General features: G+C 36.8%; 1 protein-coding gene and 1 long non-coding RNA gene across 2 annotated transcripts; both read left to right on the plus strand.

Annotated features, from left to right (window-relative positions):
* Positions 1–45,654: 45,654 nt before the first annotated feature.
* Positions 45,655–47,581, plus strand: LOC143862595 (uncharacterized). Its single transcript, XR_013240376.1, has 2 exons — positions 45,655–46,783; positions 47,238–47,581. It is a non-coding gene; the product is annotated as an uncharacterized LOC143862595 (long non-coding RNA).
* Positions 47,582–49,453: 1,872 nt separating this feature from the next.
* LOC143862167 (triacylglycerol lipase OBL1-like) lies at positions 49,454–54,686 on the plus strand. The gene is made up of 5 exons (XM_077373164.1): positions 49,454–49,827; positions 51,168–51,397; positions 51,598–51,631; positions 52,453–53,072; positions 54,294–54,686. The coding sequence occupies exons 1-5, from the start codon at positions 49,533–49,535 to the stop codon at positions 54,549–54,551; spliced, it is 1,437 nt and encodes a 478-aa protein (XP_077229279.1). The 5' UTR covers positions 49,454–49,532; the 3' UTR covers positions 54,552–54,686.
* The last annotated feature ends 17,403 nt before the right edge of the window (positions 54,687–72,089 follow it).

Genomic DNA, 72,089 nt, shown 5'->3' on the forward strand with positions numbered 1-72,089 from the left:
TGTACACTCGGTTGTAACATGGGAGCAGATCCTGCTCAAAATTCCAATTTTTGGGCTCCTTCCCCTAGGGTCCCTGTCGATTATTTTGAGTCTTGTAGTTGAATCTCTAATTGGTCGGGATGGATTTCCCCCATTACTCAAGGGATGGGGTGGTTCCGGATCCTAGTTAGTATGCTTTGGATTATGGACAGTAGAGAGTATGTCTCCTTTAGATTTTTGGACACGCATCAGTGTGGCAAATGCTTTTACGCTTACTTTCCTTGGCTGTTGCTGCGTTGGGAGCTTGTTCCCTTCTGGTTGGATTTTGAGCCTCCTTAGTTTGTAATCTTTCTCTATCAATAAATCTGGTGGGGGTCTTGCCTAACCCCAGCTTACCAACCAAAATAAAAATAAAAATAGGAGACCCTAGAGACGGTGTTAAGGAGCTTTTAGCCATGATTTGGGATGAGGGTGAGATGATATTGAATCTTAGATTTAGGTCATAAAGGATGGAGATTGAAAAAATAGAAAGTTTTTTATTTTATAGACTTTATAAAACATTAATTTTTTAGACTTAGGAAACTCTAGAGATGGTGTAAAGGAGCTTTTAGCCAAGTTTTGTGATTAGGATGAGATGGTATTAAATCTTAGATTTAGGTTATAAAGGATGGAGATTGAAAGAATAGAAAGTCTCTTACATTAGAAACTTTATAAAATATCCATCTTTTAAACATAGGAAATCCTAGAAATTGTGTAAATTAGGTTTTAGCCAAGTTTTGAGATGAGGATCAGATGGTATTAAATCTTAGATTTAGTAGATAAAGAATGGAGATTGAAAAAATAGAAAGTTTCGTATTTTATAAACTTCATAAAACAACCATATTTTAGACATAAGAGACCTTAGAGAAGGTGTGGAGGCACTTTTTGCCTGGTTTTGAGATGATGATAAGATGATTTTGAATCCTAGATTTAGTTGATCATGGATGGAGATTGAAAAAATAGAAAGTTTCTTATTTTAAAAACTTTATAAAACTTCTATCTTTTAGACATAGGAAACCCTCAAGATGATGTCGACGAGGTTTTAACCAAGTTTTGGGATGAGAATGACAGGGTATTGAATCTTAGATTTAGTTGATGAAGGACGGAGATTGAAAAAATAGAAAGTTTCTTATTCTAAAAACTTTATAAAACATCAGTCTTCTAGACTTAGTAAACCCTGGAGATGCTGTCAAGGAGCTTGAAGCAAAGTTTTGAGATGAGGATGTGATGGTATTAAATCTTAGATTCGTTGATGAAGGAAGGAGATTGAAAAAATTGAAAGTTTCTTATTTTAGAAACTTTATAAAACATCCGTCTTTTAGACATAGGAAATTCTTGAGACGGTGTGAAGGATTAGCAAAGTTTTGAGATGAGGATGAGATGATATTGAATCTTAGATTTAGTTGATTAAGGATGGAGACTAAAAAAATAAAAAGTTTCTTATTTTAGTAACTTTATAAGACATCAATCTTTTAGACATATGAACCCCTAGAGATGGTGTCAAGGAGCTTTTAACCAAGTTTTGAGATGAGGATAAGAGGGAATTGAATCTTAGATTTAGTTGATAGATGAGGATGCGATGATATTGAATCTTAGATTTAGTTTATGAAGGATAGAGATTGAAAAATTAGAAAGTTTCTCATTTTAGAAACTTAAGAAACTTTCTAAAATACCAATCTTTTAGAAATAGGAAACCTTATAGATGGTGTCAAGGTACTTTTAGCCAAGTTTTAGAATGAGGATGAGATTGTATTGAATCGTAGATTTAGTTGGTGAAAGATGGAGATTGAAAAATAGAAAGTTTCCTTTTTTAGAAACTTATAAAACATCCGTCTTTTAGACATAGGAAACCCAAGATATGGTGTCAATGAGCTTTTAGCTAAGTTTTTAGATTTGGATGAGATGATATTGGATCTTTGATTTAGTTGATGAAGGATGGAGATTGAAAAAATAGAAAGTTTCTCATTTTAGAAACTTTATAAGACATCTATCTTTTAGACATAGGAAACTCTCGAGATGGGGTGAAGAAGCTTTTAGCTCAGTTTTGAGATGAGGATGAGATGCTATTGAATCGTAGATTTTGTTGATAAATGATGAAGATTGAAAAAATAGAAAGTTTCTTAATTTAATTAAGAAACTTTATAAAACATCTATCTTTTAGACATAGGAAACCCTAGAGATTATGTCAACGAGATTTTAACCGAGTTTTAGGATGATAATGAAAGAGTATTCAATCTTATATTTAGTTGATGAATGATGGAGATTGAAAAAATAGAAAGTTTCTTATTCCAGAAACTTTGTAAAATATCAATATTTTAGACTTAGTAAACCTTAGAGATGGTGTCAAGCTGCTTTTAGCCAATTTTTTGGATGAGGATGAGATGATATTGACTCGTAGATTTTGTTGGTGAAGGATTGAGATTGAAAAATAGAAAGTTTCTTATTTTATAAACTTTATAAAATATCCACCTTTTAGACATATGAAACCCAATAGATGGTGTCAACGTGCTTTTAGCCAAGTTTTGAGATAAGGATTAGATGGTATTGAATTTTAGATTTAGTTGATCAAGGATGGAGATTGCAAAATGGAAAGTTTCTTATTTTAGTAACTTTATAAAACATCAATCTTTTAGACATAGGAAACCTCATAAATGGTGTGAAAGAGCTTTTAGCTGAGTCTTGAGATGAGGATTAGATGATATTTAATCTTTAATTTATTTGAACAAGGATGGAGCTTGAAAAAAAAAAGGTTTCTTACTTTAGTTGATAAGGATAAGATGGTATTGAATCTTAGATTTAGTTGATAAAGGATGGAGATTGAAAAAATAGAAAGTTTCTTATTTTAAAAACTTTGTAAAACCTCTATCATTTAGAAATAAGAAACCCAAGTGATGATGTCAACGAGCTTTAAGCCATGTTTTGGGATCATCACATGAGAGTATTGTATCTTAGATTTAGTTGATGAAGGATGGAGATTGAAAATTTAAAAAGCTTCTTATTTTAGGAACTTTATAAGACATCCATCTTTTAGACATAAGAAACCCTAGAGATTGAGTCAAAGTGCTTTTCTCCAAGTTTTGGGATGGGGATGAGATGGTATTGAACCGTAGAGATGGTGTCAATGAGCTTTTAGCAAAGTTTTGAGATTATGGTGAGATGATATTAAATCTTACATTTGGTTTATAAAGGATGGAGGTTGAAAAAATAGAAAGTTTCTTATTTTAGAAACTTTATAAAACTCTTAGATTTAGTTGATAAAGGATGGAGATTGAAAAAATAGAAAGTTTCTTATTTTACAAACTATATAAAATAACCATCTTTTAGACATAAGAGATCTTAGAGATGGGTGAAGGAGCTTTTAGCCTAGTTTTAGGATGATGATAAGATGGTTTTGTATCTTAGATTTAGTTGATCATGGATGGAGATTGAAAAAAAAGAATGTTTCTTATTTTAAAAACGTTATAAAGCATCTATCTTTTAGACACAAGAAACCCTAGCGATAATGTCAACGAGGATTTAACCAAGTTTTGGGATGAGAATGTGAGGGTATTGAATCTTCGCTTTAGTTGATGAATGATGGAGATTGAAAAAATAGAAAGTTTCTTATTTTTGAAACTTTATTAATTATTAATCTTTTAGACTTAGTAAACCCTAGAGATTGTGTAAATGAGCTTTTAGCCAAGTTTGGAGATAAGGATGAGATGGTATTGAATCTTAGATTTAGTTGATTAGGGATGGAGATTGAAAAAATTGAAAGATTTTTATTTTAGAAAGTTTATAAAACATCTATCTTTTAGACATAGAAACCCTAGAGATAATGTTAACGAGCTTTAAGCCAACTTTTGAGATGAGAATGAGAGGGGACTGAATCTTAGATTTAGTTGATTAAGGATGGAGATTCAAAAAATAGAAAGTTTCTTATTTTAGAAACTTTGAAAGACATCCATCTTTTAGACATACGAAACCCTAGAGATGTTGTCAAGTAGAATTTAGCCAAGTTTTGAGATGAGGATGAGATGGTATTGAAACTTAGATCTAGTTGATAAATGATGGAGATTGAAAAAATAGAAAGTTTCTTACTTTAGAAATTTTATAAAACATTGTCTTTTAGACATAGGAAGCCCTAGAGATAATACCAACGAGCTTTTAGCCAAGTTTTGAGATGAGAATGAGAGGGTATTGAATCTTAGATTTAGTTGATTAAGGATAGAAATTGAAAAAGTAGAAGGTTTCTAAGTTTAGAAACTTTACAAAATATCAATCTTTTAGACTTAATAAACCTTAGAGATGGTGTCAATGAGCTTTTAGCCAAGTTTTGAGATCAGGATGATATGGTTTTGAATGTTAGATTTAGTTTACGACTGATGGAGATTGAAAAATTGAAAGTTTCCTAATTTAGAAACTATATAAAACATCAATCTTTTAGACAAATGAAACCCTATAGAGAGTTTCTTGTTTTAGAAACAATATAAAATATCAATCTTTTAGCGAAGTTTTGTGATGAGAATGAGATGGTATTGAATCTTATATTTAGTTGGTGAAGGATGGATATTTAAAAAATAGAAAGTTTTTTATTTTAGAAACTTTATAAAACATCCATCAATTAGACATATGAAACCCTAGAGATGATGTCAACGAGCTATTAGTCAACCTTTGAGACGAGAATGAGAGGGTACTGAATCTTATATTTAGTTGATTAAGGATGGAGATTGAAAAAATAGAAAGTTTTTTATTTTAGAAACTTTCTAAGACATCCATCTTTTAGACATAAGAACCCTAGAGATGGTGTCATGGGGCTTTTAGCTAAGTTTTGAGATGAGGATGAGATGGTATTGAATCTTAGATTTAGTTGATAAAGGATGAAGATTGAAAAAATAGAAAGTTTCTTATTTTAGAAACTTTATAAAACATCAATCTTTTAGACATAGGAAACCCTATATATGGTGTCAAGGAACTCTTAGCCGAGTTTTGAGATGAGGATGAGATGATATTGAATCTTAGATTCAGTTGATGAAGAATAGAGATTTAAAAAATAGATGGTTTCTTATTTTAGAAACTTTGTAAGACATATATCTTTTAGCAAAGGAAACCTTAGGGATGGTGTGAAGGAGCTTTTAGCCAAGTTTTGAGATGAGGATGAGATGGTATTGAATCTTAGATTTAGTTGATAAAGGATAGAGATTGAAAAAAATAGAAAGTTTGTTATTATAGAAACTTTAAAAAAGATCCATCTTTTAGATATATGAGACCCCAGAGACGGTGTCAATGAGCTTTTAGCCATGTTTTGGGATGAGGATGAGAGGGTATTGAATCTTAGATTTAGTTGATTAATGATAGAGATTGTAAAAGTAGAAAGTTTCTTATTTTAGAAATTTATCAAACATCCATCTTTTAGACATAAGAACCCCTAGAGATGATATCAACGAGCATTTAGCCAAGTTTTGGGATAAGAATGAGAGGGTATTGAATCTTAGATTTAGTTGATGAATGATGGATATTGAAAAAATAGAAAGTTTCTTAGTTTAGAAACTTTATAAAACAAATATCTTTTAGACATAAGAAAACCAAGATATGCTATCATGGTGCTTTCAGCTAAGTTTTGGGATGAGGTTGAGATGGTATTGAATCGTAGATTTAGTTGGAGAAGCATAGAGATTGAAAAACAGAAAGTTTCATATTTTAGAAACTTTATAAAAACATCCACCTTTTAGACATAGGGAACCCTATAGATGGTGTCCATGAGCTTTTAGCCAAGTTTTGGAGATTGAAAAAGTAGAAAGTTTCTTATTTTAGAAATTTTATAACATCAATCATTTACACTTAGTAAACCCTATAAATGGTGTCAAGGAGAACTGAGCCAAGTTTTGGGATGAGTTAGCGATGGTATTGAATCTTAGATTTAATTGATGACGGATGGGGAGAAAATCAAATGTTTCTTACTTTAGGAACTTTAAAAACAACTATCTTTTAAACATAAGAAACCCTAGAGATTGAGTCAAGGAGCTTTTAGCCAAGTTTTGAGTTGAGGATGTGATGGTAATGAATCTTAAATTTAGTTGATGAAGGATAGAGAATGAAAAAAGAGAAAGTTTCTGATTTTAAAAACTTTATAAAACATTAATCTTTTAGACATAGGAAACCCTTTAGATGCTGTCAATGAGCTTTTAGACATGTTTTAGGTTGAGGATGAGAATTGAAAAAACAGAAAGTTTTTTATTTTGGAAACTTTAAAAAACATACATCTATTAGACATAGAAAACCCTACAGATGCTATCAAGAAGCTTTTATCCAAGTTTTGTGATGAGGATAAGATGATGTTGACTCTTAGATTTAGTTGACGCCTGATGGAGATTGAAAAAATAGAAAGTTGCTTAATTTAGAAACTTCATAAGACATCCATCTTTTAAACATAGGAAACCCTAGAGATAGTGTGAATGAGCTTTTAAGCAAGTTTTGGATGAGGATGAGATGAAATTTAATCTTAGATTTAGTTGATGAAGGTTGGAGATTGAAGAAATAGAAAGTTTCTTTTTTTCAGAAACTTTACAAAACATTCATCTTTTAGACATAGAAAATCCTAGAGATGCTGTCAACGAGCTTTTAGCCAAGTTTTGAGATGAGCATGAGATGATATTGAATCTTAGATTTAGTTGACACATGGTGGAGATTGAAAAAATAGAAAGTTTCTTAATTTAGAAACTTTATAAGACAATCATCTTTTAGACATAGGAAACCCTAGAGATTGTGTCAAATAGCTTTTAGCCAAGTTTTGGGATGGGGATGAGATGAAATTGAATCTTAGATTTAGTTGATGAAGGATGGAGATTGAAGAAATAAAAAGTTTCTTATGTTAGAAACATTACAAAACATTCATCTTTTAGACATAGGAAACCCTAGAGATGGTGTGAAGGAGCTTTGATCTAAGTTTTGGGATGACTTAGCGATGGTGTTGAACCTAAAATTTAGTTGATGAAGGATGGCGAAAAAATAAAAGTTTCTTATTTTAGAATTTTTAAAAATCATCTATCTTTTTTACATATGAAACCTTAGGAGATGGTGTCATGGAGCTTTTAGCTAAGTTTTGATATGAGGATGATATGGTATTCAATCTTAGATTTAGTTTATGAAAGATGGATATTGAAAAACAGAAAGTTTCTAATCTTAGAGCTTCTATAAAACATCCATCTTTTAGACATAGGAAACCCTCTAGATGGTGTCAAGGAGCTTTTAGACAAGTTTTGAGATGAGGATTACATGGTACTGAATCTTAGATTGAGTTGATGAAGGATGGAGATTGGAAATATATAAAGTTTCTTATTTTAGAAACTTTATAAAACATCCATCGTTTAGACATAAGAAACTCAAGAGATGGTGTCAAAGTGCTTTTAGCCAAGTTTTGGGATGAGAATGAGATGGTGACAAGGAGCTTTTATCCAAATTTTAGGATAAGAATGAGATGGTATTGAATCTTAGATTTATTTGTTGAATGATGGAGATTGAAAAAATAGACAGTTTCAGATTTTAGAAACTTTGTAAAACATCAATCTTTTACACTTAGTAAACCCTAGAAATGGTGTGAAGGAGCGCTGGGCCAAGTTTTGGGATGAGTTAGCGTTGGTATTGAGTCTTAAATTTAGTTGATGAAGGATGGGAAAAAAATAAAAAGTTTCTTATTTTAGAAACTTTATAAAACATCTATCTTTTAGACATAAGAAACCCTAGAGATTGTGTCAAGGAGCTTTTAGCCAAGTTTTGAGATGAGGATGCGACAGTAATGAATCTTAATTTTAGTTGATGAAGGATAGAGAATGAAAAAATAAAAAGTTTCTGATTTTAGAAACTTTAAAAAACATCAATTTTTTAGACATAGGAAGCCCTATAGATGGTGTTAAGGAGCTTTTAGCCAAGTTTTAGGATGAGGATGAGAATTGAAAAAATAGAAAGTTTTTTATTTTAAAAACATTATAAAACATACATCTTTTAGAAATAGAAAACCCTACAGATGCTGTCAATGAACTTTTAGCCAAGTTTTGAGTTGATATTGAATCTTAGATTTAGTTGACGCATGATAGAGATTGAAAAAATAGAAAGTTTCTTAATTTTTGAAAGTTTATAACATATCCATTGTTTAGACATAGGAAACCCTGGAGATAGTGTCAAGGTGCTTTTAGGCAAGTTTTGGGATGAGGATAAGATGAAATTTAGTCTTAGATTTAGTTGATGAAAGATTGAGATTGAAGAAATAGAAAGTTTCTTATTTTAGAAACTTTACGAAACATTCATCTTTCAGACATAGAAACCCTAGAGATGGTGTCAATGAGCTTTTAACCAAGTTTTGAGATGAGAATGAGATGATATTAAATCTTAGAATTAGTTAACGGAGGATGGAGATTGAAAAAATAGAAAGTTTCTTAATTTAGAAACTTTAGAAGACATCCATCTTTTAGACGGACGAAACCCTATAGATGGTGTGAAGGACCTTTTAGCCAAGTTTTGGGATGAGGATGAGATGAAATTGAATCTTACATTTTGTTGATTAATGAGGGAGATTGAAAATATAGAAAGTTTCTTTTTTTTGAAACTTTACAAAACATCCATCTTTTAGACATAGGAAACCCTAAAGATGAAGTCAAGGAGCTTTTAGCTAAGTTTTGAGTTGTGAATGAGAGGGTATTGAATCTTAGATTTAGTTGATAAAGAATGAAGATTGAAAAAATAGAAAGTTTCGTATTATAGAAACTTCATAAAACATCAATCTTTTAGACTTACTGAACCCTAGAGATGTTGTCAAGGAGCTTTTAGATTGATCTTTTATAGTATTGAAACTCTACAGATGATGTCAACGAGCGTTTAGCCACGTTCTGAGATGAGAATGAGAGGGCAATGAATCTTAGATTTAGTTGATAAAAGATGGAGATTAAACAAATAGAAAATTTCTTATTTTAGAAACTTTATAAAACATCCATCTTTTAAACATATGAAACCCTATAGATAGTGTCAATGAGCTTTTCGCCATGTTTTGGGATTAGGATGAGATGGTATTGAATCTTAGAATTAGTTGATGAATGATTGAGATTGGAAAAATAGAAAGTTTCTAATTTTAGAAACTTTATAAAACATCCATCTTAGACATAGGAGACCCTAGAGATGGTGTCAGGGTGCTTTTAGCTAAGTTTTTGGATGAGGATGAGATGAAATTGATTCTAAGATTTAGTTGATGAAGGATGAAGATTGACAAAATAGAAAGTTTCTTATTTTAGAAACTTTATAAAACATCAATCTTTTAGAAATAGGAAATCCTAGAGATGATCGGAACAAGATTTTAGCCAAATTTTGGGATAAGAATGAGAGGATATTGAATCTTAGATTTATTTGATTAAGGATGGAGATTGAAAAAAATAGAAAGTCTCTTATTTTTGAAACTTTATAAGACATCCTTCTTGTACACTTTGTAAACCCTAGAGAAGGTGTCAAAGAGCTTTTAGCCAAATTTTGAGATGAGGATTAGATGGCATTGAAACTTAGATTTAGTTGATGAAGGATGGAGAATGAAAAAATAGAAAGTTTCTTATTTTCGAAACTTTACAAAACATTAATCTTTTCGACTTTGTAAACCTTAGGGATTGTGTCAAGGAGCTTTTAGCCATGTGTTGGGATAAGAATGAGACGGTATTGACTCTTAGATTTACTTGTTGAATGATAGAGATTGAAAAAATAAAAAGTTTCTTATTTTAGAAACTTTGTAAAACGTCTATCTTTTACACTTAGTAATTCCTAGAAATTGTGTGAAGGAGCTCTGAGCTAAGTTTTGGGATGACTTAGCGATAGTATTGAATCTTAGATAGTTGATGACGGATGGGTAGAAAATAAAAAGTTTCTTATTTTAGGAACTTTATAAAATATCTATCTTTTAGACATATGAAACACTAGAGATTGTGTCAAGGAGCTTTTAGCCAAGTTTTGAGATGAGGATGCGATGGTAATGAATCTTAAATTTAGTTGATGAAGGATGTAGAATGAAAAAGAAGAAAGTTTCTGATTTTAGAAACTTTACAAAACATTGATCTTTTGCACATAGGAAACCCTATAGATGGTGTCAAGGAGCTTTTAGCCAAGTTTTAGGTTAAGGATGAGAATTGAAAAAACAGAAAGTTTCTTATTCTAGAAACTTTATGAAACATACATTTATTAAACATAGAAAATCCTACAGATGATGTTAAGGAGCTTTTAGCCAAGTTTTGAGATGAGGATAAGATAATGTTGAATCTTAGATTTAGTTGACGCATGATGGGGATTGAAAAAATAGAAAGTTTCTTAATTTAAAAACTTTATAAGACATCCATTTTTTAGACATAGGAAACCCTAGAGATAGTGTGAAGGAGCTTTTAGCCATGTTTTCAGATTAGGATGAGTTGATATTGAATCTTAGAGTTAGTTGACACATGAGGGAGATTGAAAAAATAGAAAGTTTCTAAATTTAGAACTTTATACGACATCTAAGAAACCCTAGAGATAGTGCCAAGGAGCTTTTAGCCAAGTTTTGAGATAGGGATGAGATGAAATTGAATCTTAGATTTAGTTGATGAAGGATGTAGATTGAAGAAATAGAACGTTTCTTATTTTAGAAACTTTACAAAACATTCATCTTTTAGACATATGAAACTGTAGAGATGGTGTCAAGGAGCTTTGAGCCAAGATTTGAGATGAGTTAGCGATGGTATTGAATCTTAAATTTAGTTGAAGAAGGATAGCGAAAAAATAAAAAGTTTCTTATTTTAGAATTTTAATAAAAGATCCATCTTCTAGATATAAGAAACCCTCTAGATGGTCTCAAGGAGCTTTCAGACAAGTTTTGAGAAGAGGGTTAGATGGTACTGAATCTTAGATTGAATTGATGAAGGATGAAGATTGAAAAAATAAAAAGTTTCTTATTTTAGAAACTTTATAAAACATCCGTGTTTTAGCCATAGGAAACCCAAGAGATGATGACAAAGAGCTTTAGCCAAGTTTTGAGATGAGAATGGGATAGTGTCAAGGAGCTTTTAGCCAAGTTTTAGAATTGAATCTTAGATTTATTTGTTGAATGATGGAGATTGAAAAAATAGAAAGTTTCATATTTTAGAAACTTTGTAAAACATCAATCTTTTACACTTAGTAAACCCTAGAAATTGTGTCAAGGAGCTCCGAGCCATGTTTTGGGACTTGTTAGCGATGGTATTGAATCTTAGATTTAGTTGATGAAGGATGGGGAAAAAATAAAAAAGTTTCTTATTTTAGAAACTTTATAAAACATCTATCTTTTAGACATATGAAACCCTAGAGATTGTGTGAAGGAGCTTTTAGCCAGGTTTTGAGATGAGGATGCGATGGTAATGAATCTTAAATTTAGTTGATGAAATTCCAAGGGTAGGCAACTTATGAGGAGGAAAAATTAGGTTCCTAATAAGTTTTATGCTTTTGAAAACTCTAACCCAATTTTGAAGATTTAAGAGATCAAAAAGGCAATTAAGCATACAAGTTAAATGCTAAGTGCAATGCAAATGTAAAGCAAGAGATAAGAGAGAGTGCACCCGAGATTTAAAGTGGTTCGGTACTCGAAACGCGAGGCCTACTCCACTCCAACCAAACCCGTTGATGGCTTCACTATGTTGATCTTCTTAACTTCGGCGAAGATCGGTGCCAATTACAATTCCAATTGCCTTTAACCTTGGTGGCAATCCTCACCACGGAGAGAGGGCTTCGCTTCTCCGAACACTCGCCCGAATATAATCATTTAGCAAAGAAATAAAGAACAAAAAAATCCCTCACAAGGGTTTACAAAGTTTGAAGAAGATGTACAAATTGAAGCCTATGATCCAAATCCTAATTCTAGAGGATGAGAGGCATAAACAAGCTTAATACACTCTTAGGATATTCCAATAGGTTTTTAGAGTGTTAGGATTGATAGTTGGGAAGTTTAAAACCCACATATATATAGAAACCCAAATATGACCGTTTGAGGGGCATAGTGATAATTCTGGCAAAATCCCCAACGGCTACAATTTTGTTTCCGACATAGTGGTCTCGGAGTTCCGAGAGATTTTCTTGGAGTTCCGAGAATTTCTCTCAGAGTTCCGGGAATACAAACAGAAGATGGAAAAATGTTACTTTCTCGGAGTTCCGAGAAGCCTAATTCCAGCTGGTTTTCAAATATGTTTTGCTGTTTGTTTTGGCCTTCAAGACTTCCACATTTTATACAAGGTTGGGATTGTTATGAGGGTTCCAAAGGCTTGGAACACCACAAGGGCAATCAGTTAAACATGTTAGTCCATTAGAGGTGTGCGATTACTTTATTTATGCCTCTTAAAATCTAAACTGGAATTGGATCTTATACAATCTAAACGACTTCGATCTTCAATTGCGATGCTTCAAGTCTTCATGCGTCTTGGATCTCCGATGTCTTTGGCCTTCCGAATGCGGTCCAATGAGAGCTTCTTGGCCTCAATCCAAGCAATCTTGTCTTAACACAATCATGATCTACAACTTAGACAATCAAACATTAGTGATATAAAACCACTTGTGTATTGGAATCATCAAAAGAAGATGGGAATGCCAAGGTGGGAACCATTGGGCTTACAGTTGATGCAGGATGGAGAATGAAAAAACAGAAAGTTTCTGATTTTAGAAACTTTATAAAACATACATCTTTTAGACAGAAAGTTTTTAGCGAAGAAGCTTTTAGCCAAGTTTTAGGATGAGGATGAGAATTGAAAAAACAGAAAGTTTCTGATTTTAGAAACATTATAAAACTTACATCTTTTTGACATAGAAAATCCTAGATATGATGTCAAGGAGCTTCTAGCCCAGTTTTGAGATGAGGATGAGATGATATTGAATCTTAGATTTATTTGATGCATAATAGAGATTGAAAAAATTAAAAGTTTCTTAATTTAGAAACTTTATAAAACATCTATCTTTTAGACATAACAAACCCTAGAGATGATGTCATGGAGCTTTTAGCTAAGTTTTGACTTGAGAACAAGAGGGTATTGAATCTTAGATTTAGTTGATGAAGAATGGAGATTGAAAAAAAAAGTTTTGTATTTTAGAGACTTTTAAAAACATCAATCTTTTAGACTTAGTAAACCCTAGAGATGTTGTCAAGGAGCTTTTAGAATTATCTTTTATAGTATTGAAACTCTACAGATGATGTCAACGAGCTTTTAGCAAAGTTTTGAGATGAGAATGAGAGGGTAAAGAATCTTAGATTTAGTTGACCTTATGAAGATTGAAAAAATAAAAAATTTCTTACTTTCAAAACTTTATAAAACATCCATCTTTTAGACATATGAGACCCTATAGGTAGTGTCGATGAGCTTTTAGCCATGTTTTAGGATGAAGATAAGATGATTTTGAATCTTAGTTTTAGTTATTGAAAAATGAAGATTGGAAAAATAGAAAGTTTATTATTTTAGAAACTTTATTAATCAACTACCTTTTAGACATAGGAAACCCTCGAAATGGTGTCAAGGAGATTTGAGCCAAGTTTTGGGATGAGTTAGCGATGATATTGAATCTTAAATTTAGTTAATGAAGCATGGCGAAAAAATAAAAATTTTCTTATTTTAGAAACTTTATAAAAAATCTATCTTTTAGACATATGAAACGCTAGGAAATGGTCTCAAGGAGCATTTAGCCAAGTTTTGATCGTAGGATGAGAATGAATTGAATCTTAGATTTTGTTGATGAAGGATGGAAATTGAAAAACAGAAAGTTTCTAATCATAGAAACTTTATAAAACATCCATCTTTTAGACATATGAAACCCTAGAGATGGTGTAAAGGAGCTTTTTCTGAAGTTTTGAGAAAGAGGATGAAATGGTATTGAATGTTAGATTTAGTTATTGGAGGATGGAGAATAAAAAAATAGGAAGTTTCTTATTTTAGAAACTTTATAAAACATCCACATTTTAGACATATGTGACCCTAGAGATGGTGTCAAAGAGCTTTTAGCCTGGCATTGGGATGATGATGAGATGGTTTAAAATCTTAGATTTTGTAGATGAAGGATGAAGATTGAAAAAATAGAAGGTTACTTATTTTAGAAACTTTGTAAAACATCCGTTGTTTAGACATAGGAAACCTTAGAAATGGTGTTAAGGAGCTTTTAGCCAAGTTTTGAGATTAGGATGAGATGGTATTGAATCTTAGAATTAGTTGATGAAGGAGTGAGATTGAAAAAATAGAAAGTTTCAAATTTTAGAAACTTTATAAAACATCAATCTTTGAAACATAGGAGACCCTAGATGGTGTTAATGTGCTTTTGGCCAAGTTTTGGGATGATGATGAAATGGAATTGAATCTTCGATTTAGTTGATGAAGGATAGAATTGACAAAATAGAAAATTTCTTATTTTAGAAACTTTATGAAACATCTATCTTTATGGTATTAAAACCCTAAAGACGATGTCAACGAGCTTTTAGCCATGCTTTGGGATGAGAATGAGAGGTATTGAATCTTAGATTTAGTGGATGAAGGATGGAGATTGAAAAGACAGAAAGTTTTTTATTTTTGAAACTTTATAAAACATCCATATTTTAGACATAGGAAACCCTAGAGATGATGTGAACTAGCTTTTATCCAAGTTTTGGGATGAGAATGCGAGGATATTGAATCTTAGATTTACTTGATGAATGATGGAGATTGAAAATATAGAGAGTTTCTTATTTTAGAAACTATGTAAAACATTAATCATTTACACTTAGTAAACCCTAAAAATGGTGACAAGGAGCTCTGAGCCAAGTTTTTGAATGAGTTAGCGATGGTATTGAATCTTAGATTTACTTGATGAAGGATGGGGAGAAAAAAAAGTTTCTTATTTTAGGAACTTTATAAAACATCTATCTTTTAGACATATGAAACCCTAGAGATTGTGTTAAGGAGCTTTTAGCCATGTTTTGAGATGTGGATGCGATGGTAATGAATCTTAAATTTAGTTGAAGAAGGATGGAGAAAGAAAAGCAGAAAGTTTTTTATTTTAGAAACTTTATAAAACATTAATCTTTTAGACAAAGGAAACCCTATAGATGGTGTCAAGGAGCTTTTAGCCAAGTTTTAGGTTAAGGATGAGAATTGAAAAAATATAAAATTTCTTATTTTAGAAACTTTATAAAACATACATCTATTAGACATAGAAAACCCTACAGATGCTGTTAAGGAGCTTTTACCCAAGTTTTAAGATTAGGATGAGATGATGTTGAATCTTAGATTTAGTTGACGCATGATGGAGATTGAAAAAATAAAATGTTTCTTAATTTAGAAACTTTATAAGACATCTCATCTTTGTGACATAGGAAACCCTAGAGATAGTGTCAAGGAGCTTTTAGGCAAGTTTTGGAAGGATGAGAGAAAATTGAATCTTAGATTTAGTTGATTAAGGATGTAGATTGAAGAAATAGAAAGACTCTTATTTTAAAAACTTTGCGAAACGTTCATCTTTTAGACATAAAAAATCCTAAAGATGGTGTCAAGGAGCTTTAAGCCAATTTTTGAGATGAGAATGAGATGATATTGAATCTTAGATTTAGTTAATGGAGGATGGAGATTGAAAATATAGAAAGTTTCTTAATTTTGAAACTTTATAAGACACCCATCTTTTAGACATAGGAAACCCTAGAGATGGTGTAAAGAAGCTTTTAGCCAAGTTTTGGGATGAGGATGAGATGAAATTGAATCTTAGATTTAGTTGATGAATGATGGAGATTGAAAAAATAAAACTTTATAAAACATCCATCTTTTAGACATTGGAAATCCTAGAGATGATGCGAATGTGCTTTTAGCTAAGTTTTGACTTGAGAATGAGAGGGTATTGAATCTTAGATTTAGTTGATGAAGAATGGAGATTGAAAAAATAGAAAGTTTCGTATTTTAGAAACTTTATAAAACATCAATCTTTTAGATTTAGTAAACCCTAGAGATGTTGTCAAGGAGCTTTTAGATTGATCTTTTATAATAGTGAAACTCTACAGATGATGTCAACGAGCTTTTAGCCAAGTTTGAGATGAGAATGAGAGGGTAATGAATCTTAGATTTTGTTGATAAATGATGAAGATTGAAAAAATAGAAAATTTATTATTTTAGAAACTTTATAAATCATCCATCTTTTAGACATATGAGACCTTAAAGATGGTGTCAAAGAGCTTTTAGCCATGTTTTGGGATGAAGATTCTGAATCTTAGATTTAGTTGATGAAAAATAGAGATTGAAAAAATAGAAAGTTTCTTATTTTAGACATAGGAAACCCTAGAGATGGTGTCAAGGAGCTTTGAGCCAAGTTTTGGGATGAGTTAGCGATGGTATTGAATCTTAAATTTAGTTGATGAAAGATGGCAAAAAAATAAAATGTTTCCTATTTTAGAAACTTTATAAAAAATCTATCTTTTAGACAAATGAAACCCTAGGAGATGGTGTCAAGGAGCTTTTAGCCAACTTTTGGGACGATGATGAGATGGTATTGAATCTTAGATTTTATTGATGAAGGATGGAGGTTGAAAAAAAGAAAGTTTTTTTTTTAAGAAACTTTATGAAACATCCATTATTTAAACATAGGAGACCCTAGAGATGGTGTCAATGTTCTTTTAGCTAAATTTTGGGATGATGATGAGATGGTATTGATTCTTAGATTTAGTTGATGAAAGATGGAGATTGACAAAATAGAAAGTTTCTTAGTTTAGAAACTTTATAAAACAACCATCTTGTATGGTATTGAAACCATAGAGATGATGTCAACGGGCCTTTAGCCATGTTTTGGGATGAGAATGATAGGGTATTGAATCTTATATTTCGTGGATGAAGACCTAGTGGTGTCAAGGAGCTTTTAGCCAAGTTTTAAGATGAGAATGAGATGGTATTGAATCTTAGATTTAGTTTATAAATGATGGGGATTGAAAAAATAGAAAGTTTTTTATTTTAGAAACTTTATAAAACATCAATCTTTTAGACATAAGAGACTCTAGAGATTGTGTCAATGAGCTTTTAGCGATGTTTTGGGATGAGGATGAGATGATATTGACTCTTAGATTTAGTTAATGAAGGATGGAGATTGGAAAAATTAAAAGTTTCATATTTTAGAAAGTTTATAAAACATCCATATTTAGACATGGGAAACCCTAGAGATGATGTCAAATCCGGCTCAATTATAAAAAAAAAGGAATTTGAAAAAACAGAATGTTTCTTATTTTAAAAACTTTATAAAATATATTTCTTTTGGACTTAGTTCACCCTACAGATGGTGGTGTAAAGGAGCTTTTAGCCAAGTTTTGAGATAAGGATGAGATGGTATTGAATCTTATACTTAGTTGGTGAAAGATGGATATTGAAAAAATAGAAAGTTTCTTATTTTAGAAACTTTATAAGACATCCATCTTTTAGACATGGGAAACCCTAAAGATGGTGTCAAGGAGCTTTTAGCCAAGTATTGAGATGAGGATGAAAAGGCATTGAATCTTAGATTTAGTTGATAATGGGTGAAGATTTAAAAAATAAAAGTTTCTTATGTTAGAAACTTTATAAAATATTCATCTTTTAGAGATAGGAGACCCTAGCACAGCGTCAATGAGCTTTTAGCCTTGTTTTGGGATAAGGATGAGATGATATTGAATCTTAGATTTAGTTGATGAAGGAAGGAGATTGAAAAAATAGAAATTTCTTATTTTAGAAACTTAATAAAACAACCATCTTTTAGACATAGGAAACCCTAAGGATGATGCTAACGAGCTTTTAACAAAGTTTTGGGATGAGAATGAGAGGGAATTGAATCTTAGATTTAGTTGATGAAGGATTGAGATTTAAGATTGAAAAAATAGAAATTTCTTATTTTAGAAACTTTATAAAATATAAATATTTTAGAGTGAGTAAACTGTAGAGATGGTATCAAGGAGCTTTTAGCCAAGTTTTGGGATGAGGATAAGATGGTATTGAATCTTAGATTTAGTTGATAAATGATAAAGATTGAAAGAATAGAAAGTTTCTTATTTTAGAAACTTTGTAAAACATCAACCTTTTAGACATAGAAAATCCTAGTGGTGTCAAGGAGCTTTTAGCCAAATTTTGAGATGAGAATGAGATGGTATTGAATCTTAGATTTAGTTTATAAAGGATGGGGATTGAAAAAATAGAAAGTTTCTTATTTTAGAAACTTTATAAAACATCAATCTTTTAGACATAAGAGACTTTACAGACGGTGTCAATGAGCTTTTAGCGATATTTTGGGATGAGGATGAGATGATATTGAATCTTAGATTTAGTTAATGAAGGATGGAGATTGAAAAAATTAAAAGTTTTATATTTTAGAAAGTTTATAAAAGATTCATCTTTTAGACATAGGAAACCCTAAAGATGATGTCAACAAGCTTTTTTAGCTAGGTTTTGGGATGTAAGCGTGTTGGTATTAAATCTTAGATATAGTTGATGAAGAATGGAGATTGAAAAAATATAAAGGTTCTTATTTTAGAAGGTTTATAAAACATCAATCTTTTAGACTTTGTAAACCTTAGAGATGGTGTAAAGTTGCTTTTAGCCAAGTTTTGAGATGAGGAAGAGATGGTATTTAATCTTAGATTTAGTTGATGAACGATGGAGATTGAAAAAAATAGAAAGTTTCACATTTTAAAAACTTTATAAAACATCCATATTTAGACATGGGAAACCCTAGAGATGATGTCAACGAGCTTTTAATCAAGTTTTGGGATGAGAAACAGAGGGTGTTGAATTTTATATTTAGGTGATTAAGTATGGAGATAGAAAAAAATAGAAAGCTTCTTATTTTAGAAATGTTAAAGTATAAAAGATAAATAACGCCTTTCTCCAACAGCTTAAGCTTTTAGAGAAGTTGGTAAGTTAACATGTGTAGACACCCCATTTTGACCGAACCCTTTTACATTTTGTTTTAAAATAATTGCTCTAGTAAACTAGTGTTCTAAGGTCCCAAATTGTGCCCTAGGCTAGCTTAGGGTCCCACCGGGGTCCCTGTGAAATTTCGTCACGATCTGAGCTGATTCGCCTAGTGAGCAAGCCTCGATAGTGTCGCAGTGCAAGTTCAGAAGGGCGGAGGTGAAATATGTCATTTCCCGTATACAAGAGGGCATTCTTGGAAATTCCTATTGCTTCCTCTACAAGCAATGAGTGAGGGCCATTAGATCAAATTAGAGGGGTAGGATCATGTAGAGAAAGGGGAATCTTTGCCCCTATTTTCTACTTGCCCCCCCCCCTTATTGTGCAAAAAGTTGCCAGAAGTTACACTAGAGGGCTGTCCAGAGCAAGGAAGGGGGGGTCAAATATATCATTTCCCTTAAAAGGGAAATGAATTAGGGCTAAGGGGAGGCTCTTCATTTTCTTCTCCTAACAGAGGAGCTGGATTTTGGGCAGCCGCAAGAAAAAAAAAAGACATTTGCAGAGAGAGAGAGAGAGGGAGGATTCTCGATCAAAACACAGCAGAGAAGAGGAAGAATAAGGAGAAAACCCATCTCCTCCACCCATCTTCTACCTCCGACCACCCACCGGCTGGAATCCGGCAACACCATTTCAGCCATCCCCCCATAAATCCACCTCCATTAAACCCATCTCCTTTTTCTTCTTCTTTTATTTTTTCTCAAAACCCACTTGGATTCTCCTCCATTTTCAGCCACCACCACCCTCTCCTTTGCCGCCGGTCATCTCCAACCCCATCACCCATCTCCCCACCACCGGCCAACCCCATTAATTCCGACCAAACCCACTTCATTCCTACCCCCATCTCTACCATCTCCGACCATAAACCCCTTCCATTTCTTTGCAAACCCATCTCAAATCTCATCAAACCCTCTTCTATTTCATTCCATTTTTTTTAGCAAAAATCAGAGCACCAGAGGGGAGCCCATTTTCGTTTGGGAAATCAGAAATAGGGTGAGAGAGAAGAGCCGCATTTTTCTGCCAAAAGAGAAGAAGCAGAGGAGATAGCTGAAAGGGAAAGAGAGAGGCCGGTCATCTTCCCCGGCCTCTCCTTCGCCGCCGATTGTCTCCATCCCCTCCATAGTCACCCATTTTTCTCCCCTAAGCCACCACTGTTTGTACCTTCATCCACCTTCCCTATTTTTACCCTTTTCCCATTTCAGCCTGTAACCCCATCCCTAACCTCCATTGATTCCGGCGAGAATCTCACCGGAATCCGACCAACCCACCTTCATACCCATTTTATTTCCACCACCTCCTTCTACCCCAACTCCTTTTCCCCAGCAAGATCCACTCCTTCCATCATCTTCTTCTTCTTCTTTTATTCTTTTCCTTCCCAAAACCCATTTCACTTCAACCTCAGCCACCATCTCAATTTCTCATCACCATTACCCATTACTTATCTGACCTATTCCCCTGTTTTTTTTTTAAATCCCCATCTTCCCACCGTACACCATCCTTTCCACAGACCACGTTTCCATTTTCTCTGGTTATCGGTGCCATCTTCGTTCTCCGTCGCTAACCTCTGTCAATTTTTTGCAAAAATCCGACTCCGATCTGCAATCCTCTATTCATCGACCAGCAGATTTCATTTATTTCGATGAAGCGTGGGTTGAATCTGTGATTTTAAATCAAGCTACTGCAAGAATCAAAGGTAAATTGTTCTTACCAATTTCTTTAATTTTTTTTAGTAGATTCTGGATGTGGATATCTGTGAATGTGTGTCTGGATTTCTAGAAGAGACTTGTAGTTTGGTATTTTGGGTTACTAAAGCGCTCCTTTTTTTTTGTCTTGTGTTAATTGTGATGATTATGTCCATGAATTTGGAAGTTCTAGAGTGTATGTCTCTTATTGAATTCCAATGCAGCTGGTAGTTTTTATGCTTACCGATTCAAGAATGTATCCATGGTTGAGTCAATGATGGCATTTCAGACCATCAGGAGTTCATTTAAGTAAATCATTTCAGAGACAAAATTTTCTTGTTTGAGTGACATTTGAATATCCAGTGGGAAGTGGCCTAATTGTTTGAGTAATACCAACGGCTTGCTATGCTAAACATGTTCCCCATGTTGTTCGCATATTGATTGTCTAATCTTGTTTGCGTGGTAGTTGAATTCTCAAAGTATTGAATTTTATCAAAAAAGGACTTGTATAGAAAGAATAGCCTGTGTTCCTGAACCCCGCATGTGGTAAGTGTCATTCGAAGGGCTTTAGGTCTACTTGAATGACAAGTTCTCGATTGGACTGATGGGCAGATGAGTGTTGGATATATTCTACTTGTGTTGTGAATATCAAATCCTGTATAGCACCCTTTTATATAGGAATCAAATTCTCATTTGCTTGGCTCAACCCAATTGTCGGTATTATTTTGGAGATGTTACATTACTTGTGTAGGGTTTTGTTTCTTTCCCACCTTAAGAGGATGCATGACCTGAGTCTTTTGATTTCATTCGCAAGCTACATCCCATTGCTTAGGCCGAGTTAACTTTATTTGGAACAAGTCGGCTGTCGGCAGGTCCCTTGCATTGGTTGCAATCGTGGTGTTTCTTGTTGAGTCGACTTCGTTTCATATGGAACAAGTCAGCAACAAGCCCCTGGCCAATTCTCTTTCTCCTCTCATATAGATTTTGCCTTAGCGCTCAGGATCTTTGTAAGGTTTGTGTGACCATCCCCTACTCGCGGTTTCTTAGGTTTTTCAGGATCATCTTTATCATTCGAGATCTACCTCAGTTCTTCGGGTTTACTCTTTACGCGTTCCTCGGGATTCCCTTTGCATTCAGGATCTCATCGATTTTGGGAACACCTCTCTCGGGTTCAGGCGGCGACGATGGAACGTTTCTTGAGTCAATCTCTTCCCTTCCTGCCTTAGAGTTTTTGCAGGTTAAGGGATTCTCTTCTCTAAGAGTGTTCAGCCAGTTAGGGCCGTTCCTAAGTGACTGATCGTTTAGTAGATCTTCTTGTAGAGTTTTTTATCTGTCCCCTTTTGTTTAGAAGTTTACCCTTTGGGTTAGAGGTTTTTCATCTCTCGTTTATTTAGGGTTTTCCCTCACAGGTTAGAACTCGTCTCTTTTGGATGCTGGCTAGCCTCGTCAGCTTTTGATCATCTCTTTGAGTTTGTTTACTTGTATCGGAATTTTAGTTCCCTCGTTTGTTTTCTTTTCCCCTAGGCTTTAGGGATCCCGTTTCCCTCTAAATTACTCTACCGCGATATGGTAGGTAAGGAGGCTCTTCTATCGGATCCCCTTTAGCTGAAGGGTGTTAACGCACCTTTTAATCGTCAAAAATATAAAAGCACTTCAAAAATATTTCAAAACATAAAAAACCTTTAAAAAATCTAAAGTGTTGAGTTTTATAGCGTATTAGGAGAGTTCATTTCGAACTACGTTGGCTTGATCATCTTCTAAGAGGTACGTAGTGCAGCTTGAGATTCTTATCTTAGGTCCAGCCAAACTTTGTAAATAAATGCTTTACCCCTTTTTCTTCAAAACCTTATTTTCAACAAGATCTTCCTCTAGAGTTAGGAGTTTGTCCTAGATAGAGAGTTTTAGAGTTAGGAGTTTGTCTTTGATTTGTTGTGTGCTTGTTTGTGTTTGTTTTAAAGTTGGGGGTTTGTCCAAGAGTTATAGGAGCGCCTCCGTCCGGTCAGTTGGCGATCCACATCGCCGACTGATGACTAGGTCTAAGATGCGTTAGTGATCCCATGATTTTCCTTAGGAAGCACAACCCAGCTACACATAGGTTGTAGGAACCACCTGCATTAGCTTAGGGCTAACCTGCATTTAGTTAGGGCATATAGGGTCTCCTAAAATCTACAATTCACTGGAATTTAAATAATCGTACCAGAAGCTTTAAGAATTAGTCCGGTCTTTTAGATCGAGTCTAGGATAGAGGTCTAGGTGTCTTAGGCATCATAGCTTAGAATAGGCGCGAAGAACTACGTTGTCTTGATTCTCGTGGACGCGGGGATACGTAGGCTTCTTTGGATGAATATCAGACCATCCGAGGACTCGGGCTAAATCGTTTAGAGTCTTAGGATTTGTTATTGTATGATGTGTTTTCTTACTTTCTTGTATTGATCATATACCTTTAGCTGTAGCTTGCATGTGTATGTCCACCAGAACTTAGACAACAGTTAGGTATGTCACTCATAACCTAGCAATATTTAGGTGGCACCTCTTCCATTTATTTTTTGTGTGCTTATTATTTCTATTCTTAGGAAATGCATGCTTAGATAGACGACTCCTGAGGATTGTTTCGATTTCACATGATTTTTGCCCAAAACTCTTTGAGGTTAATAATAAATGGCATAAGAGACTAAGTGTTCGCACTCGGGCGAATTGGGGGCGCTCTTCGGACCTTCTTCATTCGTCATCAGGCACAGACCTTTTGTATCTCTGGTTATCCATTGCAAACAGAGCATTTTTTTTGGTTCCATGGCGCATCCATGGATGGCCACTCTGAGTTATTTTTAGATATATCTTGTTTTCGATCCCTGGCTCCGGATCAGGATGTATCTCTTTATTTTTATATTGCCACTCATGCTATGCTGTGAAGGTGGCAACAGTTTCGAGAGTTCCTTGGTAGAGCTCTCCTTCATGTTGTGGATGATCCAGAGGGTGTCAGGGACTCGTTCCCTCACCTCTATCTCGGATCAGGGTCCACAGGCTGGCGACTCTGCTGGGGACTTCTTGAAACATTGCCTAACTCTATTAAAATGCCATTTTTACTAACTTTGGAGGAATTTGGGTTAAAATCAATTTAAATGGGAACCTTTTCGCTTAGAATCCAGGGGCACCAGATAGGTGCGTAATTAAAACAAGAGATTCACACACTGCACAGTATGCATTGTCAGATTTTTTATATTCTTTCATTGTTTTTCATTGTTTTTCATTATTGGCTCCACGGGATAGATTCAATGCGTGCCCGATTGGGATGTTATTACACCCTGATGGTACTGTTGAATCTATTTCCAAGCTATGCGCCAGCGCTGCAGCCGTAAACACTCGGTGCACTTGTGTTTACAGCAGCCGATGAGCAATGAAGCGTACTATGTATAACACTCGGTGCACTTGAGTTACACATATTAACTATGTTTCATACGCATAGTACCCGATAGATTGAGTCTGGAGCACTACTTTGTTTTATATATTATGTATATACTTACTGACTTAGTGAAACCCAACTAGGAAGTACCCGTGTTTATATAAGTATGTTGCATTCATATAGGGGTCGATCATGTGTTGCTTACACATGTAAAGCTTAGAGTTAGGAGCCTTGTCCCCTTTGTAGACCTTCTTGTATAGCTGTTATGCTGCCGAAATTTACCTGGAACATTTTGAGCATGACTGTTATTCTCCAAAGTCCGGGATAAACCATGAGTTTGTTGTATCGTGATCCTTTTGTTTATTCCAATTTATCCATTTGTGGATTATCATCAGATTCTTGACTTTAGTCATAATCTATTTTTTGATCTTTTGTACATATAATTGATTCATATTTTCTATCATGGATTTACCTTTCTTATATCATGATCATTGATGGATTAGCTAAATCTTGCCTATCTGTCATGAGTGCAGGATTGTTGCTGAGGTCCAAACCCATTTAGATTAGGGGTGTTTATCATTCCTAACTTTTTCATACCCCAAAAGAGAGCAGTCATATTCCAAAAAGACTTAAAGTCATAAATTGAAGATTCCTTGAGATCCTGTTGGTATAGGTCATGTTATCAATGCCTACCTTTCTTTGACCTTCATGGTTTGACTTACCTGTTTTGTAATTCAAGCATGTTCGGGATTGTTTTTGTCTCTATTTGTACAAGATATTTTATCTCCGTTATCATCCATTTAACCTAGTGTTTTAATCTTCATTTCAGTGTTTCTTAAGGTGAGCAACTATCGTTATCACCCTCAAAAGAGATAACTAAGCCAAACCTGCTTGGTCTAGACCATCTTCGGTATCTAGACTCAGTTGGTCCTCCCATTACATCGAGAATACCGTTACTCTTTGTTTGAGTTGTCTGAATTACCAGAGGTTCATCCAATGGCTGACTCAGTTGATCCAATGATATCCATTCAAGAGATGCTGAAAAATCTTACCCGCGACATGGCGAGCATGAAGGAAGAGATTACCCACTTGAAAGTTCAAAGTACTGACAAGGCCCCCAATTCTAGAGGGCCAATCCCCCAATTTCCTCAAGCTGCGTGTCCAGATTCGAACAGACCAGCTGTTTCACCATTTGAAATCAATTTAGAAGATGAGCAATATGCTGAAGAATATTATGTACCTGTGGTCAGTAAAGAGAAAGGGATGTATGACAAGTTAGAGAAGGAGATGTACAACAAGTTCAGAAAGTTGGCTCAAGATGTAGAGAATATGAAATTTCAGGGGCCAAAGAAGTTCGACATTTCTGAGTTTATGATTCCTCCTGAGGCTATTCTGCCACGCAAATTCAAAACCCCTGACTATGATAAATATGATGGGACCGGGTGTCCTCGGGGTCATGTGGGATGGTTCATAAAGCTTTCCCAACAACATGGACTCAACCCCGAGCAGATGGCGCAACTATTCCCAGTGTCCCTTGTGGGAATCGCAAAACAGTGGTACTTGCGCCTGAAACCCGAAGAAGTCAGAACTATGGAGGCCATAGCAAAAAAGCTTGTCGAATAATTTTTGATGGAGGACGAAATAGAGGTTACAAAGAGAGATTTGAAGCAGTTGAAACAAAGTCCGCAGGAGACCTTTACCTCTTTTATCCGGCGATGGAAAAGAAAGTTAGCGCAATTGAGTCAAGCACTCTCAGAGGCAGATCAAATCAAGCAGGTATTAAAGAGCCTATCCTCCGAATATTTTCATTTCATGGCACCTCAACACTACCCAAGTTTTGACCATCTGATAAAGACGGGAACTCAAATTGAAGATGCTTTGGTAAAAGGCCTGAGGTCCAAGACTTTATCTGATATCAAAGAAGGGAAAAGACCTATGGTCGAGCCAAAAGAGGTGCATAACGTCAATTTTGTTAGGACTCCAGTCAAAACGGTATTGGAAGGGGAAGAATCAGCAGAAAAGAAAACCAGAAAATTTACTCCGCTTCGTTGCTCGTTATCCTACCTTCTCAGGAGATTGATCAAGGACAACAAGATCGAATTGCCTGAACAAAGGGTCCTACCTAATCCTTTGCCTAAGAATTGGAGAAAGGATTTATTTTGTGCATATAATCGTGGCTCGGGTCATACGACTGATAAATGTTATACTCTGAAGCATAAAGTGCAAGATATGATCGATGAAGACGAGCTCACTATTGAAGAGCCTTTCGATGCTCATGGTGTCCCGCCACCAGCTTCGATAAATGTCATTTCAACTAAAGGAGCAATCTTGGATCCTGCATCTTTCATTCACCCTATTTCTGAGACCCAACTTGTCCCATCAAACACCCGATCTGTAGAAGAATCTATTGAGAAGACTACACTTGTCATAATGGAAAGTTGGATGGTCAAGCTCTTTGGTCAGATGGCTATGCTAACTGAGGAGGTGAAGGAGATGAAAATTCAGATGCAGCACTTGTCCATTAAATGTGACTCTGTTCCAAAGCAACTTGTTGATATGGGTACTATGACAGAAGAGGCCTCGGTTCAGAGTTTAATCCTTGGTAGATATGTTGATTTGCATAATGGGAAAAAGCCTTACATTGCTCCAAAGGAAGTTAAAAGTGTTGGACCTTCTCGCCAACCTCTTAAGAAGCCTCTCATTGCTCCGAGAGAGGTTAAGAATGTTGGACCTTCTCGCCAACCTTTAAAGAAGCCAGTGGTAGAGGAAGAAAAGATGGGTCAAAAATGGGAAAGAGAATTCACTCAAATGCGTTGTTCTCTTATAGCCATCATGAAGAAATGGGTCAGTGAAGGTTGTTTGAGACTTCCAGATATTAAACCTGTGCTTGAACCATTCCCCAACAATTGGAGGATGGATCAATACTGTGAGTATCATAGAGGCCCGGGTCACCTGACGGAGAATTGTTTAGCTTTGAAACATGCAATCCAGAACCGAGTAGAGAAAAACTTTTCTGCTCTTGCTGAAATCTATGCTTTTGCGAACCAGACATTTGAAAGAACCATCCAACCTCGCAGAGATCCTGTCACTTATGTCACTCCAGAGCCAGGGAATAAGTTGAAGGGAAAAGAAAAAATGTCAGAGTTTGAATATCTTGAGAATGTTGAGGCAGAGAAGGGGCTGTCACCAGCAGGTTTTCAAAGACAATTTCGGCCAAGTCAACAGGACTTCGGAGGACCACCCTTTCCAAGGTTTCTGAACCAGGGTCGAACTCCTTAGCCCGCATTAACCTGGAGGAAGGTGTGCTACTTGTGAACTTCAGTGCCAAGCCCTCGCCTCTGTACAACTGTAGACACCCCATTTTGACCGTACCCTAAACCCTTCCAATTTAAGCAAAACCCTATCAAACCAATGTTTTAAAACTCCAAATTTCACCTCAAGGTAGGTTAGGGTCCCAGCAAGATCCCCGTAAAATTTCATCAAAATCCGAGCGTGTTTGCCTGGCGAACGAGTCAAGCAATGTCGTGGTGCGAGTTCGCAGAAGGGGTGTGCATTTATCCCGAACGGTGCAGAGCCGAATTGGAATGGGACACGATAGCATTGAGCGCTTATCAAAATCCGTGCAACCGCGCGCCCATCAATTCCAATAGTGCCAATATCAATACTTTGCTATTCCTATAAATATCGATTTTACCCTCATTTTAAAAAAAAGAAAGAAAAGAAAAAAAAAGCTCTCGCTTTCCTTTTAGAGAGAGAAAGGGAGAGAAAAGAGAGAGAAAAAGCAGATCTGAGAAAAAGAGAGAGGTCCAGTCACCTTCTCCGGTAATCCCGCCGGAATTTCACTGGAATCCGGTGTCATAGTCTTTAGAATCCTCATTATCCTCTTATTTTCTTTGATTCAAACCTAAAATCTTAGATTTTCTTCCTTTTAAACTTCCAATCCGATCAAGTTCATCTCTTCTCCGATCAGTTTTTCTTATCCTCCGGTTGACTCCGTATTACTTTGGAAAATCTTTGCAATCTCAGAGATACTTCTTTGAATTGAGGTTCTATTATATGAATCTGTGCAAAAATCTGGCGATTCTGGAGTTTTAAGAAAGGAAAATCTCGTTTCAGCTTTGCAAGGATCTGAAATTAAACCTTGAGATTCTGCATTGATAGCTCAGATCTGTCGAAGAAGAAAAGGAAGATCAATCCAGGTATTTTAGTATCTAAAATTGTTTTAATCTCTGAAATAATCTTATCAAACTATCTGTTAGTTTCCAGTGTTACGTTAGAAAGAGGAATAGAAAAAGGACACATAGAATATTTATGATTCTTGAATTCTGCTGATTGATTTTATGATGTAATTTGTTCTGTTGAAAATTTTATGCTCTGTTTTGGATTAAAAAGAAAAAGAAAAGAAAAAGGAAGCAAGATCAGACCTTGAATTTCTCTGGTAGAGGTAAGGTTAAATATGCTTCAAGCCTTTAGAATGATTCGCTCAAAAGTAATGCTTGGATCGTGTCTATTCAGAGTTATGTGTGTTTGGAATTTACTAAATCTAGGGCTGATCGTTTGAATTCTACTTGATTGGCTATATCAGTTAGCTTTTAGCTCATTTCACTTGAATATTGAGCATTCGTGTGTAAGGAAATCTAAGCAAGTATTGGATGAGTATTTTTTTTTTTACCTTTATACTGAATGATTTTTGTTTGAAATTTGCCTATATCTTTCCCCTTTATTGAGAAATTTAAGTCTGTTTTCTATGATCTTCATATTCTTAATAATATAATTTCTCTTCTACACTCAAATCTTGTTAAGGTTTAGATCTGTAACTATGCGTATGAATACAAAAATAATTTGTCATTTTCTTTTAATAGATTTGAGATTCTTGTGATGATAAGATATGCTTATATTTCTTTAAAAAAAAAAAAGTAGTATGTTATTGAACTCTACATTGAAATAACCTTAGGCGAACATTTTAGGGAGGGGAAGCTGAGAGTCCATCTCATTTTCATTTTGATTTTATAGAAAAATAAATAATAAGTAGAGCATAAGGATTGTATTTTATATGATGTTCTGTGAAATATGAGATTAATGTCTGGTTGAAGAAATACTGAAATGAGATAATGCCTATGTTAAGGGTAGAAAATGTCATTCTAATATTTTGTTAGAGCAAGCTAACTTATGATAAAAAAAAAATCAACATGTTCAATGTGATCACCTGTTGTCTTGATCTTGCCATAATTCCTAAAGTCTGACCTTGTATTTAACAGAATGAGTGTAGGGTCAGTTTATTTGCATGAAGTTTAGTTTTGATTCAGTGCTGTTTTTGTATAGATTATCATAAACCTGAGGAATTGTTATGAAATAGAAATAAAAATGCAAGTTTTGATTCATTGTGTTAGCTATAATAATAAATAAATGAATATTTCCCTCCTCTACATTCATTGAAATGTGTGTAATTATTCCCTTTCTTATTAATCTTCTCTCTGATAAGTTATGTATCCTCGGTTTTCTTAAGCTTGTACAGATTGTATGTTTTAAAAAAAAAAAGAAAAAAAGAAAAAAAGAGAAGAAGGCGTGAAGTTCAGTTATTCTCTGTTCTACAAAAATAAAGTGTATACTGTCAATTTATTGAATAACATATGCCATTAACCAGCCATTTATATGCTTTGATTGTAGTGGCTGTAGATGTTGATTCTTTTTGTCTTAATAGGTGGTTGTACATCCTTAGTTAAAGAAAAATGTACGGCATCTTGACATGTTGTGTAAAATTTTTTTATAAAACCTATCGGTTTTTTTTTTTAAAAATGAATCTCTGTTTTGTACAACTGTTGCTCAGCATGATTTGCTTTATGTCAACAAATTGTTTTAATCCTGCTACAAAATATTTACATTAATAATCTTTGGGGCCTGACCACCTTTAAATTTTCATTATGTTTCCTTGATTTTTTTTTTTAGCACGGTTGAGATTTTTTTTTAGAATTTTAGAATGATGATTGTCTTATATGATTCAGGTGATGGTGAAATTTATAGGCCATAAGAACAATTGATGTCATTTTTTTTTTTATGCATGTCATATTGTTATTCACTTTGATAGTTGAGTATCAATGATCACTTTATATATATATATTTTTAGAGTGTATCTAAGGCATTCATTTTTTTTATTTATTTCATGATCGTATGGATGAAAAGATTTGTTAGGTCAACTCAATTTTGCAAGTTTAAAGGTTATGAATGTGCTCCTTTTGGTTCTGTGAATATAAGATAGTGCTTGCATGTTAAGTCTCAGGTTATGACTATGCCTTGTTATATGAAAATGAAAATGTGGGTATAAAAGTAAGTCAACTTCCAGACTATTTTTTTTTTAAAAGGAAACACCATTACAGATATTATATGTATATTTATCTTGTTGCTATTAAAAGGTCTTGAGGGTTTAAATTGTATCGCACTCTACAGAGAGTTTTCCTCTTAGAGTAATAAGTGGCTTTTGTGGTTGTTCATTATTCCTCCAAGTGTAAGGTGCATAACAACATATGTTGATACAATATAAACTTGTCAGGTTGTCTCTTTAACATTGAGCTACTTTAGAGAATTCAAGATTTGTTATGATGTACAGGTGCAGTCCTCACTTCACTTTGGCATTTGTAGCTCTTACACCCTTAATTTTGAAAACCCTTGCATTCTCAGTAATGGCAGCCTTTGTAGCCTTGTTTTGTAGTAGCCACATTGAAACCTCCTCATTTACCCTATCACTCCAAGGTTTTTGATATTATTATTATTATTATTTTCTTTCTTTTATCTATTTCTCTTCTTAATTCTTGGATTGTATAAGATTAATATTATGTCAGGTTGAGATACTTGATTTTATGCTTATGTCCGTAGTCCAAATTTTGTGACTGTATTTATCTTGAAACATTTTTTTTAAAAAGGATGTTAGTATGATATGATTTGATTCCTTCATAATAATTTTAGATATAGTAGTTGAGGTGAATAAAATTCCCAGCCCAACAGTGCTTTCAACCCATTATAGTTGAAGGAGATTAACTCATTTATTATTTTATTATGGGTGGATTTTCTTTTTCCCTTGATCTTGTTTTTTCGAATCTATGGTTGCCTGTTGAGGATAGAGTTTGTAGTATAGATAAGCTTAGTTTGTCTCATTATTTGTCCATAGCAGCCCTCATTTCACATTTGATATTTGCAGCCCCTCATCCTTTTAATATGTGCAGCCCCCACACACTTGTTATGGCAGCCACTTCTTCGTTTTGATAATGACAACCTTTTTTCCACCCATGTTCATTTCACATAGAACAAGATAGTGCATACTATAGTTTATTAAGAGATGAAATGATCCTAAATTTAACCTGTTTCAATTGATTTACAAGAGCTTCCCAAGAACTGAAATCATTTCTCTTTATAACTATTTGGGATGCTAGAGGAAAAGTTACATTTATGCTTATAAGACATGTAGCATGGTTGCTGCTATGGTAAGTTCAATTGGATGGAATTAGTTGTATGGAATTTATTCTCACTAGTTAATCAACATGTAATATTATTATTTGAGTATAAGATTGGGGCTAGATAGCTCAAGAGAGTTGTATATCTTGTTGGAAATAATGGGATTTGATTTTTTAATATTAATCTTGCTTTGTGTTTATGGTTTTTGCTAAGTCGGTTTGGATGATGTGTACGTATCCAGTGGGACATAGTGACAAATTTTTGGCATTCCATTTGGATATAGCTTCAGCTTTGCGTTTTTTTTTTTAGGTTTTTTACAGTTTAATGTTTTATTGATTCACAATTGGTTATGCTCATGGATTCAATGTTAGGGCCTGTAATTTAATGAGGTAATTGATGAATGTTGGTTTTGGACCATTTTAAATGGTAATAACTGATTATTCTATTTAGAATTAGAAGATGTAGGCTGTGCTAACATTTGCAGATATGACTTAAGCATAATAATTCTCATTGTCTGATGTTGTTGAGTATTTGTATTCTATTCTTTGTTGATTGGAGTGCCCATTATTTACAGATGTAAAATTTCATTAATTTTCAATATTTCATCTTAAATTCTCAAGTTTGTAAGTTACATATAAGGATGTTTAGGGGATAGAAATCTTTTGTTAATATCTTTGTTGGTTAAAATTATGCATTATTTCTTAGGGGCGATGAAGGCGTTAGCCTAAGCCCATCTTTAGAGAGATTTACCTTGTCATGGTAGTACCTTCTGTCTTCTTTCTCCTTCTTTAGATAGAAGTTTCTTAACCTTTTAGACACTCTTAAATATTAGTAGCCCTTATTCATTGCAAGGGCGATGAAGGCGCTAGCCCAAGCCCATATTTAGAGGGACTTACCAAGTTATGGTAGTACCCTCTCCCTTCTCTCTCTTTGTATATAGGCTTTCTTAGTCTTTTAGATATAATTGAGCCTTTGTCCCTTTCTCATTGTGAAAGGGCGATGAAGGCGCTAGCCTAAGCCCATCCTTAGGGGACTTTCTTAGTCCGAGTAGCCCTCCCCTCGTTTGTTTTTTAAGACTTGCCCAGTCTTTTGGGATACCCTTAAACATTGTCATCTAGAGTCCCAATTTAGGGAGACAAGCTATGTCTCAGGTAAGCAAAGTCATATTCTCTTTTAAGAGACAAGCTGTGTCTCGAAAAAATCAAACCTCTTTTAGGAGACTAGCCGTGTCTCAGAAAAATCAAACCCTTTTCGGAGACAGGCTTTGTCTCATTAACAAGTCTCACAACTCATACCCCTTGAAGACAGGCTTTGTCTCATTGGCATTAGTTATCCTTATGTTTTAGGAGACAAGTCATGTCTCATTAGAGCCTTTCTCAGAGTCATTAGCATAGGAGTCTGTCCTTTAGTGTTAGGGGTCAGTCTTTCAGTTTCAGGAGTCAGTCCTATCATCGTAGGGGTTAGGAGTCTTTCCATCCTCTCATTAAATCATGTGTTTTTCTATCCGCTCCTACAAGGTATAGGATGCTGTCCAACCCTTGCAGAGCTGTGATTCTATTCTTTTCCCCCGCAAAGCATAGGATGCTGTCCAACCTTTGCTGGATATCAGGAGTCTGTCCTCCCCTTATGATGATAGGATTTGTCCTCTTGAGTCAAAAACACTTGAAAATTCAAAAATATCTAAAAACCAAAAATCTCAAAAATCTTGAGTCATTAGGAGTAGTTAGGAAATCTGTTTTCGAACTACGTTGGCTTGATCCCTTTCAACAGGGTACGTAGTGCAGCTTGGGATCCACATCCCAAGTCCAGCCAAACCTTTAAAAAATAAACATTTCAAACATTTCCAAAAATACAAAAATTCTTCAAAACCTTTTTGAAAAAGATCTTCCCCTAGAGTTAGGAGTCTGTCCTAGCTATTTAGAGTGTTTAGAGTTAGGAGGCTGTCCTGATTTGTTGATATAGTGTGTCCTGTCGTGTGAGTGTCCCTAGAGTTAGGAGGCCTCAAGTTGATTGGTTAGACACTTAGTCGAACCGATGGCTAGACTATGAAGCATATAGTCAGCCCATGGTTTTCCTTAGGTTGCACAGCCTAGTTACACATAGGATATAGGGCCCACCTGCATTAGCTTAAGGCTAATCAACTTGCATTAGTTAGGGCATATAGAGAGTCCTAAAAATTACAATTCACCTGAACTTAAGCAATCGTACAAAAAGCTTTAAAAATCAGTCGAGTCTAGTGGAATCGAGTCTAGGATAGCAGTTTTAGATGGTTAGGCATAGTAGGTTAGAATAGTGCATCGAACTACGTTGACTCCGATTCTTCCCGAGGCCGAGATACGTAGAGCAGCTGGGATGGACGGCCATCTTGGTCCGAGTCAGGTCGCATTAGAGTTATGACTCATTTTGTCCAGTCATGTATAGAATTGAATTGTGTTGTATGTTTTGTTGTGTTTTTCTTACTTTCATGTATAGATCCTATACCTTTAGCTGCAGCATGCATGCATTTGCACATCAGAACTCAGACACCAATTAGGTATGACACTCATAACCTAGCTCTTTAGGCTTATCACTCAGAATCTAGCTACTCCTAGGCGACACTTATTTCATTTCTTTTATGTGTGATTATTATTCATCTCCGAGACATGCATGATTAGATAGACGTCTTCTCAGAGATATTGATTCTCATTTCATATGACTTTCGCCCAAAACTCTTCAAAATCATTAAATAAATGGCATAAGAGACCAGGCGTTTACACTTGGGCGGATGAGGTGCTCTCTAGACCTTCCAAATTCGTAACCAGGCACGAACCCTCTTTTTATAATCTCTAGTTATCCGTTGCAACAGAGCATAGTATGGGATCCTTGGCCCACTTCCTTGGATGGCGACTCTTCTTTGTTTAAGGTACGCCTCGAATCTGGGCTAGTTCCCGAATCGAGAGGTATCTCACCTTTTATATCGCCACTCATGCTGTGAGAGGCACTTCTTTCAAGAGTTCCTTGGTAGAGCTCTCCATTCACGTGGATGATCCTGAGACTGTTCGTGTGGGGCACGTCCCGCCGCCCCTCTCTCGGATCGGGGTCCACAGGCTGGCGACTCTGCTGGGGATATTCTTGGAACATTGCCTAACTCTGTTAAAATGCCATTTGTTACTAATTTTGAAGGATTTTGGGCTAAAATCATTATAAATGGGAATTTAATCGCTTAGAATCCAGGGGCACCAAATGGGTGTTTAAAACAAGGGATTCACACACTGCACAGCATACATCATTTGTTATTTATTTTCTTTTATTGATTTTATTATTATTGGCTCCATGGGATAGATACAATACATGCCAGCCGGGATGTCATTACCTGGATGGAATTATTGTATCTATTACCAAGCTATGCGCCGGTGCTGCAGTCGTAAACACTAGGCGTACTTGTGTTTACAGCAGCCGATGAGCAATGAAGCATACTATGTATAACACTAGGCGTACTTGTGTTATACATTTCAAGTATGGATCATAAGCATAGTACCCGATATATTGAGTCCGGAGCTCTACTTTCATTTTACATATATTATGTATATAAATATATTTTTGCTGACTTAGTGAAACCCAATTAGGATCTGCATGTGCTTATATATATATAGCATTCATATAAGGACGAACATGTGTTGCTTATACATGTTGGAGCCTAGATTTAGGAGCCATGTCCTATCCATAGATTATTGTAGCTCACCCTATGTGGCTACAGCGCGGTCCTAGTACACTCACATGTCTGTCTTGAGTCAAGTGTCTTGACTCTATGGAATCATATTTAGGGCTGGTGCCCCTGGTTAGGATATATATGTATATATCTGTATTTTGATTATTAGATTAGGGCTTACTCCTTTGTAATGTTTCCTATCTAATCCAATCAATTATATCAATTCATCTTTCCGATATAAATCTGGTCTATAGCTCTTACTTGCCATCATTATGGCTATAGTCTATCCTTTGACTCCTTTTACTATACATTTGACTCGCATCTTGTATCATTGATCTATATCCTATACATTGATATTTAGATTAAGGCCTATCTCTTAGTTAGGTTATCCTGTGTAATCTAATCAATTCAGTGGATTCTATTTATCCATTCTGTGGATTATCATTAGATTATTGGTTCTTTATCCATAATCTATTCCTTGATCTATTGGTCTTAAAATTGATCCTTGTTTTTCATTATTAGATTAGGGTTTACCTCTTAGTTAGGTTTTCATTCCTAATCTAATCAATTATCCCTATCTATTCATTCTTTTAGATTATGATCAGATCGATGGCTTCTAATCATCATTCTTATGGTCACAATCTATCCTTCGATCTTTTGGTTGCAAATCCAACCCATCTCTAAATGTCGTCATTCATGGTCAGCCTTTCACATCCCTCTGATAACCATATTCTGTTTTTCACTCATGAGCCTATCTTGCCACCATCATTTGAGTGCAAGTATCCTTGCTGAGAATCTTACATTATCGAGTTTCAATTCATTTACTCTTATGTTGAATTATGGGGATCTCCTTATATAGCTGTCATGCTGTCAGATTTTACCCAACACATTTTCGGTGTGATTGCTATCATTTAGCGATATTGATAAATCATGTGTTTATCTTACCATGACCCTTCTTACAATTGTTATGATGTTGGTTCTTAACCAAGGGAGAGATGTATTTGTATTATCTCTTGTTTCAACTTGTGTATAACATTCAACGAGATTGCCTCATACTAAAGTTAGTGTTTGTCATTTCCATGACAGGAGTCAGACCTAACTGACTTCTCCCATTTGTTGAACCAGTTTCCTTTCATTTCACCCAGCCAGGTCAACAGGACCTACACCGGGGTTGAACCCCTAGTTATGGACATCATGGAGGAAGAAGTGCCACCCATAACCTTTCAGTGCTAGTGCCTTACTGGCGAAGAAGTGTCCTATTTTGTTAGGTTTATCTTTCGTTGAGTGTACACCAACTTTCTTCTCTCAAAGTTGGTAAGTCTTATTGTGTCGATGTCGAAAAAAAAAAGTGTGTATCATGTTTGTTAGTCATGTTAATTCAGAGTCTTTTGTCTCCATCCTTTGTCAAGTTCAATGTAGAGCCCATTGAGGCGCGTTGAAAGAAAAGAGAGTTACTAATGTACTTAGAAGTCTCCAATTCAATAAAGTTGTTCATTTTGTATCTTTGATGTTCTATGATTCACTCTTAGAGCTAATGTTTAAAATAAAACTAAAGACACCCTTCTCGGATGAGAATGCGGACGAAATTCCCCTCGAGATCTGAAATATGATCAAATGAGAGGAAGAACGTCGAGCATAGCCACTCAAAGAAGAAATCAGAGCTGTTGATAGTGGTATTGAAATCCGAAACTCGGGAAAGATGGATTGGCAAAACTTTATCTCCCGAGGAGCGCAAAGAATTGATAAACCTATTTAGAGGGGGTTCGAGGTAGTCTTGCTTGATCCTATTAGGATAAACAGGGTGAACGCCTTGTTGTTGTGAAAAGCAAGACTCCATCAGCTTTAGATATCAGTCAAAAAGTAAGATTCGAGAGAGATATGAACATCAGACATCAAGTGAAGCTGATAAGAACATGGAGAGAAGGTTTTCAGATGCAAAGTTGTATTCATGGAACTTGATCCTCAAGAAGAACACTCGAGTTGTACATCTTGGTGGGATTTCAAGTCATTATATTCAGAGAGTAGGGACAATTCTTATGTCCAAAAGAAAGAGCACATCTAAAAGAAACAAGAGCCTGAGAAAGATAAAAAGGAGAAGGAAATGTGTCCCTAAGACAACTCCTTAGAAATATTAAAGACCCAGATGATGGAGTCAGCAAGATAGATTGAATATGGGAATTGTCTTCAGCATTTGGAGACTAATGAGAGTTGTTGAATCTTGAACATAAAATTCAAGATTTCCCAGATGAGAATAGAACATCATGGTTGAAGTCTTGCCTGCAAATACCGCCAGACTCATCGAAAAAAAAAAAAAATTTCAAAGTCTTGAACCTTAAACATTCAAAAGCTTGTACATCAAAACACCAGAAGGCCATCCTTGGACGTTTGAGCCTTTATAGCCAAAATCCTAACGTTTAAAAAATTCTTTTGTGAGCCCTTTGAGCCAACATTTTAAAACCAAACAATTCTTTCAACTACATTATAAACCAGGGGCATTTTATGCACCCGAACTACGTGGACCTGATCCCCAACTCTTCAGGGGTACGTAGGCAACCTGATCAACTCAGGTTCGGTCAAACCTTTGAGATAAAAGCTAAATCATCCCTCTTTCAAAATTTTGAAGCTAAAAAGCTAAACCATTCTTTGTAAACCCCAAAGCGAACTACGCGGATCTGATCCTCCATTTTTGGGGTACGTAGGTAGTCTGGCTAGACCAGATTCGGTCCAAATCGTTTGAACTTTTGATATCTAACCCTTTTGAACCTGAGCCTACATATAAAGTTCTTCTGGTGAAACGAACAAAGTTTCAAGGCAATTGAAAACAAAAACAGAAAGAAATGAAAAGAACGAGAGTTTGAAGATCCACTAGGTTGAAAATCCGAAAGGGCGGCATAGAGTCATGCGTTTACTAAGTCAACAACCAAAGGGGTTGGCTTCTGCGAAAGTGAGGGTACGGTTTGATGGGTTGAAAATTGAAGAGGCAATCCAGTCAAAGGCAAAGACTCCCCAAAAAGTGAGCTGATAAGACATGGAAGGAGTTCCTCGATTATGGAGAACTCTGAAGTTTGAGTAATATGAGAATTCCAGGCAAAAGCTTAAGCAAATGGTTGACTAGACCAGAAACCTGGAATGCAATAATCATGAGTTCCCACCAGAGGAAATTTGAAGAGATGGAGAAACAATCACTACACAAGGCAGGATCTTGGAATCCAAGTAGTGCCAGTGAGATTTACTTTGACACCTTTCTAAACTAGGGGCATTGAAACTGAGCAATCCAAAGGGGGTAATAACCATGACAAAAATCCTGATGGAGGAAATTAGTGCCTCTTGACATGGTTTTCGAAATTATTCTAAAAGGGCTAGCCTTATCATTTAAAAATACACATCAGGTCTAAGGGTGAATCAAAAGTGAGTCAAGTCCCTTGAATAATGTACATCTTCTTTGATAGAGTCTTGGAAGTCTGTTCCTCATTCTTATCCATTTTCCTTTCAAGGTCCAAAGTTGTCTGGCACTGGGAGAATGGGTGTATACCTACCAAAGTGAAAAAAATAATAATACAAACTCTCAGAATAGACCCTGGTTTAGGTACCAGAGAAAAGCGAGAAATATCGTGTTCAGACATAGCAAAGGTGTCAAGTTTCAAGCAGTGAGTGGTGGAAAGAACCTCAAATAATAGTCAATGAAAAGAGAAATTTTCTGGCTCAGCCATTATCTCATCTTTATTCCAAAGAAAGAACCTATGCAAACCCAAATTTTCCTACCTATCCTGGTTCTACTTTCCTTGGGACTCTTGTCATGGAAGTACAATACACTAGGGGCATCTTTTATGACTTGCGTCATAAAAGATATCAAGCAGAAAAGGCAATCAGTGCCACTATTTTCAACAAGTTGAGATAAGAGATATGCGAGCACATCTTAAGCCAAATCTCTAAACTCCTCAAATGAGCCCTCTTTCTAAAAGAGTCAATTTCCAAAGAAAATCAATTTCCCCAGAGGAGTCTATAATTTGCTCCCACAACCTTCAAAACCTCAGCAGAATGCTTTTCACTTGTCAAAGAAGGGCCAATATCCAAATCCCTACAAGTTATTTGAGTCCAATTCTCGGCAAAGAACTCATACTCGCAATTTCCTCGGCAAGAGGCAATCAGTTTGAAAAAATCATTCAAAATCAATCAATTCTGAGCAATACCGGGTGGTTCCCAAGGCTCTTCGTGGTCTACTATTCAGGTATACCATGGACCCTTGCTTCTTGAGTGGCTCTTCGTGATCTGTCTTCTACGATGTATCATGGACCCACTATCCTTGTCATTTCTTGGCTCTTCACGGAGTATTGCCGTGGACCCTTGATTCCTTTCTGCTGGGCTCTTCGTGGCTTATTGCCATGGACCCCAGATTCAATGCTTGGCTCTTTATGGTTTCTTGACATGGACCCTAGATTCACCCCGAGTGAAAATACCATATTCTCCCTGAGAGCATCCACCCCGAGTGAAAATACCAAAAATTCTCCCTGAGAGCATCCACCCCGAGTGAAACAACCAATTTCTCCCTGAGAGCATCCACCCTGAGTGAAAATACCAAATTTTCTCCCTGAGAGCATCCACCCCGAGTGAAGAACCAAATTCTCCCCGAGAGCATCCACCCCGAGTGAAGAAACCAAATTCTCCCTGAGAGCATCCACCCCGAGTGAAAATACAAAAAATTCTCCCTTAGAGCATCCACCCCGAGTGAAAATACCAAATTTTCTCCCTGAGAGTATCCACCCCGAGTGAAGAAACAATATTCTCCCTGAGAGCATCCATCCCGAGTGAAAATACCAAATTTTCTCCCTGAGAGTATCCACCCCGAGTGAAAATACCAAATTTTCTCCCTGAGAGTATTCACCCCGAGTGAAGAAGCCAATTTTTTCTTGAAAGTTTCCGTCCTGAACGTAAAATCAAAATTCTCCTTGATAAGTGTTCGCCCCGAGCGTAGAAAGAATCAAAGTCTCTCTGAGAGCATCCGCCCTGAGCGTAGAAATCTGAGAAGTACCAAAGCCTATTCCATTTCAAGACCCCTGAGGCACTCATTCCATTTTCAAACCCCTGAGGTATCTGATTCTTCTAAAAATCCAATATTCACGAAAATCATCTTCTTCATTCTTCTTTCTCTTTTCTCAATTTTGGGCCAGTCAAAATGTGTTGTCTGTTCAACTTTGACATTCGCATGACAAGCGCGCTCTGCCAAAGAGAGGCATCTGTAGGTACCCCATTTTGACCGTACCCTAAATTCTTCCAATTTTAAGCAAAACCCTATCAAACCAATGTTTTAAAACTCTAAATTTCACCTCAAGGTAGGTTAGGGTCCCAGCAAGATCCCCGTAAAATTTCATCGAAATCCGAGCGTGTTTGCCTGGCGAATGAGTCAAGCAATGTCGTGGTGCGAGTTCGCAGAAGGGGGGTGCATTTATCCTGAACGGTGCAGAGCGGAATTGGAATGGGACACGATAGCATTGTGCGCTTATCAAAATCCGCGCAACCGCGCGCCCATCAATTCCAATAGTGCCAATATCAATACTTTGCTATTCCTATAAATATCGATTTTACCCTCATTTAAAAAAAAGAAAGAAAAGAAAAAAAAAGCTCTCGTTTTCCTTTTAGAGAGAGAAAGGGAGAGAAAAGAGAGAGAAAAAGCAGATCTGAGAAAAAGAGAGAGGTCCGGTCACCTTCTCCGGTAATCCCGCCGGAATTTCACTGGAATCCGGTGTCATAGTCTTTAGAATCCTCATTGTCCTCTTATTTTCTTTGATTCAAACCTAAAATCTTAGATTTTCTTCCTTTTAAACTTCCAAACCCTTGCTCTTTTCATTTTTCGATCAAGTTCATCTCTTCTCCGATCAGTTTTTCTTATCCTCCGGTTGACTCCGTATTACTTTCGAAAATCTTTGCAATCTCAGAGATACTTCTTTGAATTGAGGTTCTATTATATGAATCTGTGCGAAAATCTGGCAATTCTGGAGTTTTAAGAAAGGAAAATCTCGTTTCAGCTGAAATTAAACCTTGAGATTCTGCATTGATAGCTCAGATCTGTGGAAGAAGAAAAGGAAGATCAATCCAGGTATTTTAGTATCTAAAATTGTTTTAATCTCTGAAATAATCTTATCAAACTATCTGTTAGTTTCCAGTGTTACGTTAGAAAGAGGAATAGAAAAAGGACACATAGAATATTTATGATTCTTGAATTCTGCTGATTGATTTTATGATGTAATTTGTTCTGTTGAAAATTTTATGCTCTGTTTTGGATTAAAAAAAAGAAAAAAAAGAAAAAGAAAAAAAAAAGGAAGCAAGATCAGACCTTGAATTTCTCTGGTAGAGGTAAGGTTAAATATGCTTCAAGCCTTTAGAATGATTCGCTCAAAAGTAATGCTTAGATCGTGTCTAAGGCTATATCAGTTATGAGGATTACCAATGTTTAATTGACCGTCGGTATAAGAATTACCGATGTTTTATTGACCGTCGATATAATTACCAACAGTCATAACCATCGCTAAATGCCATTTGAAGGACCGAGACTCACTATACAGCGACGTTCAAATGACCGTCGGTGAATCTTTTTGTATTTTTTTTTTTTTTAAATATTGTTTTTTTTTTCCTCCCCAAATTTGGGTACATTCACACTACAACACACCTGTTTACATTTGAATACAAACAACCATATAAATATATCCACATCCACAACCTGTTTGGATACACAACCATTACATTATGCACAACCCGATTACAAGTAACAACATCCACAAAGCCAAATTAATAGAGCCTATACACACATCCACATCTCACATGAGCTGAAGAAAAGTATACATCCACGTCTTACATGAACTGAAGAAAAGTATACATCCACATGAGTTAATCTCCTGTATCCTCAACATCACAACATCTATATAATAAATCCACATGAATCCATGACTGGAGAGCTATACTGGGCCAAAGGCTACAATTCTTGCTCCAACTCATTCCACTCAGATGCTTCCCATGTAGAATTTGTGTTAGTTCATTCCACTCAGATGCTTCCCACGTAGATCCCATTTTTCCTTAAACCACTCGGACATGGTACATCTCCCTGTGCTGCCATTAAGTGCGAGTAAGACCTGCATATACATTTTAAGAGTATCATTACCTATATTTCAATACCAAAGTAAGTAGAGTTTTATGTTCAGACAGTAGAATGCCACGAGCAGTACTGTAGCTAAATATAAGTAGTAAGTCATCCTATCTGTTGACCAAGGTGTTGATCTACGGCTTGAAATCATCCAATCATTGAGGACCAAGCCAATTGGCTGAATAGTGCTGGCCCACTAAATAAATAGATATGATAATGTGCACCTGTATGGTGGGTAAGACCATTTTATAGGAAAATTTGAATGACCATGTCTTCTATCATGGCTTTAGTTCGTTTGTCATTTTGCAATACAAATGAAAAGGCTTTGCAATTACCCCAGCTTGTCATTGTTGTTGCTATGGTATACATCCTGACTGCCACGGCATGTTCACCTTAAGGGTGAACCGCCTGTGTACTCCCAACACAAGCATAAGATATAGAAATGGTTATCTAGATAGAAGGAAATGCAATAAAGTAACATATACATGTATGTATGTATAGTGTGCATGTAATACCAAAAAACAAGAGAAAAGATAGTTCAAGGTCTATCCTATTATTGTGTTGATTTGTGAACAAGTCTGGAACATTACAACATTACAAATAGGGGTGTAAATGGATATTCGGAAATTCGATTACCGTCCGCATCCGAATCCGTTTAAAGCGAATATTATCCGAATCCGTTTCAAGCGGATATTATCCGAATCCGTTTATGAGATATCCGGCTCTTAGCGGATGCAAATTTGGTAAATGGTATATCCGATCCGTTTAACATCCGAATCCGAGAAGTAAATCCTTTTATTTATTATTAATAATATCATTAATATTTATTTTTAGTAATTACACACTATCTTTTGTTTCTATAAGAAAAGTGAATATTCTTTTTAGAAAAAATAAAATAAAAACAAAAATAGCCCAAACCCATTCCATCAAAATAACTCAAACCCATTCCATCATATACAAAAAAAAAGGAAAAACCCAAAGACCACTACCAACACTATCATCCATCCCCATCGCCTCCCTCTCTCTCTATCTGTCTTTGTTTTAAAAGGAAGAAGAGGATCTCATATATTTTAGGGTTTGAGAGTTAATTTTGTGAAGAGAATGTAGAGGTCTAGTTTTAGGGTTTTGAAAATTCATTCGAGTAAGTAGGAGAACAAAGATAAAGTGCTGCAATAAAATGTTCGAATTTGCCGGATAAACGGATACTGATAATATCCGAATTCGAACAATATCCGACAGATACGAATTCGGTAATAGATATTAAATATCCGTCGAATCCGAATCCGAATCCGAATTCGGATAGTGTATACTGTAATCGAATTCGGATATAGCCATATCCGCTCCGAATTCGATCCGTTTACACCCCTAATTACAAATGTGTGTGACACATTACAAAAGAGAAGAGAAACTTTTTTTTCCATCGGAAATGTTTTTCTTGCAATCCGAATATGAAAAGCACATGCGTGTGTGTGCGTAAGGGGGAGTGGTGTCTATAAATTAAAGGACACGCCAGATCAGCTCTTACGTCCTGTTACCAATTTTAGGCCCAACACTGCACACAATAGAAAAGGTTAATAATTCATGAAGGATTCCTTTTACGTGGATGATTTATATCCTGCGAAACCTTATCTCTCACACTGAAAATAAAATGACTTTGCTTTCTCACACACGAAGAAAAAGTAAAGAGGAACATAAATTGCATGAAAAGGTGCCCAATTGGTTGGAAGTTACGTAAATGCAATTAATGTCTTTTGACCTTTACATATTATATAAATGCACTTTCGCAACTACCAACCAATTAAACTAGGGTAATGATGTATTCTCCCCCATTTTCTTCCTTGGGCCGGGCCACCTGTTTGAGGTTAAAATGGTAGTCATACGACTCATACATACACTAGAGGGGTCTGGCCTAGGAAAAAAAAGGGGCGAATATATCACTCTCCTTAAACTAACGGCTTTTAAGGCTCAGATCAAAGGGTAATAACTTCTCAACCACCATTCTTAAAAACTCGCTCTGCACTCCTGCTCGTACTGACTTGAGTGTCGAAGGGCCTGTCCGGAGTAACGACTCCGGGTTGATCTTCTGACCTCGTTTGCTCTTGTGCAGGACTCAGCTCCTTCACTTTGGCTCCTCGGGTCCTCCAGCTCAGCTCTGACGTCACTGCCGTATCTGTTACCGATTTTAGGCCTAACAAAATGCACTTTCGCAACTTCCAACCAATGGGCGGGTCCTTTCATCCGATTTCTGCAAGGGCACCATTGTGTTTAGAATTCCTCAAAAGAAAAACAAAGAAAGTTGCTCTCAAGCCACAGTTAAACTAGGTAATGATGTATTCTCCCCCATTTTCTTCCTTGGGCCACCTGTTTGTAGTTTAAAATGGTAGTCATACACATGGTTTAAAATTTCGACCGAAATCCGAAATTTCGGTTTTCGGTGGGGACTGAAACCGGTATTTGGCGAAATTAGAAATTTTGAGAAAATGACTTTTTTATTTTTAAAAAAAAAAGCGTTACAAAATTTCTATCAGAAATTCCAAAATTTGTCTCCGGAATTTCGAACGAGAGTACCAAATTTCTACCGAAATTTTGGTTTAAGGGAAGACCGAAACCAGTACCGAAATAGAAATTTTAAACCTTGACCGAAATTTTGGTTTAAGAGAAGACCGAAACCGGTACCGAAATCGAAATTTTAAACCTTGACTCATACTCATACATACACTAGAGGGGTCTGGCCTAGGAAAAAAAAGGGGCGAATATATCACTCCCCTTAAACTAATGGGTAACCACAAGTCAGCCTATTGCAATTGGTCCCACTATAATTAGATTCGTAAAACTTTGACCTTTGAAAGGGAACAACATCATGAATTATTTATTGAACACTGGGACTAATGTGAGTCACATGCATGGCTGTGTGTTCATAAAACTGGTTTGATCGGCCTCATAGAGATTGTCTGAACGGGTGTGAACTCCACTGGTTTGATCGGCCTCATAGACACCTACAAACAAAGGATTCCCTTTTTCTATCCTAAGGCCTTGTTTGTTTGTTTGATTTTGGGCCAATAATCGGTTGTCACAATCTGAAACGAAAAAGGCCTAAGGATGCGATTGGATTCCCAGAATTGAATTTTGACTACCTTGAAAACGGCATGGAAAACTAAAAATAAAAGATTTAATTCAAAAAGATTGAATAGGAAATTCATTTCGACTGGGGGTGGAACCAGAATACCATCTCTTTGGGTGGGAAAATGATTCTAACAATTTCCTCAATTAATTCTGCATAGGTGTCATTCCCTCTCCTTGATTCCATTCATGTTTTTAATTAAACACTGGAATCAGAATAGGATTCCCATTCCAACACCTGATTCCAGCAATCCAAATGCACTTGGATGGCAAGAATTTTTTAGAAAAGTTTGGAAAGGAAAAATATTTCTAAAATTTTTTACTTGTCTTTTACACACAAATAAGATAATAGGAACCAACCCTATTCAAATTTTATTTAGAGGGACTCATAAGTTATTATAATGTCGGTCCAAATTAACCAAATCATATCATTCCCTTCTAAATCGTGGAAAGAAAAAAAACTTTTTTTTCCATCAGAAATGTTTTTCTTGCAATCCAAACATGAAAAGCACGCGTGTGTGTGCGTAAGGGGGACACGCCAGATCAGCTCTTACGTCCTGTCACCAATTTTAGGCCCAACACTGCACACAATAGAAAAGGTTAATAATTCATGAAGGATTCCTTTTACGTGGATGACTTATATCCTGTGAAACCTTATCTCTCACACAGTCTGAAAATAAAATGGCTTTGCTTTCTCACACACGAAGAACAGAAAAAGTAAAGAGTGTGCCCCGTTGGTTGGAAGTTACGGAAATGCAATTAATGTCTGTTGACCTTTACATATTATAAGAAAGCACTTTCGCAACTACCAACCAATTAAACTAGGGTAATGATGTATTCACCCCCATTTTCTTCCTTGGGCCGGGCCACCTGTTTGAGGTTAAAATTAGACCTGGCAAAACCGACCCATGCCCGCGGGTCGACCCGGCCCACCCGCAAATTTGCGGGCACGGGTCTGGGTTTTAGTGACCCGCCAAAATGTGACCCGCGGGCAACCCAACCCGCAAAAACATGGGTTGGGCCGGGTCAACCCGCGGGTACCCGCGGGCTTTTTGGTTTTTTAGTTTATATTTTTTCTTTTAAAAAACCTAACTTAGCTTATTAGCTACTTTACTACTTACCTAGGGTTTCTACTTTCTAGTTTCTTACTTTCTTTCTTCCTCTTCCTCGTTATTTCATTTTTGGTTTTTTCCAAACCCAAACGACGAAGAGTCGAAGACACAGAGAAGGCGACGGCACCGGCCACCCCCCCACCCCATTCCCAAACTCACTCCCTCACGAGTTACACTCGGCCGAGTCATCGCCCTCTCTCAGCCTCTGCCTCTCTGCCGAAGCACAGCTACACAGCCGCACAGCACAGCCGCACAGGTACTCTCTCTGAGTCTCTGTCTTCGATATTTTTGCTTTTTTTTTTTGAAAATGAAAATGAAAATGAAAATGAAAATTTGAGAAAACCAAATATCATTGGTTACCAATTTTATTTTCGGTTTTTCCCAAACCCAAATATCATTGGTTACCAATTTTTTTTTTTTTTTTGGGGTTTTGATTCATTTGTCTTGGTTTTCTTAAAGTGGTATTTTAAGAAAACCAAGACAAATGAATCGATTGGTTTGTGTGGATTAGCCGATTAGATCATTGTGGACTTGAGTTGTGGTTACCAATTTTTTTTTTTTTTTTGGGGGTTTTGATTCATTTGTCTTGGTTTTCTTAAAGTGGTATTTTAAGAAAACCAAGACAAATGAATCAATTAGTTTGTGTGGATTAGCCGATTAGATCTATGTTTTCTTAAAGGGGTTTTGATTCATTTGTCTATGTTTTGTAGATGGAAGAAGAGAAGGCAGTGAAACAAATGAGAGGGACAATGGTGCCTCCAGCACTTTCTGTTGCTATGCTCATTCATGGAAAGTTGAGGATCGGTCAGGTCATCAACAAACAACAAAAACCAAGTCTCCAAACTTGCGTATGGTTCAAAGGTACTCAAAAAGAGGAAGAACTGCTGCTACTGGTAGTGCTGCTTGCATGTGATGATGAATGTGCTTGCTGTTGTTATTGGTACTGTGGTGGGGTCAAGAATGTTTGAACCCAAGAGAGAGAGATTGTTCCATTGTGTATTCCTTGGGTAACAACACATACTTCATAGTGAAAATTTCTAACTTTTGATTTTAATTTTTAACTACATGTTTGAAAGACCTGTATTTGATCCCAACCCTCCGATCTGAATGTTAGAGGGTTGATCACTTGATCCTAACCCTCTATAGATCGGAGGGTTGGGATCAACCTATTGAAATGATTTTTGGGGCACAACCTATTTAGGCTGTGGGCCATCTAATGGACGGTTTGGATCATCCCACGGTGCGGGCCATACCCTACTTTTAAGTTTTAACATTTTTCCAAATTAAAAAAATCATTTAAATTAACCACTGTTTGAATTTGCGGGTGACCCGCGGGTTGACCCGGCCCACCCGCGGGCCGCGCGGGTCACGAGATTTCTGACCCGCAAAAATGCGGGTCATTTGATAACCCGACCCGTTGACCCGCACCCGCATGACCCGCGGGTTGACCCGGCCCGGCCCACCCGTTTGCCAGGTCTAGTTAAAATGGTAGTCATACGACTCATACATACACTAGAGGGGTCTGGCCTAGGAAAAAAAAGGGCCGAATATATCACTCCCCTTAAACTAACGGGTAACCACAAGTCTAGCCTATTGCAATTCGTCCCCCTATAATTAGATGATGACCGCCGTAAAACTTTGACCAGAAGTAGGGCTGCAACTCGGGTCGGGCGGGTCGGGTTCTACCCGAGAAATATCTCTGGTCGGGTCGGGTCGGGTTTTTCACGTTGACGCAAATTTTTAAGGAAAATTCTTGTTTGGCAAGGCAACTCAACTCATAGAAGCAGAAATTACACTCACATTACACTTGAATCGAACAATGATTTAATTACACTCACATTACACTTGAATCAAACAATGTTGTAATTACAATCAAACACTTGAATCAACTCAACTCATAGAAGCAGAAATTACACTCACATACAATAACAGTGGGTGCGTGAGTTTTCACTTTTAACTTTTAACTAACAATAGAAAAAAATGTATATACTATAACTTATCTAACTCGGGTCGGGTCGGGTCGGGCCCCTTCAAACCCGGCTCGACCCGATATTCATGCGGGCCTTTGAATGCTCAACCCGGCTCGACCTGAAACCCATGAAACCTGAACCCAACCCATGCTATTTTCGGGTCGGGTCGATGCGGGTCGGGTAAAACCCGGCTCGAGTTGCAGCCCTAACCAGAAGTACTAAAAAGGGGTGAATATATCACCTTTGAAAGGGAACAACATCATGAATTATTTATTGAACACTAGGACTAATGTGAGTGTGTTCATAAAAAATATACCTACTCGTGTACCGGACTTGATAGAAAGGAAAATGAGGAGAGAGAGAGAGAGAGAGAGAGAGAGAGAGAGAGAGTTTGTCGGAACGGGTTTGAGCTCCACTGGTTTGTCTGAACGGGTGTGAACTGTGAACTCCACTGGTTTGATCGGCCTCATAGACACCTACAAACAAAGGATTCCCTTTTTCTATCCTAAGGCCTTGTTTGTTTGATTTTGGGCCAATAATCGGATGGGCACTCATCATCGGTTGTCACAATCTGAAACGAAAAAGGCCTAATTAAAGACTGGAATCAGAATAGGATTCCCATTCCAACACCTGATTCCAGCAATCCAAATGCACTTGGATGGCAAGAATTTTTTTAAAAAGTTTGGAAAGGAAAAATATTTCTAAAATTTTCCACTTTTTTTTACACACAAATAAGATAATAGGAACCAACCCTATTCAAATTTTATTCAGAGGGACTCATAAGTTATGATAATATCGGTCCAAATTAACCGAATCATATCATTCCCTTCTAAAAAGTGGAAAGAAAAATAAATTCAAAGAAACTTTTTTTTCCATCAGAAATGTTTTTCTTGCAATCCAAACATGAAAAGCAAGTGCGTGTGTGCGTAAGGGGGAGTGGTGTCTATAAATTAAAGGAGCCCTGCTATAATTTCATTGTACCCAAAGAAACCCTCTGTTTTCTTTGCTCTTTGGTCTTCTCTTCTGTGTTCTTCAATGGCTAACTTTGGTCCAAGTGAATACATGATCCTTCATCCTGAAAAAGTAGGATTTTTTGCTCTGTTTCTTGCATTACTATTTCCTTGTTGGAAAAAATTACCAGATGGTGCAGCGGAAATCTCTTCTAGTGTCCCGATTAAGAGATTCTACGTCATTCTCTCCTTGATTGGTCAGAAGATCTTGTTGTTTGTTGTCAATTTGTTATATGGTTCGCGACAAAAGGCTGAGATTCTCTTGAATTCATTATCCCTCCATCGTGACATTACCAGTGCTTTCAAACTTGCTTTTGGAGGTTTTCTTTTACCCCCTTGCTCAACTATCATCCACTTCAAACTATAAAAATGGAGATTTTATATGGTGCAAGCCTGTATAGTCCAGGATTTTCAAAAAGTACTGTAAGGCTTGCACCATAGCATGGAGATTTTATATGGTGCAAGCCTGTATAGTCCATGAAATGCAATTCCTCTGTAGATAGTAGGGCTAGGATTATCCTATGGAAATGATTTTTGGGGCACATCCTATTTACGTGGTGGCCCATCAAATGGACGGTTTGGATCATCCTATGGTGTAAGCCATACAGTATTTTTTGAAATATACTGGACTATACAGACTTACACTATATTAAAACTTAAAAAAAAGAGATTTTATATAGGAAAGTGTTACCAGCACTACTGTATTTTGATAAAGTGAGGAGTGCCCTCATCAAAATACAGTAGTGTCCAGTATCTTCAAAAGGAGAGGTGTTCTTATTAATTTAATTTCCCCCACTTGTTTAATTTTTTTTTTAAGTTGATCATCTACTTGTTTTGGGAAAACACTTTCAAATAGGGATTGTTTAGTAAATAAAGACGATTGTGTATACTGACCAAAATACCCTGCTTTTAGAGACCGCTAGGGTATTACTAAGCAGATTCACCCCCAAATCAAAGGTATTTTGGTCATTTTGTTGTACACACACGATTAGCCGCGGTGATTAAAATCTAATTTCTTGTCTTTAGCACATTTGTAACGAAAATAGGAACCCATTTTTTTTTTAATCTATCAATGCCAGCTGTTCTCCTTGTTTTAATACCTCCCACATATCCTGTCTCTTTATAGCAAAATGTTTGGAAAATAGTAAGAAAATATGGAGAAAACCCAATACATTTGGGGTGATTTTGCACTTTATTTATAGAGAATTTTACAAGTAGTTTTCCATGAAAAACATGTGCATAACTACCTAAACTACTTGTCTTTCAAATTCAAATTAAATAATAACTAAAGGGAGATGATCTTCCCCAACCCACACACCCCTCACCCCCCTAAACGGATAAAATCCCCCCCTTTGACGGTTTCTGTCAGAATGGTTCACTGCTAGAGGATAAACTCTCTGCCTTTTAAAACTTAACGAATAACGTTAAAAGGGGGGATTTTATCCGTCAGAGGGGTTGGGGGGGTTATCATTCCCCTAACTAAAAACTAACTCTCGTCTTAAGTAGCCTAATCTATCAAACTAATGATCCAATTATTCAGTATGAAATCTAAAACATTCTAACAATCTCCAATATGATTTAATCAGTAAATTTGCTGAAGCAAATTCATCCAAGAGAGTTTATGCTAATGGTATCATTCTTTAATGCTTGGTTTGTGTAGGAGAGGAAATGGTGCAGTCATTTTCGCAATCGGACGGTTATAGATCATTCTACTATTATTTAGATGGACGGAGAGATCTTTATAAGGGGTCCCACATAAATTGTATTCCTGGGATGAAGGACATAGGCAGAATCAAAGACTACAGTTTGTTCGAGCTTAGTGTAATGGCTTCTAATCTGTCTTATGAGAACGAAATATATGTCAAAGACGTAGTCACAAACACATGGAAGGTATGATGTCATTTTGGTAGATTTATGATCAGAAGCTAATTGATCAAATGGTAAGGATTTAAGAATATTTAAGATGGGGCCCATATTTTGAAGGTCCTGATCACACCAGCCACCAGAGTGCGCGATGTTGATTAGATTTTTGAAAATTAGGTTATTGTTGTCTTTATTTCTTTGAATAAAGGGAATTTCTTTTTATGCAGATGCACTTTGTGGAGTTCTTCAATTGCTATAATGGTAATGTTCTCAAACTCAAGAAATCATCCAAAATGCATTAAAAAAAAACTCAAGAAAGCATTTTTCTCTTTGAAATAGTGCTCTTATGGGTTGCATGGGAGATTAATTTTCAAGTATTAGTTTAACTCATTTTTCTTGGTTTTCTTTTTCCAAAACTAAAACTTTTGCTTGTTTTCAAAGGAAATTCAAACCTACTGGAACCTCAAATTTTATTTTTCATGGAATACTTTTCTTAAGAAGAAACTTATTTCCACAATTTTCTTCTCCACATGATCCCTCAAGATGAAATTAATACAATCAAACTAACTATTTTGCCTAGACTTTTACAATCACGTATGGCTTTGCACACTGTAACGAAATCATTTCCCCACAAAAAATTGTGGAGGGTTGGCTGTACATGTGGCAGAAACAACCAATTACTCCAAAAGATTAAGCTTTTGTGTTACTCAATCATTTATACTTCAACATTTGCTCTTGGGGCATTGATCTACAACCATCAAGATCCGATTAAGATCTTACATAGCTGAAATGGGACATTTAGCCCTTTTTTGCAAGCCAATGACTTTTTCATTTTTAATTGGTAAAGGTTTCTAAAATGGCCATTGTTATCTCAACTTAATTTCTATATGATCTGGTTTGACTCCATAGTTGGCTGATTGTGTTAGGTAACTAACCAATACGCCAAAAGCTCCATAAATGATGGAACGCATTAGGCGAGCCCCTTTAAACCTGTCCCTTATTAGACTGGGTCCATCTAGGAAGGCCCCCACTCTGGACAGTAGCATCTTTCAATTACTAACTAGCACTTTTTTATCTTGCAGAATACCAAAAACAATACACTACCCACGCATTCGTCTTTTGTGATAGGCCTGTGAATGCCCGAGTGATCGTCGTTGCCTTCCGTGGCACCAGCGAAAAAGCTAATTGGGGAACAAACATTGAATTTTCTTGGCTATCCATGGGAAAAAAGGGAAAAATACATTTGGGTTTCTTGAAAGCTTTGGGCCTTCAAGACGAAAAGGACTTCCAAAAAGGGTGGCCAAAGGATTATACAGGAGCTAAGCCATTGGCATATTATTCCATAAGAGAGACACTCAAGGCATTGATAGAACAACACAAGGATGCTGTGATTATAATAGCAGGGCACAGCTTAGGTGGTGCATTAGCTTCTCTTTACCCTCTTATTCTTGCTTATAATGAGCAAATTGCCATATTAGATCGCTTGTGGGGTGTTGTTACCGTTGGAGAACCTAGAGTTGGAGATGAAGATTTTTGTAATTACATGGAGAAACTGCTGAATTCCAAGTACAAGAGATACTGTAGGATGGTTTATAAGCATGACATAGTCCCTAGAGTTCCCTTTGATCATCCGTTCGGCACTATCTGCCCATTCAAGCACTTTGGAGATTGCCTCTACTTCAGCTGCTGGTTTAAAGCGGAGGTAACTGAATTTACCAACACTTCGCGCGCGCGTGTGTGTTACAGTCCTGAATGGGGGCCTGCCTAACCAATACGCCAAAAGCTTCATAGCTGATGGAACGAGTTAGGCTAAGCCCTTTAAATCTGTCCCATACCAGTCTGGGTCCCACCTAGTCCCATACCTAAATAGGGTCTCACTTGACTTGTTCAATGATGGCTTACTCCTAAGAAGTAGATCTAGGGGTAATTTCAATCTTGTGAGCATTATCGTTCGTCGAAGATATAATCAAAGAATGCCCTTAATTTGTTTTATGTGTTCAATAAATAACCAAAAGACCTAAATTCTTTATTTTCACCCTTTCCTTCCGTTTAAAGTCTAATTAGAGAATAAGCTAAATAGTGATAAAGGTTTGAAACTAATTTCTGCTAAGTTTTCCCAAAACCGTCAAGTCAGGTCAAGAGACTGGGTTTACCCGGGCATGAGGGCTGCCTAATACCTTCCCCGAATGTAAATATATCTCTTACTCAGATTTCTGCCCAGACCATGCTTAAAAACAGAGTTAATTACATGTTCTAGGCCCTGACCTAGACGGTAACTTTGGCCACTGCCCTTCTTATGAAATTCGGATCTTTATCGCTAGTTCATAAGAAAGACATGCACGGGTCCTAGGCTCTAACCTACGTGGCGACCCTGAGATTCTCTTTTCTGTGAAATTCGGATCTTTATCCCAAGTTCATAGGAAACAAAAATATTTACAAACATCCTTTGACCAAAGAAAACAAAAAAGGGACAATCAAAACAACACAAGCAAAACACACACCACCGAGTGTGGGGAGATAGCGGGGAAAAAGCACGCTGCACTCAGTGACCCTGACTATCCGGGATCAACAGTTCCTAGCCATCAAGTCTTTCCTCATTGTTTCGACCCAATTTGTTTTCGGTTTACCCCTACCTCTTTTTACTCCATCAACTTGGCACGAGCCACTTCTTCTCACTGGAGCATCCAAAGGCCTACGTTGGATATGTCCAAACCATCTTAAGCGGTGCTCTCTCATCTTCTCCTCAATTGATGCCACCCCCTACCTTGTGTACCCTATAATACATAAAATTGAGGTTCACTCCGGGCCACAATCCTTTCAAGGTTAATTAAAAACCTACTAATATACAACCATTATCCTTTATTGTAGTATCCTATTTTCACTATTTGGTTTCCTTGGATTTATATTTGTTTCTATGCAACAGGTATTGAAAGACATGCCCAATAAGAACTACTTTGGTCTTCTGTACATCCCTGCAAAGTTTTTCAATGCTTGGTTAGACCTGATCACGGCCCCATTCCTATGGATTTCCAATGGGAAAGACTTCACAGAGACTTGGCCTTCTTGGTTTTACAGATTTTTAGGGCTTTTCATTCCAGGTATTGCCTTCCATAGCGTCAGGGACTATCTCAATTCTTCGAGGCTAGCGCAATTAGCCACAAAAGTGGAGAAAATGGAATGAGGTGTGAGGAAGATTTTTCAATGGTAGGTCTTGGAAGTCACTTGTTGTTTACTTTTTCATGTTTTCTTGTTCCTTAGAAATGAGAGAAGTTCTGTAGTAAATTTACTTCAATAATGTTAGAAGTATGCTTGTTTAGCTGTGCTATGTTTGCTATTTGTATTGGGTTGTTCTCAATGGAGATAGCAAGCCGAAGTGTATTTTATCTTTGGATAGGCTATCCATATTCAATTCACATCTAGAACGGCCCCAATGGTTAGGGTGTGAAATATTTTTCCTTTCCAAACTTTTGCTAAAAATTCTTGCAATAGGAAAAAAATTTCATGGTTTCCAAAGACGTCCTAAGTGTAAAATACAAAATCTAGGACCTTAGGGCCACAGGAGGTGAAGCTTGGTGATCCAAAATTATATTTTTGGATTCTAATTTTTTTTTGCAAAATTTTTGTGTCTGATCTGCCGACGAGGCTTTCAATCCCACCATCTATGCATGCATGTACTGTCTAAATAGAGAGGAATCGACACCAAATATATTAGAGTGAGCAAATAACCCCTCCTCACAAATCTATCATTAGATTCCTAGAAATATAAAATAAAAGAATTACTTCCTCTATTTATCATTTATAGGGAAGGAACAATGATCTAAGAAGAAGAGAAAAAGAAACAAAATTGAAAACGAGTGGGACTTACAATTCTCTAACCTAGTACATGATTTCTCTTTTTCAAACAAACGAGGTCTTCTTCTTCCACTTCTTCAAATCTGCCTCTTCATTCTCTACAGGGTTCTCTGCCCACATGTCCTCAAGATATGTGTTTCCGAGTGCCTTCTTCAATTCTTTCTTCTTCTTTTTTCATTTTTTTCCTTGGATTGATATGCATGCTCCCTATTTATAATAGTAGGGGTTTCCTTCAATCCCACACTTACTATACATAGTAAGTTTCATACTCAACTCAACTCAACAAAGCCTTTGTCCCAAACTAGTTGGGGTCGGCTATGAAACTTACTATATATATATATATATATATATATATATATATATGTATATATATGTATATACGTACATATATGAATAGGTACATATATATATATATATACGTACATATATACATATATACGTATCTGTATATATGTACGTATATATATATGTATATACAATATATATGTACATATGTATGTATCATATGTTTACGTACATATGTGTGTATATATATATATACACATATATGTACGTATATAACATATATGTACGTATATACACACACACACAGATATATATATATATATATATATACACACACACACACACACACACACATATGAGAAAACGGTTCCTACACATATGTGTAGAGAGTTCTCTACACACTAGCTTAAAATACAGTGGGGGCCCACATTGTTTGGGTGATCCAAGCCATCCATTTTAAAGGCCCTCACATAGATAGGGTGTCTACAAAAAATCAGATCCATAGGATCATCCCAACCTTCACAAATTAGTCCATTTTTTGCCTCCACAGTTCGAATGGTTAGGATGATCCTATGGATCTGATTTTTTGTAGACACCCTATCTATGTGAGGGCCTTTAAAATGGATGGCTTGGATCACCCAAACAATGTGGGCCCCCACTGTATTTTAAGCTAGTGTGTAGATAACTTATCTACACATATGTGTAGGAACCGTTTTCTCTCTCTCTCTCTCTCTCTCTATATATATATATATAAACTAGTTGGGGTCGGTGTAGACACCCCATTTTGACCGGACCCAAGTTCGAGTCATTTGTGCGAAGCCTGGTCAAATCAGTGAGCTGGGGTCCCAAATTGAACCCTAAGGTAGCTTGAGGTCTCCCATAGTTCTCCGTAAAATTTCGTCGAGATCCGAGCGCATCTGCTCAGTGAACGAGCCGAAAGAGGGTGCAGTACAAATCCAAAGGAGGGTGATTCATCTGAAAGTGGGGTTGTCCACGAGAAAAAGGAGGCAGATATATCTTTTTTTATATAAAAAGGGGGGTGTATAATCCCGTCTAGGCCGCGCTTGTCGCGCGCCCATCAAAATTTGTGCGCCCATCAAATGGGTAGTGCGGATATCAGCACCCTTATTTTTTATATAAAAAAAAAAAATCACGAAGAACGGGAGAACTATTCATCTTCGTGAAAAAGCTCCGGGGAGAGAGAGAGAGAGAAGAAAAAGGAGAATTGGGGGGAATTCTCAGATCTGGATCTAAGAATTTAAAAAAAAAATCCGATTCTCGCAAAGAGAGAGAGAGAGAGAGAGAGAGAGAGAGAGAGAGAGGCAGAGAGAGAGAGGGAGAGATATAGAAATTGGAGAAGGGGAGTTTTCTTCTCCGGTCTTCTTCTTTGGGAGGACGCACCAAAACTCAGCCTAACCCCGATTCAACCTCTCTTTCTTCGGTAGAAATTTCAGCAATCTTCTCCAATCATCTTCCCCCAGAGCTCCGGTCATATTCCGGTGGATCTCCGATTATTTTCCGGTGGAATCCTTTTTCTCAGGTCAGATATTTTTTATTCTATTAAACAATTTTGTTCTACTTTTATTCTTGTTTAAAACCTAGTTGAAAGATCTGAGAGAGATTAAGAGAGAGAAAGAGAGTAGACCTGGATCAAGAAAACCAAATTTCTCATTTGATCTCGCCTGAGATCCGATCCAACCCCGATTTATCAATTTTCCCCATTTTCTACATTCAAAACCCTAGATCTGACCAATTCCCTTTTAAATTTTGCGTGTTCCTTTGATTAATCATCGGATCTGTTAATTCTTTTATTTTTCTTAATTTTTAAAGTTAGCTTCAGCTTAAGCTCTGTTTTCTCGCCGTCTAATTATAGATCTGAAAATTTTTAAACCCTAGCTTAAGCTCCCGATCATAGATCTGGGCTAAGAATCCTAAACCTTGCTAATTTTTCTGTAAAATCATGTTGCTGGACCATAGAATTGATTATCTTCTGGTTTAGATTTAGCTCATTCCATTATTTCAAGCTTCGATCTACATATTAACAATTTGTTTGCCTGATCAAAATAGTGAAATCTAGTGGATCTCATTGTTTCTACAAATCTGCTTACGGATCTCTTATCTTAGAGAATTTCATCGATAATTTTGATCAATTCAGTCTGGTAATATTCTTTCCTTCTTTAATTCTGGATTTAAAATTAGTATATTAATTCCTGTTGTAATCTCCTATTTTGATGAAATGATGTTGATGTATGAAATGATTTTAAGTTGATCTGTTATTATTAGATGATGCTAATTTCTGTAATAAAAAAAATAGGACTGGTTAGGTAGCTTGTGGTTGTTTGAATGTTTAACAAATGATGTAAATGCCTTATCACTTAAAGAAGATAAGAACAGTTTTTCATCGTTCATTAGTGCTTGAGAAATTTATTGTTTGCAAATACCTGCTTAAATATTATCTTGTGTGAATGTGCATGACTGCTGATATGTTGATGAAAAGCTTGATATACAATTTATGTCTAGGCCATCATGTTGTTGAAAGGTGTTTTGATCAATAATTTCTTGTGGAATTCTCTAAAATCTTTTATAATTTCTTGTGAAATTCTTTGTGGATAGTTCATAAGACAGTAGCATATTGTGTCATAACAGTCATCTCAGGAATAGAACCCAAGTTCGTATCCTTAATAAAAAATAGCCTGTTGAGTGTTCATTGATACATGATCACTAACTGATCAACCTTCAAAATTTTTATAGTAATATCCTTGAGATTCTATGTCTTCATTTTCAAGAGGGGAGCGATAAGACAGATTGAGGATTAATGGATCGCTCGCACGGAGGGCAATTAAAGATCTAATGGCGAGAGGTTCTATCAAGATGATTTCTGCTCACTCCAGCCAGCAGATTTGCACCAGAGCCACCAATACCTAGTAGTCCTCTTTCATTAGTTTATGTGCTGGATAGCCAACTGGTGGCCTTTTTGTTAGGAGTAACTGATGATGGCTTTAGTTTGCAGTTTTTGGACTACATGGTGATTCAGTCTTAGTTGGATTGGATTTTAAATTCTGTTTACCGTTAAGTGGCTGCTAGTGCAATAGTCATTTCTATTTCTTATGGTATTATAAGCACTTCCATGGTGTGGCTGTTGATCGCATTAAATGAATATTCTCTGTAGGTCTGCAACTCATGTTCAAATCTCTTCTGTTATGGATTTAGCCATTTGGGGCTGCCCATAGAATGATAAGAAACGGTTCTTATATGGGTTTAAGTGGCTGCTACTGAAATTCTGTTCAAAAAAAATATATATAAATATACATAAATAAAAATAAAAAAATGAAATAAAATATGTTGTTATTTTATTTATTTTTAGATAAGTTTGCTGACAATGAAGTTCAAGTTGTAGACTCTCGGGCGCCTTCGCAATTCAAAGGCCAAAGCGCAGGTGCTCATGTTCCTGATTTGGAAAGCTTTCAAGGGCGGGAAAATCAAATGATGGGAAGCTCTCAATATCGGATGACAGTGCGGCAAATACTATTTTGGAGGAGGATGCTGAGACCGAAAAGGCGCAAGTTGTGGAACCAGTGGCCGATCTCATTACCTTCAAATGTGTCACCCATCTCTCCAATTTAAATGGCGGTGGCCAGAGCCTCCTTTTCCGGAGACTATTTTAGTCTTGTATTAGTCTTTCCCGTTCTTTAGGAGGGCTTACTATGTCTCGGTAGTATCCCCTTCCTTCTTCCCTCTTTATAGAGACTTTCTTAGTCTTTTGGATAGTCTCAAATCTTTAGTTTCCCCTCTCATTGCTGGGTGATGAAGGCGATAGCCCAAGCCCATCCTTAGGGGACTTGTTCAGTCCTAGTAGAGCTTCCCCTCTTTTATTTATAGAGTTCTCTAGTCTTTTAGATACCATTAGATGATGGTTCTTGCTGTTCATTTGCTAGGGCGATAAAAGAGTCGTTTGGAGCCCCTTTAGGAGACATACTTTGTCTCATCCAGGCGATCCTCCCTTGGAGACAAGCCTTATCGTTTAAGGCCTATCCCTTAGGGAGTTGATTTAATTTGGTAGGGAGTTTCCTCATAGGAGGCATGCCCTGCCTCAGTTATAGAGTTCTTGTTTGGAGACTAACATTGTCTCATTTAGAGAGTTCCCTTTTTAAGAGACTAGCTCAGTCTCACCCTCATGTTTGTCTCCCCTTTCATCTGAAAGACACGCTATGTCTTATTGGTATTCCTTTGCAGAGTGACACAAAACAAATCAAGCCAATTAAATTAATGTATATATGGCATGATAAGAGATAATCAACATAGGAAAGGAATGACACAAAACAAATCAAGCCTATGTTGGAAAAAACAAAGAGACATTCCAAATTTAGCACAACTTTTTAGGGTATATCTTAGTATATATATATATCCAATATAATTCTACCCTATGACCCGTAATATAATAATAGATTAGCAAGTTAAAGTAGTGACTTGGTTTGGCAACCTAGAGGGGGGGTGAATAGGATGTTTATAAAACTTTTACCTTTTGAAAACTTTTACTAAAATTTCACCCAAGACTTATCCCTTGTTTAATTAAGTTTGAAATAGTTGAACTTAAACAATATTACAAATTAATATAAGTTCAAAAACCCTTGTTGATTAGCAAACTTAATTAGGTGATTTATAGCCTAGTTAGCAAGGTACCAATATTCAATCAAAACCAAAATGCTAACTACTCACTCAATTCCAAATATGTAAGAATGCAAGCACAAATAAATAAGAAAGTGAGAGGGAGAGAAAGATAGAGAAATACCAACACAAGTGACACAAAGATTTATAGTGGTTCGGCAAACGGCCTACTCCACTCTACTCAAGGTCGCACTTGAGGATTTCCACTATTGAGACCTCCACGACGCCCGGCTCCGAGGCTTTTACACTCCAAGGGAATTAGATAAGGATGCCCTTCCACCTTTACAATGACTCTCCTTCTCCGCCGAGTTCTAAGCGCTTTCTCCCAAGGGAATTAAACACGGATGCCCTTGCCACCGATAGAATAAAGAAGAAGATAAAAGCTTTGCCTCTATGTAGGCTACAATGCAAGTTGAAGCTCCAAAGATGCTCTCAAGAATAAACAAGTTTAAGCCTAAACCAATCTCAAAAGATTTTCTCAAATCAAGGCACAAAGAGTTTGGTTGGTGAGAGAATTTAACCAAAAATAGTTCATAAATGATTTTCTATGGTTTGTTGAAGTTGGACAATGTTCCTCTCTTGTTTTAGACCCATTAGATGGGTATATATGGTGTCCCAACTCCATGTGACCGTTTGGGGGGCAAAACAGTCAAAACTGGGTAAAAAATTCAACTAGCCGTTGGACAACAACGGCTATATTTTTTTGAATTCATAGTGTTCTCGGAGTTCCGAGACATTTCTCGGAGTTCCGAGCAAATTCTCGGAGTTCCGAGCAAAATTCTCGGAGTTCCGAGAATCCAAACAGAGCCTTTATTTTTAGAACCTGGACCATTTCTCGGAGCTCCGAGAATGGTCTCGGAGTTCCGAGCTCGGAGCTCCGAGAATAATTCTCGGAGTTCCGAGCCTGGATTTCCAGCAAACAGTGTTTCATTTGAAAAATTCATATCTCCCTCATTTCTCGTCAGATTTCGATGTTCTTATACTCTACGGATATGAGAAAAATGAGAGCTATCTGGTAAAAATATTTTCAAAAATATTTGAAAATGTTTTAAATAAGTTTTGATAGGATTTAGTTGCTGGTCCAGGTTGTTGCTTCGGAACTCTGTTTTGTTCTTTCTTGTGTTGAATGCCATATGGGTCCCAACATGTTGGTACACCACCATGGCCATTCACTTATCCATTTAAGTCCTTAAAGGGTGTGTTAGTCTCTTTGAAAAACATATTTTAGGGGTTTTAAGATGTGCCTTGATCAAGAGAAAACACAAGAGAGAAAGGTGATACATACTACCCTTTTGAACACTCTCTTGAATGAACTCTTGAGCCAATCTTCATTTGATCTTCAATGTGGTTCTTGGATTGCTTGTGGGATCTTCACTTGAGCTCCTTGCTTTAACATCTTCCAAGGATGATGCCACCAATGTGTTCAAGCTCCTTTGCATGTTGATCCTCAAGCATGTGTTGTGTTGCATTGTGTAATGGCGATATGACATGTCAAGCATGTCAAGTTCCTGTCTAAGACACAACACTCAAGGCAACTGATCAGTCCATAAACGACTAATCAATTTGTATTTGTTAATCATCAAAACAAGGTGATTGACTGAACCCATGGGGAACCCTTGGGGAACCCTTGGGCTTACAGACTAGCTCAGTCTCACCCTCATGTTTGTCTCCCCTTTCATCTGAAAGACACGCTATGTCTTATTGGTATTCCTTTGCAGAGTGTTAGAAAGTCTTTGGCTCTTTTGTCCGTTTAAGGTTTTTATTAGGGAGTCTTTGACTCATTCGTCCTTTGGATGGTGTCTTTAGAGAGTCTCTAATTCATTTGCGCCCTTTCTTTAGTATCGTTAGTTGGGAGTTTCTTCTTAGTGTTGTCGCCTTTCTTCTTTGTTAGATACTAGCACAGTCTCATTAGAGCGTTCCTTTTTTGTGATCTTAGATCGGTCCCTCATCTTTGGCGTTAGTTTGCCTGGTTTAGGAGTTTCTCCTATTTTGACCCTAGGGTTTGGCCCTAGGGTGTTGCTTTGTGTATTCCCTTAGGTCTTTGACCAAAAGGGTGAAAACTCTTTAAACTTTAAAAAACATTTGAAAAGCTTTAAAACCCAAAAAAAAAAAATTTAATTAAATACATTTAAAACTCAAAAATATTAGAATTTAAAACATAAAAAACATTTAAAAACCTTAAAAAAAATCTAAAGTGTTGAGTGTTTTAGAATTAGCAATTAGAAGAGTTCGTTTCGAACTACGTTGGCTTAATCCTCTTCCGAGGTACGTAGTGCAGCTTGGGATTTATTTTCCAAGTCCAGCCAAACTTTTGTAAATAGCATTTTTTTAAATCTTTTGAATAAGCAACCTTTAAAACCTTGTTTTCAAAAGATCTTCCTCTAGAGTTAGGAGTTTCTCCTAGATAGAGAGTTTCAGAGTTAGGAGTTTCTTTTGATAGGTTGTTTGATTGTTTGTTTGTTGTGTGCTTGTTTTAGAGTTAGGGGTCTGTCCTAGAGTTATAGGAGCGCCTCCGTCCGGTCAGTCGGCGATCCCCATCGCCGATGATGACTAGAGTAGGATACGTTAGTCCACCCTTGGTTTTTCTTAGGAAATACAGCCTAGTTACACATAGCTTGTAGGAACCACCTGCATTAGCTTAGGGCTAATCTACATTTAGTTAGGGCATATAGGGTGTCCTAAAATCCACAATTCATTGGAATTTAAATAATCGTACAAGAAACTTTAATAACTGGTCCGGTCTCTTAGTTCGAGTCTAGGATAGAGGTTTATGTGTCTTAGGCATCATAGTTTAGAATAGGCGCGAAGAACTACGTTGCCTTGATTCTCGTGGAGGCGGGGATACGTAGGCTTCTTTGGATGAATACCAGACCATCCGAAGACTCGGGCTAATAATTTAGAGTCTTAGGATTTGTTGTACAGTTATTGTATGATTTGATATGTTTTCTTACTTTTTTGTACTGATCCTATACCTTTAGCTATAGCTTGCATGTGTTTGCACGTCAGAACTTAGACACCCATTAGGCTTGTCACTCATAACTTAGCTATGCTTAGGTGACACATCTTTCATTTTATTTTATATGTGTTTATTATTTGTATTCTCAGGAAATGCATGCTTAGGTAGACGACTCCTGAGGATTGTTCCCATTTCACATGATTTTTACCCAAACTTCTTTGGAGTTAATGAAAATGGCATAAGAGACCAAGTGCTTGCACTCGGACGAATTGGAGGTGCTCTCAGACCTTCTCCATTCGTAACCAGGCAAGAACCCATATATATTTCTGGTTATCCATTGCACAGAGGATTTGATTTTAGGGTTCCATGGCATATCCATGGATGGCGACTCTGAGTTTATTTTAGGTATGTCTCGGTTTCGAGCCTTGGCTCCGGATCGAGACATATCTCTTTCTTTTTACATCGCCACTCGTGCTATGCTATGAGGGTGGCATCCGTTTCGAGAGTTCCTTGGCAGAGCTCTCCTTCACGTTGTGGATGATCCAGAGAGGGTGCTAGGGACCCGTTCCCTCGCCGTCCTCGGATCAGGGTCCACAGGCTGGCGACTCCACTGGGGAGTTCTTGAAACATTGCCTAACTCTATAAAAATGCCATTTTTACTAACTTTGGAGAAAATTTGGGTTAAAATCATTTTAAATGGGAACCTTTTCGCTTAGAATCCAGGGGCACCAGATAGGTGCGTAATTAAAACAAGGGTTCACACACCACTTTCATTCATGCATATATTATCTGTTTTGTGGTTACTTTCTGCTATGGTTTGCTGTGGGTATACTATCAGATGACCTATTCGAGATACTCTGAGTAGGAGCCGTGAGGGCTATACCCGCCTTCTAGTGCCACCGCACCAATAGTATACTCAGCACTTTGACACTTCGTGTGTAAAACGGACATAGTTCGTACACTGGACTCTATGTCATAGTGTACAAGTAACTATGCACCCGGCCAGGTGGACCTCACAACGGTACCCCTTCTATATATTGCATTGTCCTCTTGTTTGCATATAAGGTCGAACATATGTTGCTCACACATGTGGAGCCTAGAGTTAAGAGCTTTGCCCCATTTATAGACTAGGGTAGCTCATTTTTATATGGCTACAACACAGTCTTAGTACACTCATCAGTCTGTCAAGAGTCAAGATTTTCTTGACTCTGCTAAATTAGACTAAAGATGGTGTCCCTGGTTAGGGTTTATATATGTTTATATACCTATATTTATTGATTGTTAGATTATGGCCTACTTATTTAGTGAGGTTCCTTATTTAATCCAATCAATCATATCAATCAATTTTTCAGATTTAGACCTAGCCATGTGGCTCTTTCCCTGTCGCTCTTGTGGCTATGGTCTATCTTTTGATTCATTCATGGTAAAGTCGATCCTTATAGACTCGGGCCTACTCATCCTGTGAGGTTTCCTTGTCTAAGCCTATCATTGGTATTAGTTCATCTTTCAGATTTGGACCTGGTCAGTGGATTTTATTTTTGACACTATTATGGCCATGGTCTCCATCTTGTTTCATTGATGATAAATTCAATCTTGGTATTTCTTGATTCTTAGACCAGGATCTATTTCTTAGTAGGAATTTCTTGTCTAAGTCGATCAAATATATCCATCAATCGTGCAGATTTTGGATCTGGTCCTTGACCCTACTTTGTCATTCTTATGGCCATGATCTATCATCCAGTGACTATCCATTTGATCCATGTTTATCATTTATCTCTTTACCCTTGGATCATATCAAGATCATTGATGGAAAAGTTTGATCCCACGTGTATCCTACCTGTATCCTTTGAGTATATGATTTATTGTCAATACCTTTGCTTTTTGTAATTCAATATTCAGAGTTGATCTTATTCTCATCTTATTTACCTTCCTTGATTATCAGGTGATTTATCATGTCTAATGAGGTGTTAAAAGAGTGGATTTCTGATCCTAGAGGTGGTCACCTTAGCTTCTCTGGTCATGACTTTTCCCATTTCTGCAGTCTTGCTACTCATAAGATTGATTAGAACCTCCTTAAGGCAGTCGCCACCTTTTGGCAACCTGATGTCCATGTGTTTCGATTCGGCATGCAAGAGGTCTGCCCCATTTTTGACGAATGGTGTTATTTGATGGACCGCGATCGCTCTGGCCCCTTGGTCAAAATTGATACAAAGTTAGGTTATAATCATGTTTTTGAGCAACTTATCTCCGCTCAAGTTGTTCCAGTTAAATCCACCTTAGGGGAGAAGGGTGTGTCCATTAAGCAATTGGTCAAATTTTTTGCTCAGCCCGGTAAGCTAACCAAAGAATTCCAAACCAGCCGTAGTCATGCCTTGGTTTTGTGTGTCTACTCTAAATGGTTACTTTCCCAAGATATCCATTATGCTTCCCCTAAGCTTTTAGACTTGGTGTATCAAATTTCCAAAGGAAGTAATCCAATCCCCACCATGCTTGCAGAAACCCTAAATGGATTGGATGACATAGTCAATGGAGTCCGTACCACTTTTGCTGGATCCCCAGTCCTTCTGTACATTTGGCTTTGTTTAAAACTTGAAATTTATGTACCTTTGCAAAACAAAGACTTTACCTTGTCCAAGTTTGACCAATGGGAACACAAAACTTTTTCCTATACTAAGGATGAATGGATTGAGTGGTTAGCTTCCCGTCAAGCTGATCAAATTGCATGGTGGTTTCCTGTTTATCATCAGTTTGTAACCCAGACCCGGGCTAGTAGAATTGTTCAATTTCTTGGTCTAGAGAAAACCTCATTCTATATCCCGGACCGTATCTTCCGTCAGTTCGGAGGACTTCAAACTGAATGTTCGCATGGAAATTTTCGAACTGAGTTTTATCTCCCAGTACCTGATTGTTCTCTTGTGCAATTCAATCGTCATATTGCCGAAGAAGTCTGTAGAGATTGGGATCATAAAATAATGCGATCATCGTGGATTTTGCGAGGCAAGACATATTGTGGAGTATCTGAAGGGTATTATCAGTGGTTATCGGAGGACATCGAAAATCGTAAGCCTAAGAGGGCTAGATTGGAAGAAAAAGATGATTGAGAATCTTCGGCATGAGACTATCATTTCTTTTATTGTCTTCATTTGTTTTACTTGAATATAATCAGAATCAAAGATTGTAAATCTGTTTTTATTATAGATGAAAATTCAAAGAAAGAAATTTTACTTGATACATGTTATAGACAGTCAGTGATTCATAGTTTCATCATTTTACATGTAATCAATCGCTGGCATTGTAACCTGTCATTTTAGTTAATACAAAGGATGTTTGTTTTTCTTTTTTCTCTATTGGTGGAAACTATCTCATTTCATTTGTCAATCATTTAATCTAGTTTGTTAACTTCCAGTCGGGATTCTGAAAGATAGCAACCATCGCTCCCAAAAAGGACTCCCAAGCTAAACCTACCTGGTCTAGACTTACCTCAGTGTCTAGACTTGTTCGTCATTTTGATTCTCCTGTGTCATCCACAATACATTTACCTTCTTCACCGAAGTCTTCAAATTCCTTTGAAGTAAACCAAATGGCCGATCCAACTGACCTTTTGTTGAGCATGCAAGAAATGATGAAGAATCTCACTCGGGACATGGCCGGAATGAAAGAAGAGATGGCAAACATGAAGACCCAGATAAGTGATAAGACTTCCACATCTAGGCCCGTACTTCAGCCTTCTCATGTTCCAGCTCCGGAGTCGCACAGACCCGTTATCCAACCTTTCGAGGTTGATTTAGATGATGATCAGTACGCCACGGAGTATTGTGCTCCAAGAGTTGACAAAGAAAAAGAGATGTATGAGAAATTTGAGAAAGAAATGTCCGAGAAATTTGTCAAGATGGCACAAGAGATTGAGCAAATGAAAGTCCAGAGACCTAAAAAATTCGACGTCTCTGAATTAATACTGTCTTCGACAGTATCTTTGCCTCCCAACTTCAAAGCTCCTGATTATGATAAATATGATGGAACTGGGTGCCCGCGTAACCACATGAGGTGGTTTATCATTTTATCCCAGCAGTACGGTTTGAGCCGTGAGCAGATGGCTCAGTTATTCCCGATCTCTCTGACTGGAATTGCGAAGAAGTGGTTCCTAAGGCTGAAGCCAGAAGAGGTGAGAACCCTGGAAGACATTTCTGAGAAACTGATAGAGCAGTTCTCGATGGAAGAAGGCATAGAGGTCACGAAGAGAGACCTAAAACAGTTGAAGCAAGGTCCTCAAGAGACCTTTACTTTCTTTATCAGGCATTGGAGACGCAAATCTGCTCAGCTGAGCCAGAGAATGTCTGAAGCAGAACAGATAAAGCTGGTTCTGAAAAGTTTGTCTCCTCAATACTTTCATTTTCTTGCTCCTCAGCACTATCCGAGTTTTGACCATCTGATCAAGACTGGTACTCAGACAGAGGATGCTATAGCAAAAGGCTTGAGAGCCAAGGTTTCTACAGAGATCCGAGAAGGGAAAAGACCTATGGTCCAGCCCAAGGAAATTCACGCTGTCAATTACATCAGGCCCGTGGCCAGAGTTGTTACCGAAGCTGTAAGGGCGCCAAGGAGAGGTACCTTTGACAGGAAATTTGATCCTCTGCCATATCCTATAATAATGATATTCAAGAGACTTATGAAAGACAGGAAGATTCGGCTCCCGGATATCAAACCTCCACCTAATCCCTTACCCGCATTCTGGAAAATGGATCAGTACTGTGAATATCACAGAGGTCATGGGCATTTAACTGAGAATTGTTTGGCCTTGAAGCATGCCATTCAAAATATGATTGACAAAAATGAGTTGGCAGTGGAGAGACCAAACGTTACTCAGAACCCACTTCCTAACCATCATGCCATGCCTCCTCCTACTACCAATGCAATTTTTGCTGATGAACCGTCACTCGACCCATCCACCCTCATTTGTACCATTACCCCAGAAAAAACCTATGTCATGAAGTTTGATGAAAGGGAGCTGGAAGCAGCAGAAAGGAAAGAGCGTTACGTGATTTCCTTCAATGATGACGAATTTGCTGAGTCGTCTTCTTCTCAATCTTCTGTATTTCAGACTGACAGTGCTGGAAATACAAGGACAGCTCCGTATGTCCTGAGAGCTGAGGACTTTGAAGAGGGGAATGACGGTAGAGAGCCATATTTTGTCCAAATGGAAGAAGACGGGATATTATTGTCAAATGACAATTGTGATGAGATGCGTCATATGACCCGTGGTGGGCGTATATTCAAACCTCAGGAATTGTGTGTAGAAAATCTTGCAGAATTTGCAAGGAATGCAGAGAATCCGAGGTAGAATAAAGTCAGCGCAGATGAAGAAGAAGAGAGTTTGCTGAAACAGCTGAAGAAGACTCAGGCCAATATCTCAGTATGGGGCTTACTCATGGCCTCATCCAAGCACAGAAAGTTAGTCCTTCGAGAGCTTAACTCAGCACAAGTCTCTGTAGACACTACTCCTGATGAGTTGGTAAGTTTAGTCGCTATGACCAAAGTGTCTAAGACTTTATCTTTCACTGATGATGATTTGCCTTCTGAGGGCCGAGACCACATGAAATCTCTAAAGATCACAGTTGTTTGTAACAAGAAGAGAGTACCAGAGGTTTTAGTTGACAACGGCTCTGCTTTGAATGTCTGCCCATTGAGTACTGCGACAACCCTTGGATTTGGTCCTACGGATTTCATCCCATCTGAGCAGGGTATTCTGGCGTACGATGGCACTCGCCGAGATGTGATCGGAACTCTGGTCACTGAAATACAAATCGGAGGAGAAGACTTCGAAATAGAGTTCCAGGTTTTGGACATCAAAGCCTCATTTCTGTTGTTACTTGGCCGCCCTTGGTTGCACAAGTTCGGGGTTGTTCCATCTTCTCTCCATCAAAAGTTGAAGTTTCTTCACAAAAACGGAGTGATAACTGTAAAGGGAGACCCGGACCTGGAAATAGGGCTGATTACTCAGGACCTGACTATGGAAAAGGCTGAGGATATTAGTTTGACTGGATTTTCATTAGAGGTGACTGCCATCACTTTTAAGGAAGCTATGAATGAGGAAATTTGTTTCCTGACCAGTACAAACTCAAATGTCGTCAGGATGATTCGCCGACAGGGATACATGCCAGGTGCAGGGCTGGGTAAATACCATCAGGGTTTGACTGAATTTCCTGAGTTTAAATCATTCAATGGTCTATTTGGGCTGGGGTACAAACCCTCAAAGAAAGAGGTTAAAGAGATGAAACAGTTGATGCGGAAATGGGCTGAATGTCGCCGCAGGGGTTGGAATTACCAATGGCGCCAATTAATTTGACAATGAACGGCCGATTCCGACAGGAGGGCGCAGATGTCCCTTTCTGTGGCTTTGCCGAAACTTGGTTGGACGGGAGTTCAAGACAGAGGTTGCCAGGTTTCGAAATTTTCTTCTATCTTGAATTAGAAAATAAGCAGACGGGTGTGCAGATCGCGGAAGTTGAGTTAGAAGCTGATTGGGTAGAACATATAGAGCCAAGCCTGCTGAATTCAATGTTCCTTGAAGATTCGCAGACTATTGCCGTGATTAATCGGAGGGCCGTGATTCTGAACCCTACTCACTTAATCACCCCGGCAGAGGAACCATTGACTAACTGGACCTTTCACGTCATACCTCAGGTTACTTTCCTAAACAGTCATGTCCCTTCAAAAGAGTCGTTTGTCCGTAAGTATGTGTCAGTCTCTGGGTCAGATTCGGAGTCTGTTTATTCTAACAATTCTTTTGATGCAGGTACTATAGAGGTCAATGGTGATTCTTCTTCTTATAGCGAAGTTGGGTCAGATGCTGAGTCAGATATTCTTTCAATACATAGTTCAGAGTCCATTGACATAAATGTCAATATATTCGTTGAGTCTGTAAATTTGTTTCAAGAGTCTATTGTAAAGCCTGATGTGGGTAATTCTTCATTTAATGTACTTGATTCAACATTCAATGAAATAAAAGATTCTTCTGTGTACATTCCTGTCTCTACTTTTATTTCTAATGTTTCTGCTTCAGAATCTGATAATCTTAATAATAACAATCAAGACTCCCCCTCTGATGAAGATGCCGACGACACTCCCCCTGAAATCAAATACATGATTCAACAGGATGAGAGTCGCCGAGCAAAACCACTCGAAGAGGAAATTGAAACTGTGAATATAGGTGATGAAACTTTGATTCGGGAGATTCGAATTGGTAAAATTTTATCTCCTGAAGAACGTGAGGAATTAATCACCCTACTTAAAGAGTTCAAGGAAGTTTTTGGTTGGTCATATGATGACATGCCAGGATTAAGTGAAGAAATTGTTCAGCATCGATTACCCTTAATCCCTGGTATTAAGCCAAAGAAGCAAAAGCTCCGAAAACTCAAAACTGAATGGGAGTTAAAAGTTTACGAAGAAGTTAAAAAGCTTTTAGAGGTAAAATTCATTCAAGTGGTTGAATACCCAGAATGGCTTACAAATATTGTACCGGTGCCCAAAAAGGACGGAAAAGTTCGAATGTGTGTCGATTTTTGAGACCTGAACAAGGCAAGTCCTAAAGATGACTTTCCTTTTCCGAACATTGATCTCTTAGTAGATAATACAGTTGCGCATGCTCTTCTATCTTTTATGGATGGATTCTCGGGCTACAATCAGATTAAGATGGCGCCAGAAGATATGATGAAGACAGCGTTCATTACTCAGTGGGGTACTTACTGCTATAGGGTGATGCCGTTTGGTCTGAAAAATGCTGGTGCTACATATCAGAGGGCTGCTACAACTCTTTTACATGATATGATCCATAAAGAGGTCGAGGTATATGTCGATGACATGATTGTGAAAGGCAAGACTCGACCTGAGCACATGATTGATTGGCTATATCAGTTAGCTTTTAGCTCATTTCACTTGAATATTGAGCATTCGTGTGTAAGGAAATCTAAGCAAGTATTGGATGGGTACTTTTTTTTTTACCTTTATACTGAATGATTTTTGTTTGAAATTTGCCTATATCTTTCCCCTTTATTGAGAAATTTAAGTCTGTTTTCTATGATCTTCATATTCTTAATAATATAATTTCTCTTCTACCCTCAAATCTTGTTAAGGTTTAGATCTGTAACTATGCGTATGAATACAAAAATAATTTGTCATTTTCTTTTAATAGATTTGAGATTCTTGTGATGATAAGATATGCTTATATTTCTTTAAAAAAAAAAAAGTAGTATGTTATTGAACTCTACATTGAAATAACCTTAGGCGAACATTTTAGGGAGGGGAAGCTGAGAGTCCATCTCATTTTCATTTTGATTTTATAGAAAAATAAATAATAAGTAGAGCATAAGGATTGTATTTTATATGATGTTCTGTGAAATATGAGATTAATGTCTGGTTGCAGAAATACTGAAATGAGATAATGCCTATGTTAAGGGTAGAAAATGTCATTCTAATATTTTGTTAGAACAAGCTAACTTTTGATAAATAAAAAAAATCAACATGTTCAATGTGATCACCTGTTGTCTTGATCTTGCCATAATTCCTAAAGTCTGACCTTGTATTTAACAGAATGAGTGTAGGGTCAGTTTATTTGCATGAAGTTTAGTTTTGATTCAGCGCTGTTTTTGTATAGATTATCATAAACCTGAGGAATTGTTATGAAATAGAAATAAAAATGCAAGTTTTGATTCATTGTGTTAGCTATAATAATAAATAAATTAATATTTTCCTCCTCTACATTCATTGAAATGTGTGTAATTATTCCCTTTCTTATTAATCTTCTCTCTGATAAGTTATGTATCCTCGGTTTTCTTAAGCTTGTACAGATTGTATGTTTTAAAAAAAAAGAAAAAAGAAAAAAAGAGAAGAAGGCGTGAAGTTCAGTTATTCTCTGTTCTACAAAAATAAAGTGTATACTGTCAATTTATTGAATAACATATGCCA

The sequence above is a fragment of the Tasmannia lanceolata genome, unplaced genomic scaffold (assembly GCF_043159265.1).
Source record: "Tasmannia lanceolata isolate RefF3 unplaced genomic scaffold, GAP_Taslan_0.1 ptg000037l, whole genome shotgun sequence".
Lineage (NCBI taxonomy): Eukaryota > Viridiplantae > Streptophyta > Magnoliopsida > Canellales > Winteraceae > Tasmannia > Tasmannia lanceolata.

Bases quoted from the DNA above. Each gene is read 5' to 3' on its own strand.
- LOC143862167 (XM_077373164.1), top strand. From the start codon at position 49,533: ATGGCTAACTTTGGTCCAAGTGAATACATGATCCTTCATCCTGAAAAA. The intron at 49,828-51,167 runs GTTTTCTTTTAC...TGGTTTGTGTAG, and splicing joins TTTCAAACTTGCTTTTGGAG to GAGAGGAAATGGTGCAGTCA. The intron at 51,398-51,597 runs GTATGATGTCAT...CTTTTTATGCAG, and splicing joins TAGTCACAAACACATGGAAG to ATGCACTTTGTGGAGTTCTT.